Source organism: Chiloscyllium plagiosum, chromosome 43 (genome assembly GCF_004010195.1).
Source record: "Chiloscyllium plagiosum isolate BGI_BamShark_2017 chromosome 43, ASM401019v2, whole genome shotgun sequence".
Taxonomy (NCBI): domain Eukaryota; kingdom Metazoa; phylum Chordata; class Chondrichthyes; order Orectolobiformes; family Hemiscylliidae; genus Chiloscyllium; species Chiloscyllium plagiosum.
Window position 1 is genome coordinate 9,777,391 of NC_057752.1, and position 58,501 is coordinate 9,835,891.

The 58,501-nt window shown below is 40.3% G+C and overlaps 1 protein-coding gene across 1 annotated transcript; it reads right to left on the reverse strand.

Moving 5' to 3' along the window:
* Positions 1–16,964: 16,964 nt before the first annotated feature.
* LOC122543365 (prostaglandin E synthase 3-like) lies at positions 16,965–42,986 on the reverse strand. The gene is made up of 8 exons (XM_043682002.1): positions 42,770–42,986; positions 26,034–26,147; positions 21,478–21,547; positions 20,883–20,981; positions 20,523–20,615; positions 19,388–19,450; positions 17,797–17,824; positions 16,965–17,708 (listed from the first exon to the last, which is right to left on the reverse strand). Coding segments are annotated over exons 1-8 (489 nt in total). The 5' UTR covers positions 42,772–42,986; the 3' UTR covers positions 16,965–17,688.
* Between the last annotated feature and the right edge of the window lie 15,515 nt (positions 42,987–58,501).

Genomic DNA, 58,501 nt, shown 5'->3' on the forward strand with positions numbered 1-58,501 from the left:
GTTTGGCCTGAAATGTTGACTTTCTTGCTTCTCGGATGTTGTCTGACTTGCTGTGCTTTTCCAGCTTCACATCTATTGAGTTGGATACATCCTAGTTCTTGAGATACATCCTAATCCTGAGTACCCCCATTGTCTGATTGAACTATACGTATGAGGAAGATGCCAGGTTCAAACATTAGTTTGTGCAGAGTAGGCTGGTCTAGCCAAGGGTAGAGATAGTAAAGATATAAGAGGCTTTGGTATCCCATGGATACAAGAGGCCAAAGTTAGAGGTACCCAAAGCTTTTGGAGACTTGTAGGGCTGAAGCAAGGTTTCAAGATAGGGAGGTGCAAAACAGGCACCAGTTGAAGACAAAAATTGAGAACAGCTCTGATGTTGCTCTTCCAGTTGCATATCATCCTGAAGTTCACTCTCTGGCTTACTAATTAAAATGGGTGGCTAACCCACAATGTCCAGCAGAAACGTATTCCAGCAAGAATCTTTACCATGAAGTCAGGGAAGTGGGAATAAAGTGGACAAAATTGACGGAAAATACTTTTCCCATTTAAGATACAATGATTTAATACCAAAATTCTAAAAATTTTAAAAATAGAATGTTGCACATAATCAGATCAATCTGTTCTAGGAAGTACTGAAATATCTTATAATTTAAGATTAGGAATAGTACATCATATCTCATTGTTGATATAACTCTTATGAAAACACACTGTTGTGGTAAATTGTCAACACATGCATTTCTAGTGTTTATCATTGTAATCCTTGGGCCACAGCTTTAATTTATCAATACTCTGTGTTTCGATAGCAGGTGAGGACAAGAACAAGTTGATGTTGCACATGACAGAAGATTCACTGTATCTAGGCTCATACAAAGAAAGGACACTTGAGCAAGCTCTCATTCCTGATGTGCAGCTAAAATTGAAAGGTCCAAACTCTGTCCTCTGTACAACATTATGACATGTAGTATTTGTTTAGAAAGCTATTTATTCCTGTCACAATCCCAGAACACCAGAATCTTTGAAAATAGAGTTGTGCTTCAACATCGAGGGAAGATGAGAAGAAAGTTGGGCATGTATGGCAAAAAGCAAACTTCAGTTACTTAGTCCGAAAGCAAAATACTGCAGATGCTGGAAAACTGAAATATAAACGGGAAATCCTAGAAATATACAGCAGTTAAGGTGGCTTCTAAGGAGACAGAAACAGATTCAACATTTCAGGTCACAACCTATAATCAGAATTATTACAATAATCCAGTGCTTAGCACTCAGACTAAAACTAAATAGACAATACACATACAGAGGTCAATGGATTTTCACAGTGATTTTCCATTATCTTCGGAATATCCAGAGGGGTCACTATATAGAAAGGGGTGAAGAACAATGTGCAAATGAACGATATCTGATTAATTTCTCCACTGCCTTTTGGGCTATGAAAGAAAGCCTGACAAGTGCTGGGAATATACACATCTGTCGGAAAGAGTAAAAATGAAAGTGTAGACCCTTCAACACAACTGGAATTGGGAAAATAAATGAATCCCTTAATAGGACTGGGCAGAACTGAGAAGTGGTGCTTGGTCAGGGATATGGCCAATGTGTTTTGCCATTTCATGGCATTCTACTGGAAGGCGGATCCACCATGAGCACAATACTCTCGGAGACCTTTATGCTTCAATGTGTTTCCAAGTTGCTTTGAGGTGTTCAATACAACCAAGCCATCCCTTGGTACAACAATGTCTAGTATACACAATACCTCTGAGGGTCTCTTAAAGCATCGAGTCTGAAAGGTGTCTTTTAGCAAAGTCCAATAGTAGACATCCAGGCAGGTAATATTTCATATTAACATTCTCATTTTAGACTATAGGATTTGCAAACAAATCAGATCTAGCTTTGTCCTACAAAAATAGCAAAGTGCACTGATTTATTTTGAATTAATGTGCTAAATCAATATCAGTGCCCTCAATATCACTGCCAGGTGGTCTGGAATTTATCATGACTGTCTAGCTATCCGTACGATCACCCAACATTTGAAACATTTTCTAATGGAATGTCAAACTGGCTGGAAGGTTTCTATGCATCTCTGCTGGTATTCTTCAACCTTGGCTGAAGTTATTTGTCACCTGAGGACCATGGGGATCACCACTCTGTGAAAATGAAGAGGAGTAATAAAATCTGTGGAGCTATTGTGTGAAGGGTTTGGATGGTCTTAGCCAGTTCCAAATGAGCAGTGAACCTCAGCAGATACTGACCTGAATTTGGCACTGGTTTCCATCACTCTGAACAATGTCACAGAATGATATTGTGCAAAATAGAAACTAAAAAATACTGCACTGGTGAGAAGGATGGTGGGGCATTGTAGTGCTTAATCATAATACTGACAGGATTATAAAGAGGGAATTTTATGTTATATCTAATCCCATGCTGTCCATGTCCTGGACGTAGGATGGCATGGTGGCTCAGTGGTTAGCACTGCTGCCTCACAGTGCCAGGGACCTGTCTTGGGCAACTGTGTCGACTTTGCATGTTCTCCCTGTGTCTGCGTGGGTTTCCTCCCACAATCCAAAGATGTGCAGGTCATAGAGATGTACAGCATGGAAACAGACACTTTGGTCCAACTTGTCCATGCTGACCAGATATCCTAATCTAGTACCCTTCCTGTTCATGTACCCATCCAGATGCCTTTTAAATGTTACGATTGTACTAGCTTCCGTCACTTCCCCTGGTAGCTCATTCCATACATGTACCATCTTCTGTGTGAAAAGGTTGCCCCTTAGGTCTCTTATATCTTTCCCCTCTCACCCTAAACCTATGCCCTCTAGTTCTGGACTCCCCGACCCCAGGGAAAAGACTTTGCCTATTTACCCTATCCATGCCCCTCATGATTTTATACACCTTGAAATGGTCACCCCTCAGCCTCCGACGCTCCAGGGAAAACAGCCCCAGCCTATTCAGCCTCTCCCTATACCTAAAATCCTCCAACCCTGACAAGATCCTTGTAAATCTTTCTGAACCCTTTCAAGTTTCACAACATTCTTCGGATAGGAAAGAGACCAGAATTGCACACAATATTCCAAAAGTGGCCTAACCAATGTTTTGTACAGCCGTAACATGACCTCCCAACTCCTGTACTCAATACTCTGACTAATAAAGGAAAGCTTACCAAACGCCTTCTTCACTATCCTATCTACCTGTGACTCTACTTTCAAGGAGCTATGAACCTGCACCCCAAGGTCTCTTTGTTCAGCAACACTCCTGAGGATCTACCATTAAGTGTATAAGTCCTGCTAAGATTTGCTTTCCCAAAATGCAGCACCTCGCATTTATCTAAATTAAACTCCATCTGCCACTCCTCAGCCCATTGGCACATCTGATCAAGATCCCGTTGTAATCCGAGGTAATCTTCTTCGCTATCTACTACATCTCCAATTTTGGTGTCATCTGAAAACTTACTAACTATACCTCCTATGCTCATATCCAAATAATTTATATAAATGATGAAAAGTAGTGGACCCAGCACCTATCCTTGTGGAACTCCACTGGGCACAGGCCTCCAGTCTGAAAAACAACCCTCCACACCACCCTCTGTCTTCCACCTTTGAGCCAGTTCTGTATCCAAATGGCTAGTTCTCCCTGAATTCCATGAGGTCTAACCTTGCTAACCCGTGTCCCATGGGGAACCTTGTCGAACGCCTTACTGAAGTCCATATAGATCTCATTCCTGAAGAAGGGCTTATGCCCGAAACGTCGATTCTCCTGTTCCCTGGATGCTGCCTGACCTGCTGCGCTTTTCCAGCAACACATTTTCAGCTCCATATAGACCAAGTCTACCGATCTGCCCTCATCAATCCTCTTTGTTACTTCTTCAAAAAATGCATGAGACATGATTTCCCACCCACAAAGCCATGTTGACTATCTCTAATCAGACCTTGACTTTCCAAATACATGTACATCCTGTACCTCAGGATTCCCTCCAACAACTTGTCCACCACTGATGTCAGGCTCACCGGTCTATAGTTCCCTGGCTTGTCCTTATTACAATTCTTAAATAGCGACACCACGTTAGCCAACCTCCAGTCTTCCGGCACCTCACCTGTGACTATCGATGATACAAATATCTCAGCAAGGGGCCCAGCAATCACTGCCCTAGCTTCCCACAGAGTTCTAGGGTACCGCTGATCAGGTCCTGGGGATTTATTCACTTTTATGTGTTTCAGGACGTCCAGCACTTCCTCCTCTGTAATATGGACATTTTGCAAGATGTCTATTTCCCTACATTCTATATCTTCCATGTCCTTCTCCACAGTAAACACTGATGCAAAATACTCGTTTAGTATCACCTCCATTTTCAGCGGCTCCACACAAAGGTCGCCTTGCTGATCTTTGAGGGGCCCTATTCTCTCCCTCGTTACCCTTTTGTCCTTAATGTATTTGTGAAAACCCTTTGGATTCTCCTTAACACTATTTGCCAAAGCTATCTCATGTCCCCGTTTTGCCCTCCTGATTTCCCTCTTAAGTATATTCCTACTTCCTTTATACTCTTCTCAGGATTCACTCGATCTCTCCTGTCTATACCTTACATATGCTTCCTTCTTTTTCTTAACCAAACCCTCAATTTCTTTCGTCATCCAGCATTCCCTGTACCTACCAGCCTTTCCTTTCACTCTAACAGGAATATACTGTCTCTGGACTCTTGTGACCGCGTTTCTGAAGGGTTCCCATTTTCCAGCTGTCCCTTTACCTGCGAATATCTGCCTCCAATCAGCTTTTGAAAGATCTTGCCTAATACCATCAAAATTAGCCTTCCTCCAATTTAGAACTTCAACTTTTAGATCTGGTCTATCCTTTCCCATCACTATTTTAATACTAACAGAATTATGGTCGCTAGCCCCAAAGTGCTCCCCCACTGACACCTCAGTCACCTGCCCTGCCTTACTTCCCACTCAGTAGGTCAGGTTTTGCCCTTTCTGTAATAGGTACATGCACATACTGAATCAGAAAATTTTCTTGTACACACTTAACAAATTCCTCTCCATCTAAACCCTTAATACAATGGCAGTCCCAGTCTGTTTGGAAAGGTAAAAACCCCTACCATAACCACCCTATTATTCTTACAGATAACTGAGATTTCCTTACAAGTTTGCTTCTCAATTTCCTGCTGGCTATTAGAGGATCTATAATACAATCCCAATAAGGTGATCATCCCTTTCTTATTTCTCAGTTCCACGCAAATAACTTCCCCGAATGTATTTCCGGGAATATCCTCCCTCAGCACAGCTGCATTGCTATCCCTTATCAAAAATGACACTCCCCCTCCTCTCTTGCCTCCCTTTCTGTCCTTCCTGTAGCATTTGTATCCTGGAACATTAAGCTGCCAGTACTGTCCACCCCTAAGCCATAATTGCTATGATATCCCAGTCCCATGTTCCTTACCATGCCCAGAGTTCATCTGCCTTCCCTGTTAGGCTTCTTGCATTGAAATAATTGCAATTTATCAGTCCTACCTTGATCTCTGCTTTGTCCCTGCCTGCCCTGACTGTTTGACTCGCTTCTTTTATCAACTGTACCAGTCTCAGATTTATCTCTTTCCTCACTATCTCCCTGGGTCCCACCCCCACCCTAATAGTTTAAATCCTCCTGAGCAGCTCTAGCAAATCTCCCTGCCAGTATGTTAGTCCCCTTCCAATTCAGGTGCAATCCATCCTTCCTGCACAGGTGACTTCTACCCCAGAGGAGATTCCAATGACCATAGTGTTCAGGGATGTCTGAGTTAGGTGCACAGGTCAGGGGTAAATGTAGTTTAATAGGTTAGGGGAACGGGTCTGGATGGATTGCTCTTCGGAGGATCCGTGTGGACTTGTTGGACCTAATGGCCTGTTTCCACACTGTGAGATTCTATTTGATGGGGACAGCGCAGAGAGGTTTACTCTATAACTAATCCTGTCCTGGGAGTGTTTGATGGGAACAGTGTAAAGGGAGCTATACTCTGTATCTAACCACCTGTCCTGGGAGGAACCTGGTCTGAGCTTTCTTTGAACTTGGATCTTTAAGCTAAATTGGGGTACTATGCATACCTTAAACTCGTAGCTTTAACATGGGAATGACTCTGGGAACAATAGGGCTCACGTTATGGCATGGGTCATAAGAGGCTGTGTAAATTGGGCCTATACAGTCTAGAGTTTAGAAGAATGAAAGGTAATTGCATTGATACATAAAGATTCTGAAGAGGCTTGATAGAGTTGATGCTCAAGGATTGTTTCTGTTAGTCAGGGTATCCAAAGCATGGGACCAGTGTCATGATATGGTGTTCATCATGAGGAAGACTTTTGTCTTTCAATAGGTTGTGAACCTTTGGAATTCTTTGCCCCAGAGAATTGTGGATGCTCAATCATTGAGTAGATTCAGTCTCCCATTTCTTTTGCTTGGGGACTTCTTTCTTCTCATTCAGTGCTCTGAGATGTTCAAGGGAAACACTGTACAAATGAAAATTGCTGATGTGTGATGCATAATGTTTTTTAGTCAAAGCTGCTTTAAGGCAACGAACGCACAATTTTTCCAAAACCTAGATGACATAAAACAACAAAAACAACAATCAAGAAGTAAAATGTTTAAAACAAAGTTATAAAACATCGAGTGGAAGTGAAATTTGAAGAAAGGACGGATGAGAGAGACTAGGGAGAATGCGATGTTCCTTTTTATTTAAAATGATGTTCTTAGCAGTTATATCTTTCTCAACAGGTCAATGACACAGCTATAATACTGAATATTTTGAGTTTCGCAGTGCATGAACTGAAAACTAATAAAATCAGTCTAGGGAAGCAGAGGTCTCCAAAGATTTGCCAGCAGTCTAAAGTTCAATATTTTCTGTTTTTCTTATTATTCATCCATAGAATACAACATTACCAAAATTTATTGATCTTTCCTAATTGGGCAGTTGAGAAGAAACCATAGAAAATAAAGATGAAAAAAAGCATTGTTGTAAATGTTATTTTATTCTTTTTCCAACTTGTACAGATCCCAGAATGTTTTTTTAAGATAAATGTTGGTTTAAAGTATGGTCGCAACACCACATAAAATTGCTTATTCAGTGTCACATTAAGTCTTATCTCACATTATTTCAAATGTGTTGGGCAATTATTGCAAGCTGCACAACATCTACATTTAAAAAAATTAAAAAACGAAAATTGGACATATGGAAAGTGAAAATTTAAAAAAAAATCCTTGTTTCATGCAAAAGACACTTTCTGAAATTATTTATTTCCAAAAAAAAAACTTTACTTTAAACATTGAACATCCGGATGACAGGCGACATTGTTTCAGGTACCTCTTTAAAATCAGTTGCAATCTACTAAGTCCATCCCTCACACTGTCAATGATCGGAGGCTGAAGCAAGCTGCTTGCAACCTTGGTGTTATACTTGACCCACAATAAGTTTCCAATGACATATGCATGCCATCAGGAATGATGGCCCTTATGCCCGAAACATCTACTCTCCTGCCCCTTGGACTTGCTGTGCTTTTCCAATGCCTCACATTTTGACACCACTCAGCTATTAGCCATGCTCACTGACCTACACTGACAGCTGGTCAATTAACGCCTCGACTTTAAAATTCTCATCCCCGTTTTCAAGTTCCCCCATTGCCGTACACCTCGTTATTGATGTAATCTTCAGTCCATAACCTTCATATCTCCAAGCCATTTTGCCCCCTCAATCTGATATAGGACTGTGGCGATCTGATTGTGGCCTCAACTCCACTGTCCTGCCTGCCACCTCAAAGTCATAGATGTACAGCACAGAAACAGACCCTTTGGTCCAACTCGTCCGTGCCGACCAGATATTCTAAATTAATCTAAGCCCATTTGCCAGCATTTAGCCTACATCCCTCTAAACCCTTCCTATTCATATACCCATCTAGATGCCTTTTAAATGTTGTAATTGTACCAGCCTCGTCCACTTCCTCTGGCAGCTCATTCTATACACACACCACCCTCTACGTGAAAAAGTTGCCCCTTAGGTGCCTTTTAAATCTTACTCCTCTCATTCCTAAACCTATGCCCTCTAGTTTTGGACTCACCCCAGGGGAAAGACCTTGTCTATTTACCCTATCCATGACTTTGACTCCCTTTTAGACCAAATATCCATCTAACTCAGGTTTAAAGAACAAGCCTTTTCTGCTCTGTGTGGTGAATTCCAAAGATAAATTACCTTCTTCAAAAACAAATTTCTTAAATGGTGGACCACTTATTCTGAAACTATGCTCCATACTAAATTAATTTTATGCTTGCGACATCTCGCCTGCGAAGACCCCTCAGAATAGGATCACCTCTTGTCCTCTAAAGTGTCAATGAATATAGGACCAAACTGCTTAACTTTTTCTCATCCCAAGAATCAACTTAGTGAAGCTTCTGTCAGCAGCTTCCAATACAAGGATATTCTTTCTTAAATAAGGAAACAAAAACTGTACAAAAAACTCCAGGTGTAATCTTTTCAGTATCCTGTATAGCTCAAAGTTTGTGCGAAGATTTGTAGCTCGGGTGCTCGTTGTTGTAGTTCTGTTCGCCGAGCTGGGAATTTGTGTTGCAAACGTTTCGTTACCTGTCTAGGTGACATCCTCAGTGCTTGGGAGCCTCCTGTGAAGCGCTTCTGTGATCTTTCCTCCGGCATTTGTAGTGGTTTGAATCTGCTGCTTCCGGTTGTCAGTTCCAGCTGTTCGCTGCAGTGGCCGGTATATTGGGTCCAGGTCGATGTGCTTATCGACAACCGGAAGCGGCAGATTCAAACCACTACAAATGCCGGAGGAAAGATCACAGAAGCGCTTCACAGGAGGCTCCCATCCTTAGTAGCCACACACGCAGATGACAAGCAACATGAATTCGACTGGGACACTACTACTATAGGACAAGTCAAACAGAGAACAGCCAGGGAATTCCTAGAGGCATAGCACTCATCCACTGATTCAATCAACAAGACCTGGACCCAATATACCGGCCACTGCAGCAGACAGCTGGAACTGACAACCGGAAGCGGCAGGTACAAACCACTACAAATGCCGGAGGAAAGATCACAGAAGCGCTTCACAGGAGGCTCCCAAGCACTGAGGATGTCACCTAGACAGGGGACAAAACGTCTGCAACACACATTCCCAGCTCGGCGAACAGAACCACAACATCCTATATAGCTGCTACAAGACTTCCTTTCTTTTGTACTCTAAGCCCCTTGCAGTTAAAGCCAATATTCCATTTGCCTTCCTAATTACTCGCTGTACCTGCATACTGACTTTGTGATCCCTGTACAGACACCCAAATCTCTTTCACAATATTCTGTAGTTTCTCTCTTTTTAAAATATTATGTTTTTTCTATTCTTTCTACAACAACAGTTAACTTCAAGTTTACACACGTGCTCCTCTATTTCTCACCACTCACCCAACCGATTTACGTCCCTTTGTAGATGTCGTATCCTCGTAACTTGCTTTCCCACCTTTATAGTCAGAAAATCTGACCACACTACCATTCACCCCATCATCCATATCACTATTATCGACTGCAAATATTTGAGATCCCAATCTGTGACATGTTACAGTTTGGCAATCTGACATGACCCATTTATTCCAAGACCATTTCTGTTAGCTAACCAATCTATGCTGATATGTTACCCACAACACCATGAGTTTTGCATTAAGCTTTGATCTTGCATCTTATCAAGTTCCATTTTGAAAGCCAAGCACACTACACAGACTAGTATCCTATTATTTACCCTGTTTGTTACATCTTCTGAGTAATTCATTAAATAGTTTCCCAAGAATGTAGGAAATCTGTCCTATTGGTTTCCAAATAGGACAGCCTAATAGGGTGGCAGAGTGGCGCCTAACAGCCTTGGACGACTGTCTGTTTGGAGTTTGCACATTCTCCCCGTGTTTGCGTGGGTTTCCTCCCACAATCCAAAGATGTACAGGTCAGGTGAATTGGCTATGCTAAATTGCTCATAGTATTAGGTGCATTAGTCAGAGGGAAATGGGTCTGGGTGGGTTACTCTTCAGACTTGTTAGGCCGAAGGGCCTGTTTCCACACTGTAGGGAATCTAATCTATTTTTTTTACTCCTAGTTAAAACTTACTGCTATGACCGAGCTTGTTTGTATAAATCTCCTCTGAAGCGCAATGGGAAATTTGATTAAAGATGTTACATAAATATAAGCTGCTCAAAAAAAACTGGGAAATTGTGAAATGTTGCAAATGGTCTCAGGCCGTCGATATGAAACATTAATTGGTGCTCCGCAGATACTTCCATGTTTGCTGAGGGTTTCTGGACTCCGCTATGATGCGGTTTGCAGTCAAATTGCCTACCAATACTCACCACTCGGCTCACAGACGAAGTCCGCCAATTGGGTTGAGATACCCTCAGGCTTTTTTTGGATTTTATTCTAAGATAGTTTCAGAGAAAGGGGGGGGGGTGTTTAACGTTCGAGCATAACAAATCGAGGTTGATCGATTTATTAGCCCTCTCGGGAATAAGCTGAACTCTTGTTAAATACCTACATTAATATCTCCTTCAGCCTTCTCGTACAAGCTCCACCTCTCACGTTCAGCGTCGTCAACACCGTTGTATTTGACCTTCCCAACCTGTGATTGGCTGCTGGTTGTGAGGGGCAACGTAAGCTAGCTTTGTGATTGGGTTACTTTGCCGGGCTAGTCCTCCACTGATGGATTGTAAAACCCTACTTTTCAATACTACGTGATTGGATTGACCCAAGGTTTTTTCATTCTAGGACTGGCAGGAAGGGCTAATTGCAGCAACAACTAGGTTCAGTCTGAACAACAATTAAACGGTGATTTTCTTCTTTCTTTAATGTCCTGGCAGCCAAAGGTACAAAACTAAATTATAATCAAGTACCGATTCAAATTGGCAGCACATTTAAAAACCAATGAGTATTAAATATAACCTGACAAAACTAGAATTCTTGACGCAAAGGAGAATTAAATGCAACCAACACGAGGAATCTGCCTGTTCAAGGGCTTCTGCCCAAAACTTCGATTTTCCTGCTCCTCGGATGCTGCCTGACCTGCTGTGCTTTTCCAGCACCACTCTAATCTAAACTCTGGTTTCCAGCATCTGCAGTCCTCACATTTGCCGACGAGGAATGTACGTCAGCCTCCTTCTGCAAACTATTGTGAATGTTAACACTGTTAGGCATTTTCACACAGCAAAGAGTAGAACATGCTGGGTGAGGAGAAATTGAATGTTGCTGTATCTTTAAGTAAAAATGCTTTGTAAAGTACTTGTACAAATGTTATGAATAAACGGTTCACACTTTGTAAGGTCAAATGGCATGGTTGCTTCCTGAAGAAGGGCCTGTGCCCGAAACGTCGAATCTCCTGTTCCCTGGATGCTGCCTGACCTGCTGTGCTGTTCCAGCAATAAAGTTTCAACTTTGATCTCCAGCATCTGCAGACCTCACTTTCTCCTCAAATGGCATGGTTACCAAATTTGTTAAAGACACAAGGACAGGTAGGAAATTAAGTTGTGAAGAGGACACAAGGTTACAAAAAGTAGGTTAAGTGAGTGAGCAAAATGTGATAAATGGAGTACAAATAGGAAAATGTGAAATTGTCAATATTTTAAAAATAATTATCTAAATGAAGAGAGGGGGGAAATCTGGGTGTTGTAGTACATGCATTACTTAAGGTTAGTAAGCACAGGCAGTAAGTAATTAGGAAATATAATGTTTATAGTGAGGGGAATTTACAGAAGTGAGAAGCTTATGCTTCAGTTATACTGGGTATCGGTGAAACCGCATCTGGAGTATTGCTTCAGTATTTAAAAGGATGTAAATACATTGCAAACTTTTCAGACCTGGAATGAGCAGGTTGCCTAAAGGAAAAGGTTGGACAGGCTAGGTTTGTATTTGCTGATTCTGGAAGGATTACTGGACCAGAAGTGTTAAACTCTTGCTTTAGAGTCATAGAGATAGATGTACGGCATGGAAACAGACCCTTCAGTCCAATCCATCCATGCCGACCAGATATCCCAACCCAATCTAGTCCCACCTGCCAGCATCCGGCCCATATCCCTCCAAACCCTTCCTCTTCATGTACCCATCCAAATGCCCCTTGAATGTTGCAATTGTACCAGCCTCTGCCACTTCCTCTGGCAGCTCATTCCATACACATACCACCCTCTGAAAAAGTTGCCCCTTGGGTCTCTCAGATAGTGCTAGACCGATTGAGATTTTCCAATAATTTGTTTTTGTATCTGCTGGAGTTTAAAATAAATTACTTGATTGAAACATAGAAGATCTGGAGACATTTTGACAGGATGTATGTGGTGAGAATGTTTCTTGCTCTTGAAGAATCAAAACTAGAGGTTACAGTTTTAAAATCAGGTTTCCCATTTAAAACTAAAATGAGGCAGTTTTCTCTGTTGGATCATGAATTTTTGGAACCCTTCCTGAAAAAGGTGGTGGTAGCAGAATCATTTAATATTTTTAAGACATTAGGATAAATTAAGCTATCAGACTGATTCTAGAAGTGATTTGGGAATATTTGACAGAATCAGCAGATAGGAGGTTGAGATAATGTTTCAATATTATCAATTATACCTCCACTACTCTAACATTGAACCAACGTTCATTCCTCTTTATTGGAAAAGAACAATCCTTGAATTTTACACTTAGGGATACCAGAGCTGAAAATGTGATTAGCTATATTTTTAAGCAAACATTTATGCATTAGGCTAATTTAAAACACTACACAGTTTGGATAATTTAACAGAGCATTCTAGTTGCACTGAAAAAGGATTAATTAATGATGGTACAAGTGCAAACTATTAGAAGTTCAACTTAATGAAATTGTTTCATACTTTGTTATATTTTTATTCAGAAACCAACCACAGATGCTCTAATTTTCCAGGTTTTGAAATTGTGCAACTAGAGAGTGAGACTTACTCCACTTGAATTTACTGAAACTGCTACTTCAGTTTAAACTTAAAACACAAATACTTAACGCATCTAAAACAAATTAGATGAACAAATCGGAGGCCAGTTTTTAAAAGCAGTTTTTGGTGCAACTGACTATTCATGCTTTAGCCTGTATGAAGACATTATTGGCAAGGCCTATTAGGAGGTCTTGATTATCATAAAATAGTATGTTAATTCAAAAACAATTTAAAACCCAAAAGGTGCACTAAGCTTCTAAAATATACTGAATACAAGACTTCCAGGGTGATCTTCGTAAATAAAAGTGCAAAATTTGGACATTTACACATTGCTCTTTCCTCAGGTGCTAAAATTACGTGTTGCAGATTATACAGTCTACAACATGGGCATGAGCACCTAATCTTCTGTAGAGTGTGGATGACCTGTTTAACTTCAATATGGATGCTATATGAACAGTTTTGCCCTAATGCAATGTTCAATATGAAGACTGGAGGTTGGCTAATGTGATGCCACTATTTAAGAAGGGTGGGAAGGAAAAGCCAGGTAACTATAGACCAGTGAGCCTGACCTCAATGGTGGGCAAGCTGTTGGAGGGAATCCTGAGGGACAGGACGTACATTTATTTGGAAAGGCAAGGACTGATGAGGGATCGTCAACATGGTTTTGTGCGTGGGAAATCATGTCTCACAAACTTGATTGAGTTTTTTGAGGAAGTAACAAAGAGGATTGATGAGGGCAGAGCTGTAGATGTGATCTATATGGACTCAGTAAGGTGTTTGAGAAGGTTCCCCATGGGAGACTGGTTAGCAAGGTTAGATCTCTCAGAATACAGGGAGACCGAGCCAGTTGGATACAGAACTGGCTCAAAAGGTAGAAGACAGGGTGGTGGTGGAGGGTTGTTTTTCAGACTGGAGGTCTGTGACCAGTGGAGTGCCACAAGGATCGGTGTTGGGTCCTCTACTTTTTGTCATTTACATAAATGATTTGGACAGTTTGGTAGTTAGTAAGTTTGGCAGATGACACCAAAATTGGAGGTGTAATGGACAGCGAAGAGGGTTACCTCGGATTACAACAGGATCTTGATCAGATGGGCCAATGGGCTGAGAAGTGGCAGTTGGAGTTTAATTCAGATAAATGAGAGGTGTGCATTTTGGGAAAGCAAATCTTAGCAGGACTTTACACTTAATGGTAAGGTGTTGCTGAACAGAGACCTTGGAGTGCAGGTTCATAGCTCCTTGAAAGTGAAGTTGCAGGTAGATAGGATAGTAAAGGCAGCGTGTGGTATGCTTTCTTTTATTGGTCAGAGCAGAGTACAGGAGTTGGGAGGTCATGTTGCGGCTGTACAGGACATTGGTTAGGCCTCTGTTAGAATATTGCATGCAATTCTGGTCTCCTTCCTATTGGAAAGATGTTGTGAAACGAAAGGGTTCAGAAAAGACTTACAAGGATGTTGCCAGGGTTGGAGGATTTGAGCTATAGGGAGAGGCTGAATAGGCTGGGACTGTTTTCCCTAGAGTGTCAGAGGCTGAGGGGTGACCTTATAGAGGTTTACAAAATTATGAGGGGCAAGGGTAGGGTAAATAGGCAAAGTCTTTTCCCTGGGGTCAGGGAGTCCAGAACGAGAGGGCATAAGTTGAGGGTGAGAGGGGAAAGATATAAAAGAGACCTAAGAGGCAAGTTTTTTCTCAGAGGGTGGTACGTATATGGAATGAGCTGCCAGAGGAAGTGGTGGAGGCTGGTACAATTGCAACATTTAAGAGGCATTTGGATGGGTACATGAATAGGATGGGTTTGGAGGTGGGACTAGATTGGGTTGTGATATCTGGTCGGCATGGACAGGTTGGACCAAAGGATCCGTTTCTGTGCTGTACATCTCTAGGACTCTTTGACAAATCAAAGGTGACTATAATTTGATAACTATTAGAGGCAAGGTTGCAGAGTGATCAGGACTTGAAATCATGTATCGGACATTCTGGAAAAATAAGCAAATAGTGGTTAGGCAGTGCTGTTAATAAAAGAAAGTATCGGTGCACTGATGAGTAGCGATAACGATGCAATAGATCGTGATGTGGTATCAGTCTATAAATAAGGAATAGCAAGGGAAAGAAGTCACAGGTGAGAGTCATATATACACCCCATAGTTGCTTCACTGTAGGACAAAGGATAAATCAGAAAATAATTGCAGTGTGCAAGGAGGGCACAACAATCATGGGCAATTTTAACCTGTACAAATCAAGTGGGCAAGAGTTACATTAAAGATCAATGCGTAGAGCAGGAACAGGCTATTTTTAAAATATTAGCAACATGCAATGAAGATTAATCAAGGATCCTCAAAAGGATAGTGATCACAACATGTACAATTTCAATTCAGTTTGAGGGAGAGCAACTCCAGCCTCAAACCAGTATTCTCAACATCAATACCTTTTTAAGGCCAAGATGCACAATTCTTGATCAGTCGGAATCAAGGGTTGTGGTAAAGGCAGGAACGTGGATGTTTGACTTCCATTTCTCCAGTTCAACAACTGATCAAGAACATTAATTGTCATTTCACATCTTAATTAACATTAAAGTTTGAGGGCAAAGTCCCCAGAACAGTGTAAGAGATACCATACAGAATTTGGCATCATATTTTATGGGTGCATATTATACAGGATATAGATTCCAGATCAGGATTTATTTTGCATAATGAACTGAATAGTTGCATTTTATCAGATAAATCCATTGAATGGTCACTTAACACTTGTACTTGCTGATCTCTATTGAATACACACCTCCCTCCACTCATGGTGTTAAAATACTCTCAGCCTCACTTTCCCCATATCCAAAACCTCAAGAACTCTGCATTTGTCCAAGTCTGCACGTATGCATTCCAAAGCCCACTGGGCAGTAGTACTTTCAGCCAGCTCAACCAGATGCTCAAAATTCCTTCTGGAAACCCACCACAATTTGCATTGAAATACTCTGGACCAGTTCTGGTCATTCCCAATAACTACTGAGAAGTATTCTTTAGGGTATTCTGTCCCTTTGACATGGATTTCACTTTCTTTTATTTGTACTGATCAGATATAGAACTCTTTCAAATGCCAACTTACCAGTCTTAGTTCTCTACTACCATTTCGCACCTAACCGAAAAAGCTTACCATAACCCTTGCTGATTTATAATAGCCCCTCGACCAAAATTTAACATTCTCACCAGTCTACAAATTCCTCAACAGCCCATAGTCACGACTGCTAGAAACTTACTCGCATCCACTTGCACCCTTGTTTCAGACTCCAGTCTCAAGTTAAATTCACTCCATATTCCACCTTTTGTAACAGACTCTCTCAATTCCTCCCAATCCACTTTATCCACTAAAGGCCTTCCCAAAAACCCATCTCTTTGGGGAAGCTTACCAGTCATATCTTTTAATTCTCCTCCCAACTCTGCAACCTATTCAACGTTTCCTGTGGGGATTTGGAACAATTCCTACACTAAAATGCTGCTGCACAAATACTAAAGTTTATTGGATTTAATCTTTCTGCATGGAAGATACAAGACGACATTAAATAAATATTGAAAAATCAATTTTTTGGCACCAGGCTGTTTAACCAAAAGGAGTTGTGGAAGCAGTTAGTTCAGATTGAACTAAGTTTTTTTTATTTCTGCACTAGACCAACGGAGCAATAAAAAGCAAAGATTCTGGTCAATCGCATTCTAAAATATTATGAGAAGGAACTTCCAGCCTATAAGTCAAATCTATACTTTGAATACTCAAACTGAAGTAACTGTCAAAAGTAGTTATGCCCAAGCAATCTCCGGTTGGGAACTGCCAATCATGCTGTCTAAAGGCCACACAAACACCTTCTGGTGTTTTTTTTGGGGGGAGGGGGAGCAGTAAAGAAAATGAAGTCTGCCATCAATGCAGGAATCGATGTGATGCATACTACTGAAAAGATTTGTTACATTTTAAATGTAATCTTATTAAGCACTTTAGACAAAGACTTTTCACATCCATAAGTCCCATCTCTTGCCTATTTTTGAAAAAAAAACACACACAACATGTTTAAGTGTTAACAGTTTATTAGAAAGATATTGTAGGCTTAAAAAAAATTCCATTGCATTTGACATAAATTGAGGTTCAGCTTGTACTGAGCAGATTTCACAAAATACATCCTAAAGATAGTGTATTAACATTTTCTTCAAACTTGCATTCATACTCAAGACAGTGCAAATACACTTGGTCGTCTAAATGTACAGCCACTTAAGATCCACAAGCGACAATGTACAGCTTTATCACTCTTCATACTAACAGATGTAGAAGCTCAAGGGTCAACCAATACCATTAACAGTTTTAACCAATTATTAGGGATGAAGTCACTTGGGGAAAAAACCTTAAAACCTCAGCATCCTAACTGCTGCAGAATTAACTAAGGTGACTTTATTGATACTGAAGACATTTCAGTGCTAGGTTTATGGGAATTTCTGACTACAAGGTTTAGTATTAGTCAATACAAACTCCGATCACTATAAATAATTTTTTTTTGCAAAGTCCTGGAAAATTGGTATCTGTACATAATGGCAGATTATTGTACTGTACTGGTAAGCAATTTTGTCCAATACTCTGGTATGCATCGACCCCTAGAAAAGCCTTTAAAACAGGTTGAAAGTGGATTGAAAGATGCACCACTGCCCTCAACAGCTATCAACTTATAATTGTTTTGTTAAAAATTAACAGTTTAATGAATGCTTTTCTTCCAATTCCCTGAAGCCTTTTCCCCCAATTCATTTACTCTAGATCTGGCATTTCTGAAAAAAAAAAGAGAAAAACAAACCTGAGTAACAGTAAAAGTTTAAACTGGTCTTTTCTAAAAGCAAAGGCCAAAATTCAACTTACTCTCATCATCGCTGTCCTGCGACCCATCCTAAAGAGCAAGGAAACAATTTTTAAAGCCATTTACTAAATAGGTTGGTACAGATACATTCATTCAACATTAAAGATGGGCAAGTACCATAATTTAATACAGACACATTGTCTCCAGGTATTATGACAAGAGAAACTACAAGAGCAAATATTCTTTCCAATCACACCAACCCCATTATAAAACATTACTATGGCATTCCACAGCTACACAATCCAAGCTGAAAAACTTTCATTCGTTGAGAGGGGAAAAGAAATTGTAGGATTAACCTCACATGCCTTAGTTTATTTATCAAACTTGCGAGCTACACCAAGTATTTCTTTCAGTCATCACCAGAAATGTTAAGTGGAAATTGCAAACTTAAGAAACTGTTGGGTTGCTGAAGTGCTTATGATAAATTACCCTCAAGATAGTGGAAAAGACTAGATCAAGTATGGCTTACTTATGATTCAATTTGAACCACTGAATCTCTAAGTGTCCAACACTCAAAATGTCATGGCGAGTGTAATGCAGTCATCTTTTCCGATTGCCTTTTAAACTTAAACTGGATCTAAGCCTCTAACTATGCGTATACTACACTAAGAATCGCAGCTGTGCATGCACCTGCCTGGCCTTGTGGCAAGGATAATCTTATGCATCACAAGAATATTCAACACAAGATTTCCAGGGAATCTAACCTCTATCCTAATATCTGAACTAGCCATAAGCTCACTACTTGGTTAAGTCACAAAAAGTCAGTGGCAAGTGCAGTACTGTGTGCTTTGCGAAATAATGCTCAACTGTGAAAATGTCCAACACAACCAGACAATCTTTTGACAAAAAGGCTCTTGTATTTATCCAGCACCTTTTATCTTTTTAATCAGGAGAGTCACATGAAAATGGCATGGGTAGCAGAAGCTTGATGAAAGTAGAAATAGCAATTTCAAGGAGGGAACACGAGGACAAACTCTCTGCCAACCAATCAGGCAGCAACACAGGTGATTCAATTTCAAAGATTGGCAAAGACAAAATAAGTGCTTAACAGAACTGCTGAAATAGTATCAAAGTTCTGTTGTTCTTGAAGTCAACATCTTTAAATTTCTGCCTTGACCTTGTATCTGAAGAAATTAACACTTCTCTAGTATTACGACATTGAAGAAATTCAGTTTTCTTTTTCTTTAAAAGCACACAAGAACACAAGAGTAGCATAATGGGAATGTGGACAGGGCAATGTACTCTCAAAACACTACTTATTCCTACTCTAATGTCCTCTCACGTAATTTTTTTATTCCCCTCCACAACTAGGATGGCCTGGACCACAAACTAGTCTCTTACAAATAAAAGAAATAGGACTGGTTTAGTGAGATGTCTATGCCCTCAGAAGCAACGTGGCTATATTACCACATGCAATGCACAAAGTTTATAGAAAAGTAACAAACTTTGAATGGCAGTTGGAACAGAGCACTTGAACTCTTGAGAATCCAGTTACAACTTTTACAGTCACTAAATTGTCCCATAAATCAAATTTCCATTTGACAATTACTACTGAAAATACACAATTCAAAAAGCCAGCATCTTCATACTTACATCATCCATTCCATCTACGTCTGGGATGTCTCCATCATCATCTCCTCCCATATTGTTCATCATCTAAAAGAAGTTTTTTTTTGTGTAAGTTTTTAAAAAAAATATCAAGTTATTACTTCTATTGCAATACACTGAATGCACCGGTGCAGAGTTACAGACAATGACGACCCAGACCAATTCCTAACCAGTACTGAATTGATCACAATTGGGGCATCATAATTTTTAGGGAATGAGCAAAAAGGGACTGAGGACAACATACAAGGATTTGGTGATCTAATCAGAATGAACACTGATTCGGTTGAGTAGCAATGTCAGTCACATCTGCCATACCCTTAACAGTCAAACAGCTTACCAGCATTTGCTCTCACATGAGTAGCCATATTGATTAAAGTTGAACTATAGGCAGCCACAGAACCATATTCAACACAAAATGTTCTTCAATCATACCAGTTCTGGTTTTACAAATTTTTAAAATGATCTTATTCATAGTATAACTATTGTTTACTGGTAAAATGTTTGCCTCTCAATATTAGATTCTCTCCTGTTGACCTCAGCAAATTCAAGATATGATTCATATCCAGTGCCATTGCGCAATAATTATAGTCTGGAATTAGTTTGCACACAGAACTTGTTAAAAAGTTTACAACTAGCATTACCACGTTACTGTATACGAATTTCCCTTGTATGGATTAATGTTACTTGTAATTGCATGCTCTGGTGCATTACACACAGGAAGATGAACGAAAAAGGTGGACAGTAGAACCTATACAAAAGGAAGTGAATCATAGAAGCAAGTTGGTTTAATATTATACCGGAGTAGACAGTGTGGTGGTGGAAAAGCACAGCAGGTCAGGCAGCATCCGAGGAGCAGGAGAATTGCCGTTTCGGGCATCAGCCCTTCATCAGGGATGGATGATGAAGGGCTTATGGATAATACTGGAGTACAGTTTGTGATTTCCAGAAGTTTGTTTCTTAGGACATCAAGCTCCTTTCTTCAGGTATTCAAATGAGTGCACCTATTTTGCCAAATTCGATAGCTTCAACATTTGAAAAGATGTCACGACAATCCCTTTTGATGTTGTGCAAATGGAACAACAAAGCTAACTCCTAATTCCAAAATCACAGGTGCTCCTACCTGTGAGAACTTTTCAAAGCTGGACAAATCTTCTTCTTCTGGATCATCATCCCAATCTCTCCAGTTATTGAAATCGACTTTGAGCCAGTTTAACTGTACAAAAAAGTGATCATTGAAAAAAGTGATATGGTATCATGAAGAACAAATACCGAGATTGTAAAAACCAAAACATGGTTAAAATTTGCAATAAAAACAATCTGCAAAGTGCTAGAAATATTTAGTAAGTCTTGTAGTGTCTGTGCAAAAAGAAACAAAGTTAAACTGAGTAGAGTAGGAACTATGCCTGTCACTATGTGTTGTCTGATTTGAACAGTTCCTGCACTTTGTTATTAAATACAGTGCTGCAATGATCCCAGTTACCTTGGCTTTTTCTTTGGTTAACCGTGGCCATGCTTGACCAGATTCTCCTTTTCGTAAATAGCACAAGACAGATCTGTCTGTCCGCTTGTGTTTTGAATCCTAAGGAATATATTAAGAGAACAATATATACTAGTATTAAATAGATCTGTTCAATAATACTATTCCACCAGCTATATCTATTCCAGCAAATTTAAAAACTGATCAGTTAATAGCATTACGTTAATTCTACGCTGAGAGGGAAAACAGGGATGGTGGAGAAGGGTTGCAAGTGAAGGGGGTTAGAAGGGAGGAGATAAAAAAAATAAAACAATCACAATGTGTTTCTAATAATTCAGCCTCAACAATGTAAAATTCATGCAATGAAACTTATAAATTATTTTTTCTTTTAAACATTTGAGATATTTGGGGAATGTTTTTTTAAAGTTGGTGCCCCACTATTGTCTTTCTAACAATACAACAAACAACAGCACTGGCGGAGGTTGGGAATAAGTCTTCCCCTTTTGGCTAAGAATTGGCCCTGGGATTTTAGGGGGTGGGGATAAGAACACCAAAATATTGTTTTGGCTCATTTATGGTCAAGATCACCAATACTTACACTTGGGTCAATTGCATTATAAAGGTTAACTTCATTAAAATGCTTTACGCTCTCCGCTCCTCCAAGGCAGCTGCATAGAAAGAGAGACGCCACACAAAAGTGAATTTTAATAGCTTGTTGTTGCACACATTACAGATCAGACAGGCAATAGGTTAAAAACATTAAACAGTATTTAGATAGTAAATTTGAACAAACACTAACATTTTATGCTCAGTCCAAAACAATACCTTAAGAAATTTATGAAAGTCCAGACAACAGAATATGAAGCAATTTTACAGCAAACAGATGTTGCTTTACCCCAAATATTTTCAAAGTGTCAGGTTTCTTGGCTTGCTTCCTCATTCCCACTGATAAAGCATTAGCTTAGTCTATCATGTTGAAGCCAAACAAGCTCAAAGTGCAGCAACCCATCTTACTACAAGACATGTACAGTCCTCATGTCTTAATGTCCTAACACGAGAGTCAACATCAGACCTAAACTACAGCTTGTATTTTCATTGGACAATAGGAATGAGCAGCCATAGTGAACGTACGAAAATAAGTTTTAGTCCTCTCCCTAGTGCTGGCAGGATTTTTTATATCCTTGGTGTCAACCAGTTGATTTCCCTCCCAACTACCAGACTCCTGAGCTAATACAACCTGCTCTTTGACTGGAAAGAAAAACAAAATGCTGGCGATCAGTGGGTCAGGCAACACCCATGGAAAGAAAGCAAGCTAACGTCCAGCCTAGAGGACTCTTCAAAGCTGATATGAAAGGTGGGGGTAGTATTTATGCAGTTGTGGGGTGGGGGTGCACATGCATGCGCAAAGAGGAGAGCAGAAAGGATGTTGACAGTTCAGATTAATTGATTGGAATGTGAAAATGGCAGATTAGAGTATCGAGCTGCCAGACTAGAAAGAACAGACAGTCCTACTGGGGTGGTAGCTTTGTTAAGTTTTCATGTATTTTCCTCATTAGACTTACCGGTCAGCTTATTTCTTCTGCTTGTATCGACCTGCCCGTTAACTCCCCTATAGTAATATGATGCATGCACTTTACCATTTCAATCAGCAATAGCTTTCAGTTCTGACAAAGTTTTATTCCAGAAAAATGAACAAATTATGCTCTCTGGTGAGGAAACATCTGAACTTTGCATTTGTAAATTTTAAGCATCTGCAGTATTCACCTGGGACAATGTTAACACATGGAATGGACAGTGGCATTGGGCAGTTACTTCAAAGTCCTTTGGCAGGTTTCCCCATCTTAACTAGAGGACATTTAGGTTAACTGCAGTGTTCAGTCAGCGCAGGTTAGAAAGTGAACCTCAAAAGTCTGTACAGTTCAATATCACAACAATGCATTTCCAAGCTGAGTCAATATACCTTCATCAGGGAATAACTGAAAGAAACTGCAGATGCTGGAAGTCAGTCAATAGACGTGAAGCTGGAAAAGCACAGGTCAGACAGCATCAGAGGAGCAAAGTGAATGTTTTTGGCCAAAACCCTTCATCACACAATTGGGAGGGAGGGAGAGGGGAGGGGAGTGAAAGAGAGAGTCCAGAAGTATTGAAGGAAGGGGGTGTGGAAGGAGAGGTGGGACGTTGATTGGTGAATGCAGGTAGGGGGTTATTGTGATTGGCCTTTGGGAAGGACGGAGCAGAGAGGTGAGCAGAAGATGGACAGGTTAGGTCAGGAAAGGGAGGAGGATGGGTGAGGCTGGACATGGGATAAGGCTGGGGATGGAGAGACTTTGAAACTGGTGAAGTCAATACAAAGTCCATTGGGCTGTAAACATCCCAGGTGAAATATCAGGTGTTCCTTCAGTTTCCGTTTGGTCTCACTTGGACAATGGAGGCAGCCAAGGACATGTTGCCAGGGGAGTGGGAAGTGGAATTAAAATAGATGGCAACTGGAGGGTCAGGTTGGTTGGTGTGTGCAGAGCGCAGATGCTCCACGAACCAGTTGCCGAGTCTGCTTTTGGTTTGAATGAGGCCAAGGAAAGAATTCACTTTCAAGCAAGGGTGGAAATAAAGCCTGAGCACATTATTTCAAGTTTTCACTTCCACACTGCCCTGTTCAATCTATATTTAAAACTTACATGAGTTATTATTACCATATGTAGATTAAAATTGTTAAATTTGAAATAAATCCACTTCCAATAATTTGGACCTCCAGGAAATGAATAGAGGAAAATAACTTGCATTGTCAAGTACTTCTATATTATGCTAATGCTGTTGGACTCATCCAGGTCTCAAAGGCAACTGCAACATCAAAACCAAACTAAGCCTGCCACATTCACCAAGGGTCAGCACAAGAAAAAACTGGAACTGACTGAGAGAAAAATCTTTCCTATCAAATGCTGGAATGCAGAAGGGAAAATCAATCCAAAGATTGTGACTATTACACAAGTTCTACAAAGGGAAAATCATGAGACACTCTGCACAAATTCCTTCCCATTTCATTCTGTCAAAGTTAAAATTGAAGTGACTCTCTTCAGAGCTCAACCTATTATCAAAATATATAAACACAAATCCTAGGTTTGATTCCCATTTTGTGCTGTTAGCATATCAGAGCCAGGATAGCAGTTGCTACTGCCTTCAGCATGTAGGATTGGGAAAGGCTTGCCAGCTTTTGCGCAAAGATGGTGCTTCATATTCATATGCAGCTCTAGGTATATACTGCTATTTAAACTATGCCATTATACTTACGATTAGACCTCCATTTTCAGGAGCTCACTGCATCAATCACTTTCTTAATATGCACTGCAGTGCACAACAAAGCCAAAACAGAGTCTTCCGATAGGCACATTAATTTGAATAAGATACCAGAGGGCTCCAAAGGCCTGTTAAACACCTGAGATCAGGTCAGCAACTTGGTCAGATGAATTAGTGACATTTAAAGAAAACCTGACAAGTCAAATAATCTACCCATAGTAACAGTTACTCACATCTATTAAATATAGTGCGTGCACTGGTTTTAAGTGAAAACAGTCTCAGTTGGCTGGATGGCTGCTTTGCAATGCAGAATGATGTCAACAGCATAGGTTCAATTCCCACACCAGCTGAAGGTTACCATGAAGAACTCTCCTTCTCAACCTCTTTGCCTGAGGCTTGGTGACCCAGCGAGAGAGCAGCCCTAAATGTCTGATAAAACTATGGCAACTTTACAACTGTTTGCAGGGTTAAGAAGCTTTGAAAATTAACAATTGGTTGACAAGCATACAATTCAAATGTTAATACTCTAAGCCTCATGATTCCAACAGAACTGCATACTCAAAAGCAGAACGATTCTTTCAAAAGCATCATTCATTCTGTAGAAATATTAGCATGATGGTATTAACAATATAGTTTCCTGGTCTCATCCTAGGATAATTGGAGGCTAAAAGGAGGAAAGTCAAGTGAGCAAACATTTAACAGGAAGATAAGTGATGACCTGTCGAGAATCACCAGGCTTCTGAAAACAAATGAAAAAATAGCGACAAGAGTGTCTGGAGGCCCGGACACCCGCTACTTCAAGATAGTGGAGGACCGTAAATTAGAAAAAAAAAAATCTGGCAACTTCTGATAATTACCCCAACACAGAAGTGTATGTATTGGTGTTTATGTATTGCTCCATGTAGCTGCACAGAATGCAGAAATTTAATATCAAAAATAAAATTTCCACCTAGAGTACATTAACATTCCCAAAATTTGACATTCTACTCTAGTTACAAACTCTGGACCAAAATTGAACAAAGGTGAAACAAAATCATACAGTGGAGATACTTTTCCTTTGTCTGCATGGCCATTGTGGTAGATGCACAAGCCATGTGAAGTTCCCAAGCTATAATTATTCCAGTTTGCAACATTTCAGCCTTTCTCCAGAAGTTGACAAATTTTGTTCAGCAATTCACGTGACAGCTTGTCCTTATGTTACAGCCGTCTGATCATCTAATTTTGCGCTTATTACAGCAGGTTGCAGATTCAGATTCTCCACTGATTTGCCAGTCTCAAGCTATACCAAGCGATGTCCATGTGAATTCAAAGATGAGAAATATTTAAGGGAAATATCTCTAGGCCAGAAACACACATCCTCGGGCAGCCAGTGTAATAGCAGCTCTGGCATGCCCATTTAGCCAAGCAACAGTAGGTAGCAATTGAAAAAACAAAAAAGAGAGGATGACAGAAAGACACGCAAAATACAGTAGTGCTGATCAAATAAGTCTCTTGCGCAGTGCCATGGCATTCTTTTACAATGGATAAGTGTAATTCAATTTTTTCCATGGGCCACGAGTTTTAACAATTAATGTTCTAAAATGGAAAAGCATATATAAACTGAACTTCAAAATATTGTAAAAATCCAGCAGAGATTATACTAATAGTTTCTGGTGACAAATATTCAGGCATACAACATCTTTGCTGAGGTGGTCACTGAAATTTTTAACAAAAATGCTACTTATTTGTGAACAGTGCTAATGAGAAACTATTACCAGACTAAGAGCCTAGATTTCTTTTCAAATGCATTTAAGTGAAATAAAGCTGTCCCTCCGTTTATGACAGACATTTTGACATAAATGGGATTGAATATCTACTACGTACCTGAATGTAAACTTCTCTTTTTCAAAATTTATTTCAACATCCTTACTGTCTTCTACACAAAATTCAACAAAGACGTAGTCTCTTCGGTCATACCACTTTGCAGAAGCTGGCTGCCTAAAAGTATTATGGGAGTGAAAACAATCACAAGGTTTGTGTGGAAAAAGACTGCAAGTTCTCAAAGCCACATGCAAAAAAGTATTTACATTCCAACAGAGTGACTTCAATACAATTCAGTCTCTGGGTTCTGCTGCTGCTAATAAAACAAAATTTGAAAGTAGCCAGGGTATCCAAATTTTGGGCCAAAAAGACAGGGCAAGAAAAAAAAAGCAGAGCAAATGAACAGCCACTGACATGGCTGCAAAGCCAACGGGTTCATCATGGAGCAATCTCAACAAAGATGTTTGATTTGTTGCTAATTTCTATAAGTGGCCTTTGGACCAAGCTGCAAGAACAATTGAACTGATGGGGAGATCCAGCGTCTGATTCAAGAGGTCATGGATTCAAGCATCTATGTTGAGATCATCCCACAATGCACTTCCTCTGGCTATGCAATTAGCTTCAATTAAAATTAAAGCAATTTGTAATATCTTCCAATTATTACATGAAAAACAAAATATCTTGAAGCAGTTAGCTCTGAGGCATGCAATCCCTACATGACTGATAAGCAGGGGGAGCATTTTTAACCACCCAAGTTATTTTTGCCATTTTTAGGCATCTTAAATAGATTCTTTGGGAAAAATAATTAAAGGAAAACCATTTGAATGGGGTGTGAATCTCTATGGGCATATGCATCAAAATGCCAGAGATCCTCTGAGATAAGCAATCAGAACCAGAGATCTAAATGCAATTTCACAACCCATTGCAAATACCCTACAGAATTTAAACATACCACTTAAGTATAAAGCAAATTCTCTTTAGCTTGTATATAGCACCTAGGCTCCATGCCCATGAGTGATATACCAAAATCCCTCAAATCAAAAGCAGGATTGCATAAAAGCAAAATAAAATTGTTACATATGGGGCAATGCAAGACAGAACAGTATTACCATTAACTTAACCTGAAGAACCCAACCATCACTACAACTTTGGTGCTACAAGTGGCAAATCAAATGATATGGGAGATAACTTAAGTGGAACATTACATTCCATACAGGAAAACTATGGAAGATTAAGCACAATTTTCCAGGCTCAGTTCCACCAGAATCCTTCCCCCCCCCCCCAACCACACCACACCACACACTTTCCTGAGTGGGACAAGTGCCAGTGTTTCAGCCTAGGTAACATATAGCCTGGGGTTCTGCTGGTCAACTATCCTGGTTTTCCTTGCATCAATGCTTAGCACAAAAATATATCAAACTACTTTGAGATGGTTACAGCACAAAATTAATATTCTCGTAATCTAAAATTTCTCAGTTGCTAGTCTGAAGTGCAGCTGTGATATTAAACCAATACAGATGTTAAGCCAAGGCTGATTAGAATTCTCCCACTTCCCAACGCTGGTTGTGTTTAACACTAACCCTTGTTTTCCTTAGGAATAACAGAACTTCCCTCAAAAGCCATCTGCAATACAAAGTTCAACAACCAAGTCACAGGGCTAATGTTCTCCCTTAGTTATGGAATGCATATATCACAGAAAGTTAAACATCTGCATGAAACTACAAGGTGTTACAGGAATTGAAAAGGTCCACATCATTGTTAACAGCTAACCCAAGAATGCAACTTTTTAAAAAAAGGTTGTGAGATTTACACATGAAAGAAGTGAAACCAACACTGTATTCCAACAGATGAAAGGCATAACAGAATCAAATTTTCAATGTATAATTTCAGTTACATCACACTAAATTTTTGCTATAAATTCTGTGTTACGATTGAGCCCTCCACTATCACCTGATGAAGGAGCGTTGCTCTGAAAGCTAGTGTGCTTCCAATTAAACCTGTTGGACTATAACCTGGTGGTGAGATTTTTAACTTTGTATACCCAGTCCAACATCGGCATCTCCAAACCACAGCATTTGACTGGGATTTTTACATTATTTAACAATTGGGGTGACATTAGAAGAGGAAGAGCACCAAAGGTATGAGATAACCTCCAGAATAATTGTCTCTCTCAGATTCACCCTTGCCAATTCAAAATCTGAACATTTACATTTCTAACATATTCCATATTTGGAAGCTTCCTCAATGGCCACATTCAGAAGCACCAAGTCTCTACACTTGATCATTGTCCAATGATGAAAAAATATACTGTACAAACCATCTACATAAACATATCTTTTGCAATGAAGTACATTAAAACAAAAATCAACATCAAGCTGAATGGGCTATGCCACACCTTTAAGCTCACTTGTGAACAATGGCCACCTAGATGATCAAATGTCACCCACTGATACACTGGGGTATACAGTTCCACTGATATATCCAGAATACACTTCAGAGAAATTAATGGCTTTTAGAAAAAAGGAATTAGATGACAAATTTGATAAGTCAACTTTTATTTTTTGGAAAACTATTAAAAACATCCTAATGGCACTGTGGGCCTACTTCAACTACACTGACTACAGTGGATCCAAGAAAGCAGTTCACCACATTCAAGGTGAATCAGGGATGGGTAATTGCTGAATTAATCATCATTCTATGAATGAAACACTCATCCAATGAATGAAGAGAGAAAAAAAAAAAATCAAAGGAACATAGAACAACCAGACTGCAGCGGATTTGGTCTACCAGTGTCCACGTACCTTGTCCTCAACAGGCAACTACTCAACTTCAGCAACTTCCATATTCACAAACCTATATTAATTCAGGACTATCAATCCAAAAATGTAGTTTAGCACATCCATAGTGCCAATGTAGTGTGGTAGCATGTAAGTATGTGACATAACAGAATTACAAATCTATATCCAAATTCTTTGTCTTTGGTACATGGGAAAAATAGTCTTGTTCTGTTCATTAGCACATTTTTATTGAAAGCACATAAGTGCGGGCGTGTGCCTCAAACCAATTCTCATTTTACAGAGACTGTCAGGCCTTATTGACAGAGAGGAAAGGACAGAGTGTACTGCTGGAGTTTGGTGAGAGTCTCAAGTGGTAGGTTTTAAGGAATAGTTAAGTTTAACAGGCAATTTCAAAGTCTAGTGGTTCTATAAAACTAGCAACTTACTAAAAGTTCTCTTTGAATTGGGTGAAGTTTAATTGTAGCTTTAAACCAAGAGTTTATAGGCTTTCAGCTGAAGCCAATTAATTAGACAACTGGTTTAATGCTGTTTCAAAAGGCTTTAAAATAGGGGCCATAAAAGGAGAGCACTTTCAGTGCTTGCAGTAGAGTGCAGTTAGAATTTGGTACAACTAGGAGAAAAAAAGGAGGGTGATCACTTATTCTTTAAAGTATGTGGAAATTGGAACTTTTAACTCAGAGCACTGGGGGTCAGAACAAATCAAAGCTTCTGATTGGGTCAGTAGAGATGGTGATTACTTACTATTACTGCTTTAACTTAAATCTTATTTTGTGGTTCATAAGTTCTGTATTAATAAAGGGAAGAAAGGTCCTAAAGTAACATTTTTGATTGGATTAAATTTTTTAAGAAACAGAAGTAGTCAGTCATTCTAGGAGAGCTCAGTCATGGTTTGCCCCTCTGGCTCTATGGAAAGACAGCTACGTTTCCCGTGTCAGCATGTTTGCAGGAGCTATCTCAAACTGAACATTTAGAGAGAAAAGTAGTCACACTACAGGCAGAAAAAGAATGGGTGACCACCAGGCATAGTAAGAGGATGAGACCAGTAGTTCAAGAATCCCTAATGCTTTGGAGACTGTTCAGGGAATGGGGTCTCTGAAAAGCCACAACAGCCAAATTTGTTGTACCATGGTTGCCATGCTGCACCGAGGGAGTTGAAAGTGCAAGTAGAATACTTGAGGGATTTAATAAAGTGTTTGTGTGGCTGCAAGTGGAGCTCCAGGGTGGTATGCTCCCTCTAGTTTTGGTGTCAAGGATGCCTTAGAACAGTTACACGACCTGGAGGAGGAGGGTAACAAGCCAGTGCTTGTGGTACACTTTACTACTGATGCCACAGGCTTTTCAAAGGTCCTAAATGGGAGCTAGGAAGTAAGTTTGAAAAATAGGACCTCAAAGATATTAACAAATACAAATCAGAAGACCACAAGCTTCAAATTTCTGGAACATTGGACTGGCTCTAGGGGGAGTGGACCAGTGTAATGAACCAGTTACACTGGGCAGGATCAGTGTATATTCTGGGATGAACATTTGCTAGTATGGTTGGGACATTTAGTTTAAACTAGAATGACAAAGGGGATGGGAACCTAAGCAAGGGTGATGAGGGAGAGAAATGAGGCTCGTAAATTGCAAAAGTAGATAGGTTAATTCAGGGCAATTTTTTTTTTTTTAAAAACACTGACCTGGAGTAGAAAGGCAAGCCTAAAAGCTTAGCTTTATGCACAAAGCATTCAATAAAGTACATGAACTGATGACACCAATAGTTTATGGCCAATGAAATTTATATCCATTTGAGGGGTTCAAGACCAAAGCTGGGAACATTGACATTCCACCTTTCAGAACGACAAGGTGGTGGGCCATCACTTGAGGACAGTTGCCAGACCAAGCTTTGACTTGGTCCATTTGAATGGAGACTTAGGTCTACTGTTTGATTATTATTAGATACCCAATGTAGGAAATAAAAGGTGCATCTAAAAACTACAAGTTATGGTGACTTTAATCATCTTTGGATTAAAGTTCAAAAGAGTAGCTTCCAAGAGCAATGTCATCAAATCAACCAGACCAGTCATCTTTGACCTGGTAATGGTAATTAGACTTTTAAGGCAAAACATCACCTACAAAGTAGTGATCAAAACATGATAGAATGTAATGCTCAATAGAGAAACTTGGAGTGGAAACAATTGCAACTGATAAAGGGAATTACAATGAAATGGGGATAGAGTTGGCTAAAGGGGACAGTTTTTTTTAAAACGAGAGACAGAAGCAAGCAGTGGTGAACCGAGAATTCATGACTCAGTAGAAATATCCCAGGATGGAGGGAGATTGAATGGGATAAACAAACCAAGGCTGGATAGTCAAGGACAGGATAAAGTTCTAGAAAAAAAAAATCAAGAGTCAGTGATAGCCTTGAAGACTAAGATAAATGCAGGATCCAAAGGATGGCTGAAGAGAAATAAACAATGGCAAATTAAAGACTATAACTGACAAGACTATATATAGTTAAGATGGCAAACTGTTCATTCACCCTTTAGAAAATGGATCAGGGAGATAATTTTTTGATTCTGGCAGTTTTCCAATCCACCAGCATTTTCAACATGACCTCCTACTCAAAAGGAGGCAGACAAAACGCATGTGACCTAACATCTATTGTTGCTATAAAATAGCAGCACACTAAGGGGGAAATCTATTCAAGCAGTTAGCATTTCTTTAAAAGAGAAACTGGTGTCTGACTTATTAGCAATCAAGTCCCAGAGTGGGCAGAAACTACAAGATGTTCCTATTTAGACTTTCAGAAGGTGTTAACAACATACCTCTCAAAGGTTAAGTTCTAAGAGCCCATGGCGTTGGAGGTAGCATATTGGTGTGGATCGAGAATTGTCTGACAGACGGCAACTGGGATAAAGGATTCTTCCAGGTTAGTAACCTGGAGTGTAGACTGCAACTGTTCCATTTAATGTGATATGGAGGAAGCAAGCAAAATGCATGAGCCAAACTTCCAAACACAGGTGGAAAGGTGAAAGAGGGATACAGGTCACAAACAATGACCGGGTTAAGCAGGCAACTGGTATGAGGTATAGTGGAAAAAGGTGAAGCTGTTCTTGGAATGAAGAACAAAAAGGGACTTGAGCATGAAACATGCAGGCACAACAAGTCTGTCAGAAAGGCTAATGGAATGTTGATTCTTATTTCAAAGGGACTGGAATAAGAGTAGGGAAGTCTTAATGCAACTGTACAAATGTTGATAAGACCACACTTGGAGTGGAGGGGTCCCCTTGAGGAAAGATGTTTCATTGGAGGCACTCCATGGAATATTCGTTAGGTTCATCCTCAATCTGGACAGATTGCCTTTGAGCAAAGATTAATAAGGTTGGGAGTCCACTCTGGAATTCTGAAAGGTGGTCCCATTGCAAGAGTATTCTTAAGGGCTAAATGTAAAGATCTTCCCATCAGTCTAGGAAGAGGGCGGAGTCTCAGGATAAGTGTCCATTTATGGTGAAAATATTGAGAGACCTGTCTCATCCCACCTTCCATAAGATACTAAGGCTGAGACACTCTTCTCATGAGACTCTCTTTAACGGGATCCATAAATGCATATTGTCTCAATTCAGAAGGTATGATATGAACCAGGCATTAGGTTTTTTAAGACCGTCACTGCTAAGACAACAGCACTAAAACCCAGTCTTGCCAATCTGAAACTAGTTGATTAAATTTCAATTGTAATTCTCTTTTATCCAAGCTTAAAGTTAGATGTATGGGCCACTGGATAGATCCAGCCTTATTTTCTGGCATCATTAAAGCCCCTTGTATAAAATAAGTTAGAGCTGGTGAATATTACACCAAGAATGCTAAAGGACTGGAACAGTTACTTTAACATTTGAAGAGCACATCTTTAGGGAGCCATGGATCTGGTGAGTATGGTTGATAAAAAACAGAAGCTTACTCAAAAGTTATCCAGAACCAGACAAAACCAGCACAGTGAACAAATTATGCTTAAACTTTGTTTAATTCTTTGAACTGAAGGCTTTACTATGGTCATAGATTGGAGCATGCCCCAATCAGGTCAGAGAAAAAAACCCAGTCATGGCTTAAATAGAAAAACTGGAGTCAAGAGCACTTGAGCAAGTTAGTTCGAGTATTCTACAAGAATTTGTAAGAATTATGGCATGTTGTCTGCAAACTGAAATGGCACTTATTGTGGGTGCAGTTATTAGACAATTAGTGCCTTGATACATTTAGTACAAGATTATATATTTCATAACGAGGCCACACTTCAATGGCCATGAACAGTAGGGGAATAAAGGGATCTGGGACAAAGTACTTACAAGGTAACTGATTAAAGCCACTTAAAATCCAAGCACTTGGTCAATTTCTAGTGGAAATAATTGAAAGTAGAAATTGGTTTGACTCCACATGGAATAAGACTATCAAGATAATAGACAGTGCCAAACTAGATTCAAAGACCAAGAGGATAATAACCATCAACCACAGTGAAGCCAGAACAGTCATGCAACCTCTTGAGCTCGTGTGGATTAGTGGTCCAACCCCATCCAATTTCACTTGCAGCAAGTCAATTTGGGAATTATACAGTTCACTGCTTTTGTGCAAGAAATTTGTTGGAATTTTTGCATGTTAAATTCCTAACATACCAGAAATATGTTCATGTGACAGAACACAAAATATTAGCCAAAAACTTAATGACTCTCATGTTGTCATCCATGTTCATTAGTTCATGCAGCACATATGGGAGCCAGGCTGGCTGTGATGTCACAGGTGGACAGTTTCTGGCCTGTTGTGTACGAGGTTTGCCATGTTGCATATAATGTTGCTTGCAGTTTAGAGCAGCATACTATCATTTGGAAGACTCTTCAAATCAAGCCTTAAAGAATCACTGATCAAGATTGAGATGAACTAGTTTAAATAAAAATTAAACATGTTGCCACTTATGGGGTAGTCCAAAATATTCTATGCACAGTACTCTATGTCAGGGTTGCATTTCCGAAAATCTTGCCTTTTAAACAAATTCCCTCATCTGTCAAAACTAGGATTAAATGTTTGTAGGGACTGAATTAAACATTCTTTGAACTTGAAGACAGGGCCACCTGTAACTTGTGGCCATATTCCTACATTTTTAAATAAAGCAACTTAATGTTTGTTTTACACTCTGGAGCTCATAAGTCTTCAGATCTGCTGCTCATCGGGTTCCAGGCTAGCTGCTGGGGCCTTCCTTTATCCTGCCTACACTGACTAGTGCCTAGCAGTGCCTTTTTAGGATGCTGATTTGCTGGCCATCACCACTCCGAGGACCACTTGGGCTACAGGAGGCTGCTTTTTCTCAGCCACCCCACCACTCTGTTAATGATTACCATAGCTGAAAATGTGTTGCTGGAAAAGTGCAGCAGGTCAGGCAGCATCCAGGGAACAGGAGAACTGTTCCCTGGATGCTGCCTGACCTGCTGCGCTTTTCCAGCAACACATTTTCAGCTCTGATCTCCAGCATCTGCAGACCTCACTTTCTCCTTAATGATTACCATAGTCTGACTGGTTGAGGTCTGGTGGGTTGAGTGTTCCCCAAAGATCTCAGGCAGAGCAAAGGGTCACAAGTCTTGACACTCCCACCTTCAGACAAGTGAGGGAAAGGACACCAATCCGAAGGTATTGCAATAACTTAAAACAATCCAACTAATCAATGTTCCAATCTTTAGGTTAAGACAAAATGCTGAAAGAGGAACTGTCAACTGCAGGCTTTCTATGGGACAAGAGGAGAAGAGAATGGTACACCAGTAGATCTAGGTGCAGTAAAAATATAGAGAAGCCTGATTTGAGCATGTGACCCACCATATTTTACCAGATGTGTTAAACAAAACTAGAAATCCTTCAGTCTCTTGGCGAGGGGAAAGAGATTTATACTTGAGTGCTTTAAAGCTCATGTACTAGTCAAATTGATTTAAAGTGTACAAAGTTTTGCACACTAGACAATGGGTTTAGAATCACAATAGAAGGTATTAAAATCTCATCATCAAAACTTTGCTATATCATTGATGGAAAGCAATTTTAGAATCAGCACAAATACCATCTATCAGAATAGACAGCACACTAACTACAGATCTAATGTCTCACTGTACTTACACCACAACCTAGTCCAGAACTAAATCCCAACAATTCAGATTTTGGGGACACTTACTTCCACTTAAAATGCCACTGCATATTTAGAATTGTGTAATACTACCTTTATTAGGGCAACATTTGAATAGGCTAGAATGATAGCCTAACACCATAGCATCAACCATAGCATCGTGGGCGGCACGGTGGCACAGTGGTTAGCACTGCTGCCTCACAGCGCCTGAGACCCGGGTTCAATTCCCGCCTCAGGCGACTGACTGTGTGGAGTTTGCACGTTCTCCCCGTGTCTGCGTGGGTTTCCTCCGGGTGCTCCGGTTTCCTCCCACAGTCCAAACGATGTGCAGGGTCAGGTGAATTGGCTATGCTAAATTGCCCGTAGTGTTAGGTAAGGGGTAAATGTAGGGGTATGGGTGGGTTTCGCTTCGGCGGGTCGGTGTGGACTTGTTGGGCCGAAGGGCCTGTTTCTACACTGTAATGTAATCTGTAATCTAATCTAAACCAACATAGTTACATCACACCTCAAGCAGCAACATATTTAAGAAATGCAGATGCTGGAAAAATTTTCCAAAGGTACTGCCGATTTAATGTTGTACCCAGTGACCCTCAGAGCTGGTCCTCACTTAGCACCCCACCAGCATGTACATCTGAAAATTACCAGCTGTTGCCACCCCCAGCCACATTCCCTTCCCTTGTCAGTCTTCCACAGGGACTGTTCCTCTGGGACACTGGGTCCATCCCCCTCCACTCCCTACACCTTCCCATGCAATCACAGGTCTAACAGCTGCCCATTTATTTGCTAAGACCCCAGAATACCTTCCAGTTGAAGCAGTGATTTATCTGCACTATTCCATCTAGTCTACTATACTCACTGCTCAATAACTCCCTACATTCAAGATGAAAAACAGACCAGGCAACCACTGAGGAACATAAAATGACCAAACTTCTGATTGCCTGCCACTTGTGTTCCCTGGTCAGCACCTGTCTTTTGGTTCTGCAAGCTGAAAGACTACCACTTAATTTTCCACTTGGAAACCCTGCAGCCTTCTAAGCAACTGCTGTTCTCTCTCTGGGTTCCATGTCTACCTAGTGTATTAACATACACCTTCCTGGCTACAGCAAGTTCTGAAAGAGGCTCACTTTTCATTTCACAAGCAGACACGAGTCCTCCAGAGCTAGCTAACTACTATAGACAGTCACAATGCAGGAAATGCAGCAGCTAATTTGCGCACAGTAATATGTCAAGTTGAGATTTGTTTACTGGTTGACATTAGATGACTACTTTGAAATACCACTTACATCCACTCTCCCAGTTTCCAAACATTATTCAAATACTTTAGTGCCAGGTGAGTGTGAAACAGTGGCTTCTACCTTATCATCCTCTTGAACAAACAGAGCTTGACATTGATTACTGTAGGAAAGATTCGCACCCTACAATTCAAATACGTAGACCCATTCAGTCTTCAAATGTGGTAGTGTCAAAGACTTAAGTGGGGACACCTTTTTGGAAATTTGTAGCCAAGTTTGATTTCGTAGAATATATACCGGATACTATTCTTCTAGCAGTAAAAGTTGAGGCACTGATACTTTTGCCATCAAGAACACAGTATTTCACACGAAGCATGTTTAGGCTCTGCAAGGCAGGAAGGAAACAAGTTATTTTCAGGGAGGTCAAAATGCAAAACTTGGATTACAGCAAGATTACCACCTTGGGTTTAAAGTTAACCTATAGCTGACCCACTTAAACTGTCAAGGTACGTACTACTCCTGTTCATAGGGCTGAGTCAAAGTTTTTCCATCTGAACAAGCTGTTTAATAAACTGAATCAGCTCAACTCTGGCCATATTGGAAAGTGCATATGATACAAAGAGCTGAAAATTAAAAGTAAATGGCCATGTTTGACAGCCAGCAACATGCACAGTAGCAGCAAAATAGACAATTTTAAAACCTAAAATCCACAAAGGAAACAAAATGGCTAGAGAAGTTTTAAAGTCTGCTTTGTGAATGTGTTTCTTAAAAATGCACAAGTGGTTGATGCAATTACACTGTCAAGATTAAAATACAAGTAAATCCATTAATCGAAGGCTGAAACCTCCACTGTTCCGGCTTCAAACATCCAAACTACCATCTTTTTACATTAAAACTGGAGAAACGAATAGTTGACTCATGGATTTGATCAAGGGCTGTGCTGAGGCCTCAGTAACATATCTAATCCCAGAACCGAAATGGCAAACTGTTCACTACCACCATAACTTCCCAACTGAGACTGGTCATTATCAAAGACAATTGAAAAGGAACCCCCAAGAACTTAAGATTGCATTGATCCCCAAAAATGCTATTAATAAATGAGCCCGATAAAATATTGCCAGCAACTTCTTGGAACAAATTCCAGAACTTTCACATGCCATATGCCGTCATTTTATTCTCTTGCACATTAGTAAATAATACAGACATTTTACTAGAGGTGACACCAACATTCCAGGATACAATCTGATAGTTCACAAGTACGGAACAGAACTCTCCTTATGGCACTGCACCAATCAACCCACATTTCCAAAATTGAAATGGGCAAGGTGGTACAAACTTTCCAACTGAAGTTTTCCATGTCAACTACAGGTAATACTCAGCCTGCTCCACAAGCCTCTCTTCCTTCTCTCATTATATGTCAGAAAGAAAAACAATTTGCAATCTAAGTCTGTTCACAAATCACATAGGCAATAACCTCCTCAGCATCTTTTGAACATATCAAATCTGTAGTCTTGATCTCACACTCCTTCCCAAGTCCAAAGCATCACTATGTCCATTGTATATTATCAGCTTCCTTATCCTTGAGCTGACAAGACATTATCTTCAACACCCCATCTCTAATGCAAACTAAGCTAACCATCCATCCTCACTCATGCTGGGGTATAAGCTTAATCATTAGATTTCCCAGACTTCATGTTTGAGAGAGAAACCAGTGTAAACCATCTAGTCATTAACATTAAAGAATTTTCTTTAAGGGCAGCACAGTGGCTCAGCAGTTAGCACTGCTGCCTCATAGCATCAGGGTCCCAGGTTTGATTCCAGCCTCAGACAACTGTGTGGTGTATGCACATTCTCCCATGTCTCTGTGGGTTTCTTCCGGGTGCTCAGGTTTCCTCCCACAATCCAAAGATGTGGTCAGGTGAATTGACCATGCTAAAATTGCCCATAGTGTTAGGTGCATTAGTCATAGGGAAACTGGTCTGGTTGGGTTACTCTTCAAAGGGTTGGTGTGGACTGGTTGGGCTGAAGGGCCTGTTTCCACACTAGGGCATCTAATTTATCTAGGCAAAAAGTAGCCTAGCTGGGATCAACCACACCTGCAACAAATACCTTGGACGAAGACCTTGGAGTGCATGTTCATAGTTTATTGAAAGTGGAGTCTCTGGTACATAGAATAGTGAAGGCAGCATTTAGTAGGCTTCCTTTTATTAGAGAGAGCATGGAGTCTAGGGTTTGGGAGGTCATGTTATGGTTGTACAGGACATTGGTTAACAGAGTTTTGGAATATTGTGCACAAATCTAGTCTTCCTCTGATAGGAAGACTTGTGAAACTTAAAGATTTCTCAATATTTAAAATATTGAAGGCCATGAGCTCTAGGGAAAGGCTGAATAGGCTTGAGCTGTTTTCCCTGGAGGAGAGGCTGAGGGGTAACTTTAGAGGCTTAATCATGGAGGGTGTGGATAGGGTATATAGACAAGGCCTTTCCCTGGATTGAGTGTCCAGAATTAGAGGGCAGGGCGGGAGGAGAGGAGTGGAGGAAGGGACCTAAGGGGCAACTTTTTCTCAAAGGGTTCTGCATGTATGGAATGAGCTGTCAGGAGGAGGTTGGTACAGTTACAACATTTCATAAAGGCACCTGGATGGGTATATGAATAGGAAGGGTTTAGAGGGATATGGGCCAAGTGCTGGAAAATGGGACTGGATTAATTTAGGATCGGATTGGCATGGACCAAAGGATCTGCTTCCATGCTGTACACCTGACTAAATGGTAAGCCATTAAGGTTTCAATCTGCCCATCTTTTAAAAGGATACTCCATATTATTAAACAGTCCACATGTAAGAGCACTTCTAAATTTTCCCCTTCAACTCTATTTTAATTTAGTCTCCTCACCCTCCACCTAACTCCCTCCCATACCTTTGGTTTGTATTGCCCTTAACAGGCTCTACCACTAAATTTACTCAACCGGAAACATAGGCTTACAGGTGGTGGTCCACATGAAAAACTGAGCATTTTTGGATTATAGAAGAGGAATATTTTTAGGGAACATGGGGCATAGTGGTAATATCACTAGGCGATCAGCCCAAAACTCTAATGTTCAGGGACATTGATTCAAATCCCACATGGCAAAAAAGTTTTAATCTGGAGCAAAGGATTTTTTGCATCGAGTTTCACTTGCAGCACAATGAGAACCAAGAATTGCAACAACCTAGTTAAGTGGTCAAGGAAAAGATGTCTGACCAAGCTTCTTAGCTGAAAATGCTTTTCATAAAATTCCACATCAAAAGGCCATTTAAACTCAAAGATATGGCATTCATGGGAAAGAAACTAGATCAAAGGTAAACAGTGATGAACACTAGTGAATTTAAATCATGGGTTGGGGATACAGAGCTTGGTGCTATGACCATATCCACTTGCAGGCCAGATTAATGACTCAATCTTAGTGCAACGTGGTCAGATACAATTGCAAATAAAAAAGATATTTGAACTGCAGAAAAAAAGTAAGCAAACAAAATAGCTGTACACCTACAAGTACAAAGTGCTGAATATACTCCATAATTGGTTAAATAGCAGAGAAAGCCAGAAGAGTTAGACTATGCTGAGCACGTAAAGCCAATGCAGAGCAGTAAATTACAGCAACTACAATGCTGAATTTGTAGCTAAAACAATTGATTAAATGCAAGATGAAGCATAGATCTCAGACAACTGCAACATTTTGATTCTTCTATCCAAAACATTACAGTATTGAAGCAGGAGGTTAACCTCTGTCATAATCACTTCCCCACGAAGTTACCAAATATTAGCTAGGAATGCACCTCTAAAATGACTAAGTTAAAGTCAACCAGCAGCATCCTAGGTCCTTGGCTTTGTGAAACAATTTCCATCATTCTTTTCCTAATCTGACCATCTGAAATAAAGCATAACTATGCAAGACCCACAGTGCTCAAAACATTATACCTTAAGTTCAACATTGAACAATTTGTTCTGTGATTGGTCAAATCATCATGTTTGACTATTAATCAGGACACCCAAGTTCAAATCCCACCATAACAGATGGTGTGAGTTGAATCCAGTGGAAGATCTGAAATTGAAGTTTGAATGATGTTAGTGAAACTGCTATCAATTGTCAGAAAAACCTATGATTCACTCATGCTTTTCAGGAAAGAATTTTGCTGTCCTGACCTGGTCTGGCCTACATGCAACTCCAGACCCATAACAATGTGGGTGACTCAACTGCCTTCTGGACAATTAGGAATATGTAATAAATACTCGCCTAGCCGGCAACCCTGCCACAATGAATAAAAAACCAGATATCTTCCTATGGTCATGTCACTAGGCTGGCAAACAGACTACAAAGCCAAAGAAACAAAATAAGCAGTACATCAAGCTGAAAGATATTACAACTGCACACATTCCTCTCCCCACTGTTGAAGAACCTTCCACAGCCCATACACGTTATGTCCGTGGGCTCATTTAGACCATCATTCACAATGCACCTTCTGCAAAGCCCAGAGAGGGACATACGACCAAGTATCCACTTACTGGGAAACAAGACATTTGAGTACTGATGCTGTGCAGACAAAAATTCAGGTAGCTTGTCTTAGCATCAGTAATTAGATTTAAGAAATATGAAAGACATCTCAACCCACCAAAAAAAAAGCAGTGATCTTTGAGTTATGCAAAATTGTTTAATTTATTAAAAATAATTATTCCCAAGTTAAACCTAAAATGTTCTGCCAGATGTATCATTTAATACTGAAAGTAATTTTACTAGAGATCAGAACAATCTTTTAATAATTCATTTTTTGAAGGAGTCAAATGATTGTGTATACATATCTCAATTTGATTAGTTCCAAGTTTTATACCATCCGTAACCCATCACTGGTATTTTAGCCAAAGAGGAACTTGGTATACCATCCTTTTCACCCCCGAAAAAGTATCCGAAACAGTCATTCAGACCCTTGATCAGGTCTGTGCCTGCTTTCATTAAGATTTCTGTTCTTCACAGAAGATCATGCTGAAGCTATGCCCATGTCCCCTCCCCAGAGTAACTAATCCTGGCTTCCTTGATCGTCCCTCGCAAATAAAAAGTAGGTAAAAACAATGACTGCAGATGCTGGAAACCAGATTCTGGATTAGTGGTGCTGGAAGAGCACAGCAGTTCAGGCAGCATCCAAGGAGCTCCTTGGATGCTGCCTAAACTGCTGTGCTCTTCCAGCACCACTAATCCAGAACCTCGCAAATAAAGTATCTACTTCCCAATCAGCAACATTCCAGTTTAGCTTTTCTGTATCCTCAGCAAGGTCCGGATTATTCCCAATGTATATTTCAAATTGTGCCTCTACTGACAGGGTGAATAATTTAAAAATTTGCTCCTCTTGCAATAAATAGAAAAAAATCAGACTGCTTGGTACCCTGGGTTACAAACATGCTCGCAGCAACATTTACTGGTTCAAATCATCTGCAAACGGATGGAATACGTAGCGTCATACAAGTCTTCCGTGAAGCATAAAACACTTGTGGTCCACCGAAGTTTCTGGATTTTCTCGTACTGTGCGCACAAGGCCTGTCAAGGGGGAAAAACTCAAGCATACACATTTCCACAATCGAAGGGACACTCTGAAAGCCGCAGTAAAAAAAACACGACGAAGACAGAAAAAAAAATCGTGTGCGCAGTGAAGAATGCATTGGATGAGGAAAAGCTTGCGAGTCTGCGCTAAATGGCGGCTCCTCCAACATTGCGCAACCAGCCTAACTTCTCCACACCTCCCTTTGAATCATGCCACCATATGAAAAGATCGCCAGCAAAACAAAAATGCACTTTAGTAGCAGTACGTAATAGTAAAGAAAATCGCAGAAGATTTAAAAACAAACGCCGACAAAATCAGTGATAGCCCAGAATGCCTGTGCGTGTGCCCGCGTGCGCGCGCGCGAGAGAGAAATTTCTAGAAACCGCAGTTCCTTCAAATCGTTTCGGAACCCGGCGCCTCATTCGGTGCTGTCGGTTCACTCTCGGTAAAAGATCAGGTGAGAAGAATGAATAAAACACATATACATGTTTCTATATCGTAAAAGGCTGCCTAATTCAACGATAAAAACTGAATTAATTGCGCTGGGACGTGACAGTCCCGCAAGTCTGCCGTGCGTTTCCACTCACGTGTAAGCAAGTCGAGAGCGGGTTTTTTAATGCGACTCAAAAAAAGGGGCTTTTCAATCACCCCCAGCCAAAAATAAAACAATCAAACGACCGCTAAATTATTTTAGACATTGAGAATCTAATAGAAAATCCATTAAACCCACTACAGTCCGCAAATGCAGACATAACCCACCCCCCCGATTGGGTTTGAATAAATTCGCCAGCACGCTCAAACAGATTTGCATACTTTGGATACCAAAGGGGAAAAAATATAAAATCATTGTAGCCTCAACTTCAATTTTAATCTAGTATGAGGAATTCCCCTCCCTTCCTCCCCATTGGATTCAAGGTTTTTTTAAAAAAACACTGCAGCGGCCTAGGCTAGCGAAAAAACGCCTTAACTCCCACCGCCCGGCCCAGTATCCCACATCGCATGGGCACGGTAGATAAAAGTGCCACTTGCTGTCGAACAAAGTCGTTCGAGTCGATTTTTTAACTATCACTTACATGGCTACTGTGTGGTTCAACCTGTACTCAGTTGTCGGGAGCTCACAAGACTAAGTGGCGTCCAGAGAACCGCGTTCTGGCTTTTTTTTTCCCCTTTTGCCCTCCTCTCCACCTCGCCCAGACAAAGTGACGCAGCACACGCCACTCGCTATGGTTACGACGTGAATCGTGCGTCCATGTGTCGCGGTGATTGGTCACCTACGACGCCAAGGCTCGGCCGGAGGTCCCTCCTCCTCACTCGAAGCTGTCAATTAAGTTCGCGCGTGCCTATTTATAAGGTTGTTCGCGCTTTTAGGATCCAAGGTAATGAGTCAGGATAAATTGTTTACAGCGGGATCGGTTCACTTCTGGCACATGTTTTGCATATTAATTGAAAACGCCGTTACCATGTTTCAGCGTCCAGCAATTCATAAGATAACAGCGTCCATTTTAGCCTAACTCTCGAATTTAAGCCACAATCTGAACTGACTCCACACTTCAGTACAGCAGGAAGGGGCTGACCTTTAAAACTCCATACCATTATTTGATCTGCGACTTTTCCATCCAGAAGAGTCACCAATTTCACTGATCTGATCAGCGTGTTTCATGTTCTGGAATCTTGCTCTGCTCAAAATCGCTGTTTCTATATTGTACAGAATGGACATTGTACTTCCAAGTGACTTTGTAGTATGTAAAGTGTAATTTTTGTTGTAAATTTTCTTATGAACAAGTTGCTGAACATGTATAAGTCTGGATTTTTTTGTTTTTTGTGACGATACCTCACATTTGTTCAGTCATTCTGATGATGCAACTTTCCACACCAAATCTGCTAAGTCTCCCTTTTTTCCCCAACGAGAATCTCCACACAGTTTGACAATGAGGGTCTGCAGTATCTGATCCATTTCTTTCAATTCTGCTCTCATGCTCCCCCCTCCTCCTCCCCCTCCCTCACAGAAAGATATGGTTCCCCTCATCATTTTCACCAGCATGACTTCAGAATTCTGAAGGGACTGCTTTTTCACAACATCTGATCCATTTTTCAATCACCTCAAATACCTTTTCCCTTTCCCATGCAGTGGAAAAGTGTCTTCGATTTCCAAAGTCTCAGGCGAAACAATGATTTACATGTACTTCTTTTGGTTTAGTACACTGTATTCACTCACAATGTAGTCTTCTCAACCATTAGGGAGACCAAATGCAACTGAGTGATCACTTTCAAATGGTTGAGAAGACTACATTGTGAGTGAATACAGTGTACAAAACCAAAAGAAGTACATGTAAATCATTGTTTCGCCGGAGACTTTGGGATTTGAAGACACTTTTCCACTGCATGGGAAAGGGAAAGGGAAAAGGTATTGGAGGTGATCAAAAAATGGAACAGATGTGAAAAAGCAGTCCCTTCAGAATTCTGAAGTCATGCTGGTGAAAACGTAGTCCATACGTGTGACCCCAAGGTCCTCGATACTTATCACTTTAAGCAACATGCTTAAAATCAACTTGCTATCATTCACACATCTGTCCTCAGCATCCTTCACTGCTACATTCCAGTTAAGCTCAACACAAGTTTAAGGAATAGGACTTCATGTTCTGATTGGGTATTTTGTACTCTTCTGAACTCAACATAGTTCAACAATTTCAGACCATTTTAAGTGTCCATTTTAATTTTTTTGCCGTATGTTGGTTTGAATCTTGTTTTTTGTGTTTTTGCCTTCAGACAGGCCTGTTCATTATTCTACCATTCACACTCCAGACAAATTCTTTAATACTTTTTGACAACCTTTACCAGTCTATCTGCATTTTTTTCCATGACATGTTTGACATGCAATTCCTCTCACCATCTATCTTATACAAGATTGTCTCTTTTGTTCTCCTTCCTCCTCCCATAAGACCATAAAATGTAGGAAAAATAGACCATTCATCCCATTGAAACCGCTCTACTCTTCAATGAGATCATGACTGATCTGATAAATCCTCAACTCCACTTTCCTGCCTTTTCCTTAAAATCCTTGATTCCCTCTTCCTGTTTTTTAATCAGTCTGTCTCAGCATTGAATATACTTAATGACCTAGCCTCGACAACTCTTTGCAGTCAAGAATTCCACAGATTCACTACCCTTAGAAAATAAATTCCTCCTCATGTGTCTTAAATGTGTGATCCCTTATTCTGAGATATGCACTCTGGTCCGAGACTCTCCACTTTCTACATCTACTCTGTCAAGTCTCCCAAGAACCTTGTATGTTTCAAGAAGGTTGCCTCTCATTCTACTCAATCCCAAAGAGTACAGGCTCAACCTCAACCAAGACAGTTCTTCCATATCTGGGGTTAAGCTAGTGAACCTTTTCTGGACTGCCTCCAATGCCAGTCCATCTATCCTGACATAACGGGCTCAAAACTTCAATTTTCCAGTTGTGGTCTGACTAGTGCCTCATACAGTTTTAGCAAAACCTCCTAACCTTTATGCTCTATTCCCTTTGAAATAAAGGCCAGAATTCCATTTGCCTTCCCCATTACCCACTGCTAAGTTTTTGTGATTCATGCTTGGGGATACCCAAGTCCTTCTGTTTTGTAGGTTTCTACAATCTCTCTCCCTTTAAATAGTGTTCAACTCCTGTATTCTTCCTGCTAAAACGGATAACCTCATAATTCCCCACATTTTACTCTTATCTCCCAAGTTGTTTGCCCACTTGTTTAACCTGCCTATATCCCTCTGCAGATTGTCATCCTCACCACGTCTTCCCACATATATTTGTCTCTTCTGCAAATGTGGCAATATTACATTCACTTTCCTCATCTCATGATTATATATTTTAAATAATTGTGACCCAGCCCTGATTCCTGTGACACTCCAATAGTTACTGGTTGCCATCTTGAAAATGCCCCCCTTCTCCCAACTTTCTCTTTTCTATTCGTTAGCTGATGCTCTATCCATGCTAATATACTGCTTTTAACACCATGATCTTCTCTTATTAATTAGCCTAATATGTAGTGCCTTATCAAATATCTGAAAATCCAAATATACTGTATTACATACACTGCTTTCCCTTTTATCTATCATATTTGTTACCTTCTCAAATAATCCTAGTAAATGTCAGGTATTATTTCCCCTTTGTGAAGCAATGTTGACTCTGCTTGATCATATGATGTAATTTCTAAATACTCTGTTGTTACATCAGAATATCCTAGTGTGCATCTTATTAGGTCCAGGGGACTTAAGATATGTACCTAAGATACAAGAGCAGAATTAGGCTTTTCCTCACCCCTATTTTTGTGCCTTCTCCCTTAATCCTTCAAACCATTATCAATTAAACATCTGTCTAACTCCTCCTTAAATTTACTCACTGTCCCAGCATCCACTGCACTTTGGGGTAGCAAATTCTACACATTCGCAATGCTTTGGGAGTAGTTTTTCCTCAATACTGTTTTAAATTTGCTACCCCTCATCCTAAGAGCCAAAGGGTTCTGATTCTATGGAACTCTCTACTCTAGAAGGTTGTGCATGCTCCGTTGTTGGATACATTTAGGCCTGGGATAGTTTGGGACTGTTTAAATAAAAGTGTTTAAAATAATTCCCTGGCCTGCATCTTTAACAAATTTATGCACAAACTGTATATCCCCAAGTCTCCCTGTTTCTGCACTTGTTTGAGAATTGTATCCTTTATATTGCCTGTTCTCATTTTCCCTACCAAGATCTATCAATTCTCTCAGATCTGACTGACCTTTCCAGAGGACTGGTTTGTTGACTGCCTTCAATTCCCTGGATCAGAAGGTAACATTTGACAGGGTGAATCATATTTTTTTCAGGATTATGTACTTTTCAGTTCAGGATCCATTTTGCCACCAGTGTTCTTTATGGAGAAAGTGAGGACTGTAGATGCTGGAGATCAGAGTTAAAAAGTGTGGCGCTGGAAAAGCACAGCAGATCAGGCAGCATCCGAAGAGCAGGAGAGTCAACGTTTTGGGAGAGTCAACGTTTTGGGCATAAGCCCTTCATCAGGAATCATTCCTGATGAAGGGCTTATGCCTGAAACGTCGATTCTACTGCTCCACGGATGTTGCCTGACCTGCAGTGCTTTTCCAGCGCCACACTTTTTGACAGTGTTCTATATGCTGACCAAGTGCATGAACATCTCTTTTGACTATTCCTTATACAGTTGGACAGAAGTGTGTCAGTGATGACTGCTGTTGGGTACAATTGTAGGAAATGTGTGTGGAACCTTTCCTGCTCCTTTTACTCGAGTAATCATGTCAAGATGTTTGCTTAAGAGTGCAATTCTGCACAAGCTGAGCCCTGGTTATAAACCAACTGCTGGTCCCAAGTATTCTTATCTTCGAATTTGTCATTATAGATCCAGAGGAAATACAAACTTTCATTTATATATTGTCTTATAGAACTAAGGAAAACCTAGTTGCAAACAATTTGTAAATATAGTTACTGATATTGGAAATGTGGCAGCCAATTACAGCAACCTCCCACAAACTATATAATAATGACCATGTGTTTTAGTGATGTTGATTGACAGTTAAATATTGGCCAGGTCGCCGAAAATACAGCCCTGGCTCTTTTCCAGAATGCTGTTGTGGGATCTTCCACACCCACCATGAGTTAACATGGAAAGTGTTTGTATAACAAAAAGCGAGACGCTTTTATACCTTACTGTGTAAATCTTTGGCAGAATTTCAAACGTCGGCGTAAAAGACTGCAAAGTCTCATGCAGAATAGTGGTAGGTATTTGTTGAACAAATATTAAAATGAAAATTATTTACGTAGCGTGCAACACATTTTCTGCTAAATTTAGTGCAAGTAAAATGGCGTCACTGTAGCTCCACCTATAGCTCGTCAACATTTTCTATTGGACAACTCTGCTCCGATGTGACCACAATGCAAGGTCACGCTTGGTTGAACTGCCAGAGTGTGGCTTCAGCTTGTTCAATAATTTGAAAGTCAGTGGTAGCAACGCGTGGGGGTTAACGCTATTGACAGTCTTCAGTATTTTTTTTTTAAAAAAAGCTCGGTTTGGAGTTTTTTTTAAAGAATCACCTTTCAGGCAGCGTGGAGTGATTAACTGATGTGGGACTGGGGATGAACATCGCATGCGTACTTAACGGGAAGGAAGCCTCAGGGCAGATCCTAAACAGATTTAGAAGTCTTCACTTCTTTTCAACTGCATTTTATAGATCCATAGAACATGACAGCGCAGTACAGGCCCTTTGGCCCTCGGATGTTGCGCCGACCTGTGGAACCAATCTGAAGCCCATCTCACCTACACTATTACATTTTCATTCATATGCCTATCCAATGACTATTTAAATGCCCTTAACGTTGGTGAATCTACTACTGTTGCAGACAGTGCAACAGCACTACTCTGAATAAATAAATTACCTGTTTTGGACTTGACTATTTGCATGTAACGTCAAGAATTTTAATAAAATGTACTGGTTAGCTCATTAATACTAATAATATTAGAAAAAAAAAATAATCGGTCATTGCTACCATGACACAAATCACAAGCACGCAATATCTAATGATGAAAACAGAACGCTGAAAATAACAGGTATGGAGAGAAATAGTTAACATTTCCAGATCTTCGACTGGACTATTCGCAGTGTTGTGTACTTATTTCAAAATGTTAGCATCCCTAGTTTTTTTTGAAATATTATATGATACTTAACTACCTGACGTTTAAATCGTTTCATTGGTCTGGTATGCTTTACTGACTAAAAAGTGTGGTGCTGGAAAAGCACAGCTGGCCAGGCAGCATCCAAGCATCAAGAGACATGACGTTTCGGGCATAAGCTCTTCATCAGGTTAGGTGACTTCTAAAAGTTATTGGGCATAACGCGAGCACAGCTTATATGCTATTTTGTTCGTTGTGAAAACTTAAGCAATATGAGCCATTAAAATATGATTACATTGTTCAGTACCAATCACAACTCCTAGATACTGCAGCTAGACAGGATCCGGCTTGGGCCAAGTAAGATTTGCATCGCATACATCACATTTTCAACACAGTCTAATCATCTGCCCCATACCTTCACAGTTTAACATCAAGCACAGAACTATAACAATCGCTAGGATGGCTTTCCGAGGGAAAAGTCTTGCTCGATTAACATTCTTGACTTTTTGAGGTAACAGAGGCAAATATTAAACGGAGAAAATAACTGAGTTAAACTTAGGTATTACCTCTAAGTTAAAAATCACAACACCAGTTCATAGCCCAATAGGTTTATTTGAAAGTACTAACTTTCAGAGCACTGCTCCTTCACCAGGAATCTAGTAATAATCAAGACCGACAGCGAGCTTTCTTCCTCCTATAAAAAGGAAGAGAGGTCACAGTGAACACAGGCCCTTTACAGAACATGGCAAAATGCTGGGGAACCAGGAAATGGTGGAGGAGCTGAATAAATGTCTTGCATCAGTCTTAACCATAGAATTCCAAAAATATTAAATAATCAAAGGACAAAAGGAGGAGGGGAAATAAATCCAATAACTACCACAAGAGAAAAGTGCTAGGAAAAGTAATGGGGCTAAAGGCTGTTAAATCTTCTGGACCTGTTGCGTTAAATCTTCTGGACCTGGTAATCTTCCAGGAAGTCCTGCAGGATTGAAAAGCTGTCACTGAAACCTTTATTTGTCAGAGTCAGAAAGCAGGTAACAACTGTCCTGTTAGCTTTAGAAATACATAATAATCAAGCAGTCAGCATGGCTTTTCTCATAGAATCCCTACAGTATGGAAACAGGCCATTTGGCCCAACAAGTCCACATCCACCCTCTGAAGAGCAACCCAGAGGTCCATTCCCCTACTCTATTGCTCTACATTTACCCCTGACTAATGAACCTCACCTACACATCCCTGAACACTATTGGCAATTCAGCATGGATCATTTCCAGGTTCACAATTATTGACATTACATTAATGACTTGCTTGACTAAAATAAAATGTACTACCACCAAGTATATTCACCCGGCACCAAACCTTGGTTGGACCATACTTAAGCATACTGTATGAAGTCCTAATCACCATGCTATAAAAAGAACTTAAGCACTGGAAAATACCAGAAATGCATGGCAGACACATCAAGAAAGGATTGACAGGCTAAGTTGCTTCTTCTAGGATTCGGGGGGGGGGGGGGGGGGGGGGTGGGTGTGGAGTGGAGAGGAACTGAAGAAATAACCTAAAAATAACCTAATAGAGGTTGTTAAAATTATTAAAGGCATTGATAGAAATGTTTCATTAAAATGAACAGCATAACTCTACCCAAAATAGTCACAATTTGGGACTCATTACCACAGGAGGTGGTTGAAGTGAATAGTATGGATGCATTTTAGGAAGAAGCAAGGTGGACATTTGGGGAAAAACAGAATACAGGGTTGCAATGGGAAATTTAAATAATGAAGGATGGAAGGAGGCTCAAGAGGCATAAAAACATGAGCTGGCTGAGCCATGTGGTCTGTTGCTATGCTGTGAATTCTATGTATCCCATCAACTTCCTAAGATTTACCATTGACCATAAACTAAACTGCAGCAGCCATATGAATAATCAAACAGCAGAATTAGATCAGAAGATTGAGGATGGAGGCAAGTAACTTAACTGACTCCCTAAAGTTTGTCCATTTATAAGACGCGTCAGGAGTGTGATGGAGCTCCAACACTACTGAATAACTCAACACCATGTAACATTTACTCCCTCCAAGGCACAGCAGCACTGTGTACAAAAGATGTAGGGCAGAAACTTGCCAAAGGTCCTTCAACAGCACCCTCTAAACATTCAATCTCAAAGACCAAGGCAAGGGAACACCACCACCTGCAAATTCCAGTGTTACAAAGACACTTCATATTTAATATTGTTTTGTGAATTTTGAAAAATTGCACAAAAATAATTTTAAATGTTGTAGAAATTGCTGTAATGAGTAAGAGGTTGCTGAAAGGTCTCTGTGAACATTGAGAATTTAAAAAAAAATTTAATCACATAACTACTGTGGCTGTAGACCCCTGGTTTGAAATGTGACTGGCTTGGGGAGGTGCTCGTTTTATCTTCTTTCAATTGGAAGCAGGCAGGGTTGAGAATTTTGGTTAACAATACAGTGACACCAGCAGTGCAGGTTCAACGCCCTCACTGGCTGAGGTTATCACAAAGGTCCTGCCTTCTCCACCTCATCCCTCACCTGAGGCATGGTGACCCTCAGGTTAAACTTAGCACCAGTCATCTCTAACAAGAGTGCAGCCCCCTGGAACTATGATGACTTGACCTTCAGTTGGAGGATAAAAATAAAGAACAGGCCGAGCTGTAAGAAGCTGCTCAGCCGATAGCTAATTTCTGAAAAAACTTGTTTAGTTCAGGATGAAACCTTTTTGTTCCTTTGAAAAAGCAAACGAAAAAATATCTCCTGAGTAAACCATGTCTGCAAGATTTCAGAGATAAACTGTGCACAATTAGCAACACGGCCACACCAGCCAGAACATAAATGGATTCAAACAAACATTTTGTGCTCTATCCTTTTGCATTAAAATAATAAACTATTGGTCAGTGTATTTTCATTCAGAAAGCTCATCCCTGCAGAGAAATGTTTTTTCTCTTCTGAAGACAGTGTGCATGTTTGAGGGATTGAGGGATAAGCTTTTACAATTTCCAAATTACAGTGTATGTAAACCAGTTATTGCATCTTTATTCAATAAGCTGTTTTATAATAAACCAATAACTATTCATTAAGAAACCTGGTTGATAGATCTTGTTTAAAACCTGATGAGATTGACTTTTTGTTGTGACTGATGGCATATTGGGACTTGAGTGATGGTGCACTCCCCACTAGGTTGGCTTGGAACTTGATCACCACTGCCAGTGTAAATCCCATTAGAAACCTGGAACTTCCTCCCAAACAGCACTGTGCATTCAACAATAGTACATGGGCTACAACATCTCAAGAGGTCTCATGACAATCCTCTCAAAGACAACTCAGCATGGGTAATCAATGCAGTTGTGCCAACATTCCAAGAACTAAATACAAAAGTAAAAACACTCCTACTACCATCTGAATGGACCTCTGGGGTACAGTTTTCTAGACAGGTGGCAGCCATTGAACAGCTGAGCAGAAATGGGGACATTTCTGAAACCTGGGAAGATAGTTCTTATGCTGGCCAGACACTCGGCACAAAGGTGTTATCGTAAAGAGCAATGATGGGATCTCTGACAGACCTTACAGTCTCTCTCTTGTTGCTAGTATAGACCCATGTAAGGTCATTGCCAAAAAATGGCAAGGTGGCAGCCAAGTCCTTTGTTAAAATAAAAAACTACAACCACCTAATGCCAACCAGATATTCTGTTGGCATTTCCCTGGATAAGACGATTGTGGATAAGGAAGTTTTCAGGGATCCTGTTTTGAAGTGTAATGCTAGGCAAGAAGCTAAAGTAAAATGTGAAGACAGCTTAAAAAAAAACTCTGCAGTTTTCATAGCTCAGCTCGATAGTATCCTCACCAGACTCCAGCAGGTCACTGAATAGTTGGCAAAAGCCAAAACCTTGGTTCCAATACATGGAGGAAAACTGTAGCAGCTTGACCTTGACATTAGTGGATATCAATGAATCCAGTACTGAAAGTTAAATTGTGACAATTCTTCATATTGTCTACATACAATTATCAAATCCAGGGAAAACAAGCTCCAACGAGGAAACGTTCATATCTGTACAACTGATATTTTGTTTTTCTGTATTTTAAACCTTGTGCAATGTCATTTTGCATCGGTTTTACTAGGACCTTGCAAATCATGAATTGAGACAAATAGTTCTCTCCCCCCAACTGTAATGCTGTTCCATAAAGGAGACACCATGGTCAATTCCTGATCAGAGCTGGATCAAACAATGAGTAAGTGAATGTTGTAGTTAATTTTTCAAAGATTGACAGTAGAAGTTAAGAGATTACCAGGCTGTCAACAACAACATCTGGTGACCTAATTACATAAAACAATGAGCTTGAACAGTATTAAAAAAAATGGGTAGGCCATTCAATTTCTCATGCCTTTCTTCTATTTATACTTGTTCAATAACCCAATCCAAAATACTCATCTTTGCCCCATATCCCTGAATGATTCATTAAAAATTCAGATTTAAAATTAAACTGAATTAGTATTGTCTTTATGAAGACATGGTTTAAGATTTCTACCACCTTTGTGTGTCGAAGAACACATAATTGAGGTGTAGCTCAAAATTTTAGAATATTCCCCCAGTTAGCAAATGTTGAGGTGTATACCTCAGGTTGAGGTCCTGGATGTAGGTTTGCTCACTGAGCTGGAAGTTTCGTTTTCGGACATTGCATTACCATACTAAGTAGCATCATGAACAATCGGAGCTACAAATCTTCTAAAAACTCGCTAACACCTATGGGCACGATATGCTAAAACTGGCTTGAAAATGGGAACCATTGCCATCTGACAAAGCGCCACCCGCGAACAGCTATACTTCCTGCACAAATGCCTAAAGAAGCAAGTACTATTTAAATGTCTTAAACACATACCTCCCCTTAACACCCCACTAGCCAAAAGAATAGCAGAGCAAAACGGCCGCAGAGTACTTAGAGAAATGATTTATGATGTCCACAACAGACGTCGTAAACACAACCGGGAAATTTCGCATCAAAAATCTTTACTCACTAATGCAACAGACCATGAATGGACAGACAGTACAACCAAACCAAACCATAGACATTAGACAGCGACAAACGCAGAAAATGAAAAAGAAACTAGACCTCCAGAAAAAACTAGACAAACTTACACAAAATAACAAAATAGAGGCATGGATAAAAAAAATCGTATCTGACCGACCCTTAACAGACAAATCAAAACTTCCAGGATGCCTACAAGATAGATTTCTTAGCAGTATTAGAAACAATACTGAAAGATAACCAACTCACGAAAGAGTTGGCACAGCATGGTGGCTCAGTGGTTAGCACTGCTGCCTCCCAACACCAGGGTCCCAGGTTTGATTCCAGCCTCGGGTGAATGGGTGGAGTTTGCACATTCTCCCTGTGTCTGCGTGGGTTTCCTCCGGGTGCTCCGGTTTCCTCCCACAGTCATAAAGATGTGCAGATCAGGTGAATTGGCCATGCTAAATTGCCCATAATGTTAAGTACATTAGTCAGAGGAAATGGATTTGGGTGGGTTACTCCTCGGAGGGTCGGTGTGGACTTGTTGGGCCGAAGGGCCTGTTTCCACTCTAAGTAATCTAATCTAAAAAAGAAACCCAGTAAACCATCAGACAGTTGCACCAACATTAAGCAGGAAAAAGGAAGAAAACACGCTCAATTACACAAGGAAAGCAAGCACTAGAAAGACAAAAAATCAAAATCATTGTTATCCTACCTGCAGACAAAGGATGCTTGACAGTCATTTTAAATCAAAGAGACTACATTGAGAAAGCGAATACACTACTTGCAAATACTAACACTTACCAACAGACCTGACCCCACAACTAAAGAACTGAATCACAGCCCTACTCAAAAAAAAACTTCAGAAATTTGGAGAAATAAATAAGACTGACTTCCAAAAAGTGAGACCAGACGGATCCAACACAATGCTTCTATGGATGACCCAAAATTCACAAAGCAGGAGCCCACCTCAGACCCATGGTCTTGCTACCTGGAACACAACAGACTGGCCAAGGAGCTACACCAAAGACTAAAACACTTACAAGACTCAAGCCACTCCATCCAAGAACTCCTGAAGACCAAAGACACCAAAGAAAGAAGAGGATGAAATAATTGTCTCCTATGATGTAACAGCCCTGTTCACACCCATCAATATCAACCTGGCCAAGGAAACACTGACTACACTATTAGAAGAACCAGACACATACACCAAACACGCCAACTTTATCAGCAAGGACAATATCGTCAAGCTCGTGGAGCTATGCCTTACCACCCACTTCAGCTTCAATAACAAAATTTACAGACAAACCAATGGAACATCCATGCGATCTCCAATATCTGGGTTCTTAGCAGAGGCAGTAACGTAATGTAGAGACTCGAACAAACAGCTCTGCCAACCATCCAATCCAAACTTTGGATCCGCTACGTGGATGACACCTTTGTCATCACTAAACAAAAGGAATTAGAGGAAACCTTCAAGGCAATCAATACTACTTACTGACATAAAATTCCCCAAAGACGGAGGAATATAATAACAAACTGCCGAGATGTTGCAGTAGAGCGAACGGCCAATGGGGAACTTCAAACCAGCGTCTACAGGAAAACAACACATACGGACCAAATATTGAACTACAGAAGCAATCATCTCAACATCCACAAATGAAGCTGCATTAGAACATTTCAATGATCCACCATACACTGCAGCACAGAGGAACTACTAGGAGCAGAGGAAAATCACCTATATAGTGTATTCAAAATGAACGGGTAACCAATGAACAGTCCGCCAATTTCCCAGCAACAAACCCAAACAAGCAGACAAAATGCGCCCAGAAACCATTGCCACTCTCCCCTACATCAAAGACATCTCAAAAATGACTGCCAGATTACTCAGACCTACTGGCATCATGGTAGCCCACAAACCCACTAAAACAGCAGCTAATTAACTTGAAAGACCCTATACAGACAACAAGCAAAACTAATGTCATTTACAAAATACCATACAAGGACTGTAACAACACTACATTGGACAAACAGGCAGAAAACTAGCCACCAGGATTCATGAACATCAACTAGCCACAAAACGACATGACCTAATCTCACTAGTATCCTTACATACAGATAAGGAAGGACACCACTTCGACTGGGACAACACATCCATCCCAGGACAAGCCAAACAGAGACACTGACGAGAATTCCTAGAAGCATGGCATTCCAACCGGAACTCCATCAAAACATTGACTTGGATACCATTTACCACCCCCTGAGAAAAGGAGCAGGAAGTGACATCACCAACCCAAGGAAACCTAAACACAAATAAAAAGCAGGCCATGCCATCAGTGCTTCATCCAGAGGCTCACTGACGTTACCTAATCTGGTGAAGAAACCTCTGAAATCAAACCTTCCAGCTCAGCGAGCAAACCTGCATCCAGATATTCCCCCAGTCCTAGGCTCCCCATCCAGGAAATACACCATGTGCATAATTTCATATATTAAACCCTTGGGAGTTCAGGTAACATTGTTAAAATTTTTGCTGCCTGCTCCCTCCAAACTAAACATATCCTGGGCATCATACCAGACAATGTTCACAGTACTCCATTAAGGTCTAACCGAGCTTTGTATCTCAATCAACTTGTTTGTATTTTAAGAGACCACATTCTTCTTTTTGGACTATAAACTGAAATGGAACTTAGGACCACTATTACTGAAACGCCAGTAGAGTTTTGCAACTTGAAAATTATGTGCCTCACATTTTGAGCTGCGCAGTACAATGTTGCTTTTTGATCCAGTGAAGGGGAGAACAGGACCAATTGATAGAGAGACTTTTGAGTTAAGGAAGTTCTGCCTGACAGTAGCCCTCTGACTGGTTGAGCTGCAGAAATGTTAAAAGCTGCAAGTCTCAGGGAAGCAGTGCAAAACATCCTGAACCTGTGAACTAAAACAATCTATCTTCCCCTTTGGCGTGGAAAAGGCAGAAAATCAAGCAAGCTTAAAAAGAAATGAGGTTCACCTGATCAACCAATGAAAGAACAACCATCACCTTACAGATAACAGCATGCCATCAGTGCTTAGACCAAAATGAAAAAAAAACACTCACCATTGAAATCTGGACTGGTGATGTTTGGGATTTTGTTTACCTAGTTTATGTTTTTACCCAATTATAGTATCTGCAGTTTGCCTTTTGACTTAATCATGAATGTCCGAGTACTTGGGAGTTTTTGAAGGGGCACAGTTTAAGTTGCGTACTAGTAAATTAGAAAATTTCAAAGATAAAAGGACAAGTGTTGCAATAGTTATTGTCTGCTATTCGTCATTTATATAAATGACTTGGATATGAATGTAGCCAGTATGGTTAGTAAGTTTGCAAATGACATCAAAACAGGTTGTGTCATGGACAGTGAAAGTTACCTCCAAGTACAACACAATCTTGATTAGATGGACACATAGGCAGAGGAGTGGCAGATGTAGTTTAATTTAGATAAATGGGAGGTGCTGCATTTTGGAAAGGCAAATCTTAGCAGGTCTTATACACTTAATGGTAAGGTCCTGGGAAGTGTTGCTGAACAAAGAGACCTTGGAATGCAGGTTCATAGTTCCTTGAAAGTGGAGTCACAGGAAATTAGGATAGTGGAGATTAGTTGAACAGAGAAAGACTGATGAAAGCTGCAACTGAAGGATTTGGAAGTGGTTGTGCACAAATAAAAGCTTTGCGGGGGGGGGGGGGGTCGGTGTTCTTGCAGTGCAGTGATAGTATTCAAACTTCTGGTCCACGAGGCCCAGGTTCAACTCCCTCCTGCTAAGAACATTTTTGAACAGGTCGATCAGAAAATACGAAGTTCAGCAGGTAATTGGAAAGGTAAATGGAATATTGGTCTTCATTTCAATGGGAATGAACTATTAAAATAGGGAACAAACAGAAAATGCTGGAGAAACTCAGTAGCATGGTAGCATCTGTGATGAAAGTGTTGAGTCCAATGTGACCCTTCACAACTAAAAGGGGTTGGAAACTGTTTCTATACTTTTGACAGAGATGGAAGAGCAAAAGCAACTGATGGTGTGGAGGGCAAGTGCAGAAGACAAAACAGTTGCTAAAGTGATGAAAAGAGATATAAAATGGGTGTAAATTAAGGTGTGAAAGAGAAGAAAATGGATCCTCTCTGCTGAAAGCACAGTAAACAGGACACAAGCAAGACAAGGCACTGTGTATGTATGTGAAGAGAGGAATGAAGAAAAACATAAACAAGCATCAAGTTGAGAGATTTATTATAGAGTTCGAGAGGATGTAAAGTACCCAAGCAAAAAAAAAAAAGTGTTCTTCCTTCAGCTTGCATTGTGCTTTGTTGGAACATTGCAGCAGATCCAGGACAAAAATGTTAGCATGGGAACATGCTGATTTATTGAAATAACTTTGACCTTCCAGATGCTTGCTACTAGTAGTCAAAGTAGCGATGTTCTACAAAGTGATCATCCAGTCCCCATTTGGGTCTTACCCATGTAAAGGACACTGCGCTGTGAGCAGCAAATATGAGCAGACTAGATTGAAAGAAAGACAAAAAAGAATGCCGACGGTGGAGGGGAGGTTTGTTTGGTAGTAGCATCTTGAGATGACAAATAGCAAAGGGTGATTTTTTGAATGTGGAGAGCAGTGAGGTGGAAAGTCAGGACAAAGAGAACCCTATCACTATGATAGCAAAGGGGGAGGACAACTGTGGGAGATGGGTAGGACATAGGGGATGGTCCAGTCAACCATTGTGGGAGGGAATCCTCAGTTTAGGCAAAAGGTAATGTTGGACACACCTCTGAAAAGATAACATTGGAACAGGCATGGAGATGAAGAAACTCAGAATGGAATGGATTCCTTGCAGTAAGTAGTGTGTGAGGAGGGGTACTTAAGGTTGGCAAATTTGTAAACAGTATTAGTGGACAGCCCATCCCTAGAAATGGGGGTGCAAAGGTCAAGGAAGGGAAGAGTCAGAGAAGTACTAGGTGAAAGAGATAAGAATGGAAATTGGAAGCAAAACGGGTGAATTTTTCCAATTTGGAGAGCATGATGCAGAAATATATTGGAGAGCTGAAGTGGGGATGGGAATGATTCCTGAATACCACTCAAGACAGCTTTA

What these genes read in the sequence shown, in the direction of transcription:
- LOC122543365 (XM_043682002.1), bottom strand. An exon ending in ACGTAGATGGAATGGATGAT is followed by an intron (nt 17,825 to 19,387) that starts GTAAGTATGAAG and finishes CTTGCTCTTTAG; the next exon opens with GATGGGTCGCAGGACAGCGA. An exon ending in GCAGGACAGCGATGATGAGA is followed by an intron (nt 17,709 to 17,796) that starts GTAAGTTGAATT and finishes TTTTTTTTTCAG; the next exon opens with AAATGCCAGATCTAGAGTAA.